This window comes from Spermophilus citellus (genome assembly GCF_964194105.1).
Source record: "Spermophilus citellus genome assembly, chromosome: 7".
NCBI lineage: Eukaryota > Metazoa > Chordata > Mammalia > Rodentia > Sciuridae > Spermophilus > Spermophilus citellus.
The window spans coordinates 71,239,135-71,311,223 of record NC_138188.1 but is presented as its reverse complement, the minus strand read 5'-3'; the positions used below and the strand labels follow the sequence as shown (position 1 = coordinate 71,311,223).

The 72,089-nt window shown below is 35.4% G+C and overlaps 1 protein-coding gene and 1 pseudogene across 2 annotated transcripts; one reads left to right on the top strand and one right to left on the bottom strand.

The window, feature by feature from the left end:
* Positions 1-25,201: 25,201 nt before the first annotated feature.
* Positions 25,202-26,122, bottom strand: LOC308653306 (vomeronasal type-2 receptor 116-like; the record flags this gene model as incomplete). The annotated part of the gene is made up of 1 exon (XM_081301910.1): positions 25,202-26,122. The coding sequence occupies one exon, from the start codon at positions 26,120-26,122 to the stop codon at positions 25,202-25,204; it is 921 nt and encodes a 306-aa protein (XP_081158036.1).
* A 157-nt stretch (positions 26,123-26,279) lies between these two features.
* Positions 26,280-36,738, top strand: LOC308653304 (nuclear distribution protein nudE homolog 1-like; annotated as a pseudogene). The gene is made up of 2 exons: positions 26,280-26,329; positions 35,793-36,738. The product of its transcript is annotated as a nuclear distribution protein nudE homolog 1-like (transcript).
* The last annotated feature ends 35,351 nt before the right edge of the window (positions 36,739-72,089 follow it).

Here is a 72,089-nt window from a genome sequence, read left to right as displayed (position 1 = left end):
TCTAATCATTATCATGCTATTATTATTATTTTTTTTTCTGTTTAAAAAAATAGGCTTTATTTTTAAAGCAGTTTTAGGTTTATAGCAAAGTTGAGCAGAATGTACAGAAAGTTCCAGTAAACCCCTTATCCCCACGTGCCCACGGCCTCTTCCACCATATCAAAGTCCCCCATTAGAGTGGTACATTTGTCACAATTCAGCCTTCATCAACACGTGATTATCACCCAAAGTCTGTGCTTTACAAGAGGGCTCACTCTTTGTGTTGTCCATTCTGTGGATTTGAACAAATTGATGACACTATTCACCATGATAGTATTACAAGAGTAGCTGTGCTCAACCTATTCATCCCCTTTACCCTCGCTCCCAGCATAGTCCATCTTTGTTTATTTTGCTTTTTCCAGAATGTTATACAGGTAGAATTCTTTTCAGAAGAATGGGTCTCTTTCACTTAGTATTCTGCATTTAAGATTCTTCCATGTGTTTTCATGTCTTGACACTTCATCTCTTTTTAGTGATAAATAATATTCCATTGTCTAGACATACCATAGTTTATCCTTTCACTAACCAAAGGACACTGGCTGCTTCTAAGTTTTGAAAATCATGAATAAAACTGCAATAGACATGTGCTATAGACAGGTGCTAGTTTTTGTGGAGGTGTAAGCTTTCAACTTGTTTCCAGTGAATACCAAGGAGTAGGATTGCTGGATTGAATGGTAAGAAATCTATGTGGTTTTATAATAAATTGTCAAGTTATCTTCCAAAATGACTATATCGTTTTGCAACCCCACCACCAACACACACGTGCTCCCACTAGTATGTATCCTCATCAGAACCTGGTGATGTCAGCATTTTGGATTTTTGCAATAACAATGGAAGCATAGGTTCTCTGTGCAGGAATCACAAATATTGGGAGATTAACCTGGGGAATCTCAAATGTGACTCAGTAGGAGGACATCACCTGTGCTTGTTCCGAGCTTCTTTTTTTTTTTATTGTTGGTCGTTCAAAACATTACATATTTCTTAATATATCATATTTCACAATTTGATTCAAGTGGGTTATGAACTCCCATTTTTACCCCATATACAAATTGCTGTATCACATCAGTTACACTTCCATTGATTTACATATTGCCATTCTAGTGTCTGATGTATTCTGCTGTCTATCCTATTCTCTACTATCCCCCCTCCTCTTCCCTCCCCTCCCCTCCCCTCTTCTCTCTCTACCCCCTCTACTGTAAATCATTTCTTCCACTTGTATTATTCTTCTCTTACCCCTCATTTCCTCTTATATGTAATTTTGTATAACCCTGAGGATCACCTTCCATTTCCATGCAATTTCCCTTCTCTCTCCCTTTCCCTCCCACCTCTCATCCCTGTTTAATGTTAATCTTCTTCTCAAGCTCTTCATCCCTACCCTGTCCTTGGTTACTCCCCTTATATCAAAGAAGTCATTTGGCATTTGTTTTTTAAGGATTGGCTAGCTTCGCTTAGCATAATCTGCTCTAATGCCATCCATTTCCCTCCAAATTCTATGATTTTGTCATTTCTTAATGCAGAGTAATACTCCATTGTGTATAAATGCCACATTTTTTTTATCCATTCATCTATTGAAGGGCTTCTAGGTTGGTTCCACAATCTTGCTATCGTGAATTGTGCTGCTATGAACATCGATGTAGCAGTGTCCCTGTAGCATGCTTTTATTAGGTCTTTAGGGAATAGACCGAGAAGGGGAATAGCTGGGTCAAATGGTGGTTCCATTCCCAGCTTTCCAAGAAATCTCCATACTGCTTTCCAAATTGGCTGCACATATTTGCAGTCCCACCAACAATGAACAAGTGTACCCTTTTCCCCACATCCTCTCCAGCACTTGTTGTTGTTGGACTTCATAATGGCTGCCAATCTTACTGGAGTGAGATGGTATCTTAGGGTGGTTTTGATTTGCATTTCTCTGACTGCTAGCGATGGTGAGCATTTTTTCATGTACTTGTTGATTGATCGTATGTCCTCCTCTGAGAAGTGTCTGTTTAGGTCCTTGGCCCATTTGTTGATTGGGTTATTCATTATCTTATTGTCTAATTTTTTGAGTCTTTGTATACTATGGATATTAGGGTTCTATCTGAAGTGTGAGGAGTAAAGATTTGTTCCCAGGATGTAGGCTCCCTGTTTACCTCTCTTATTGTTTCTTTTGCTGAGAAAAAACTTTTTAGTTTGAGTAAGTCCCATTTGTTGATTCTAGTTGTTAACTCTTGTGCTATGGGTGTCCTATTGAGGAATTTGGAGCCCAACCCCACAGTATGTAGATCATAGCCAACTTTTTCTTCTATCAGACGCCATGTCTCTGATTTAATATCAAGCTCCTTGATCCATTTTGAGTTAACTTTTGTGCATGGCGAGAGAAAGGGATTCAGTTTCATTTTGATGCAAATGGATTTCCAGTTTTCCTAGCACCATTTGTTGAAGATGCTATCCTTCCTCCATTACATGCTTTTAGCCCCTTTATCAAATATAAGATAGTTGTAGTTTTGTGGATTGGTTACTGTGTCCTCTATTCTGTACCATTGGTCCACCCGCCTGTTTTGGTACCAGTACCATGCTGTTTTTGTTACTATTGCTCTGTAGTATAGTTTGAAGTCTGGTATCACTATACCACCTGATTCACACTTCCTGCTTAGCATTGTTTTTGCTATTCTGGGTCTTTTATTATTCCATATAAATTTCATGATTGTTCTATCTATTTCTACAAGAAATGCTGTTGGGATTTTGATTGGCATTGCATTGAACTTATAGAGGACTTTTGGTAATATCTCCATTTTGATGATGTTAGTTCTGCCTATCCATGAACAGGGTATATTTTTCCATCTTCTAAGGTCTTCTTCTATATCTCTCTTTAGGGTTCTGTAGTTTTCATTGTATAAGTCTTTCACCTTTTTTGTTAGGTTGATTCCCAAGTATTTTATTTTTGGGGGGGATATTGTGAATGGAGTAGTTGTCCTCATATCCGTTTCAGAGGATTTGTCGCTGATATACAGGAATGCATTTGATTTATGCGTGTTGATTTTATATCCTGCCACTTTGCTGAATTCATTTATTAGCTCTAATAGTTTCTTTGTAGACCCTTTTGGGTCTGCTAGGTATAGAATCATGTCATCTGCAAATAGTGATAATTTAAGTTCTTCTTTTCCTATTTTTATGCCTTTAATTTCTTTCGTCTGTCTAATTGCTCTGGCCAGTGTTTAGAGGACTATGTTGAACAGAAGTGGTGAGAGAGGGCATCCCTGTCTTGTTCCAGATTTTAGAGGGAATGCCTTCAATTTTTCTCCATTCATAATGATGCTGGCCTGTGGCTTATCATAGATTGCTTTTACAATGTTGAGGTATGATCCTGTTATCCCTAATTTTTCTAGAGTTTTGAATAACATTTGAATAACATTTATTGATTTCCGTTTATTGAACCAGCCTTGCATCCCAGGGATGAATCCTACTTGATCATGGTGTATAATTTTTTTGATATGTTTTTGAATCCAATTCGCCAGAATTTTGAGGATTTTTGCATCTAGGTTCATTAGAGATATTGGTCTGTAGTTTTCTTCCTTTGAAGTGTCTTTGTCTGGTTTAGGCATCAGGGTGATGTTGGCCTCGTAGAATGTATTTGGAAGTTCTCCCTCTTTTTCTATTTCCTGAAAAGGCTTGAAAAGTATTGGTGTTAGTTCCTCTTTAAAGGTTTTGTAAAACTCTGCTGTATACCCATCCGGTCCTGGGCTTTTCTTAGTTGGTAGTCTTTTGATGGTTTCTTCTATTTCCTCTATTGTTATTGGTCTGTTTAGGTTGTCTATATCCTCCTGACTCAATCTGGGCAGATCATATGACTTAAGAAATTTATCGATGCCTTCACTATGTTCTATTTTATTGGAGTATAAGGACTCAAAATAATTTCTGATTATCTTCTCTATTTCTGAAGTGTCTGTTGTGATATTGCCTTTTTCATCCCGTATGCTAGTAATTTGAGTTCTCTCTCTTCTTCTCTTCATTAGCATGGCTAAGGGTCTGTCAATTTTATTTATTTTTTCAAAGAACCAACTTTTAGTTTTCTCAATTTTTTCAATTGTTTCTTTTGTTTCTATTTCATTAATTTCAGCTCTGATTTTAATTATTTCTTGCCTTCTACTTATTTTGCTGTTGTTTTGCTCTTCTTTTTCTAGGATTTTGAGATGAAGTATGAGATCCTTTATTTGTTGTTTTTTTCTTTTTTTAAGGAATGAACTCCAAGCAATGAATTTTCCTCTTAGAACTGCTTTCAATGTGTCCCATAGATTCCGATATGTTGTGTCTGTGTTTTCATTTAACTCTAAGAAGTTTTTAATTTCCTCCTTGATGTCTTCTAAAACCCATTGATCATTCAGTAACCTATTGTTCATTCTCCAAGTGATGCATGATTTTTCCTTCCTTCTTTTATAGTTGATTTTCAGTTTCATTCCATTCTGGTCAGATAAGATGCATGGTATTATCTCTACTCCTTTATATTGTCTAAGAGTTGCCCTGTGACATAATATATGATCTATTTTTGAGAAGGATCCATGTGCTGCTGAGAAAAAAAGTGTAACTGCTTGATGTTGGGTGGTATATTCTATATATGTCAATTAAGTCTAGGTTATTAATTGTGTTATTGAGTTCTATAGTTTCCTTATTTAACTTTTGTTTGGAAGATCAGTCCAGTGGTGAGAGAGGTGTGTTGAAGTCTCCCATGATTATTGTATCGTGGTCTATTAGACTCTTGAACTTGAGAAGAGTTTGTTTGATGAACATAGCTGCACCATTGTTTGGGGCATATATATTTATGATTGTTATGTCTTGTTGGTGTATGGTTCCCTTGAGCAGTATATAGTATCCCTCTTTATCCTTTTTGATTAACTTTGGCTTGAAATCTATTTTATTTGATATGAGTATGGACACTCCTGCTTGTTTCCGAAGTCCATATGAGTGACATGATTTTTCCCAACCTTTCACCTTCAGTCTATGTATGTCTTTTCCTATCAAATGCATCTCCTGTAGGCAGCATATTGTTGGGTCATGTTTTGTGATCCATTCTACTAGCCTGTGTCTGTTAATTGGTGAGTTTAAGCCATTAACATTTAGGGTTATTATTGAGATATGGGTTATCCTTCCAGCCATATTTGTTTATTTATGTTACTGAATATGGTTTGTTTTCCTCTTTGATTATTTTCCCCCCTTTACTGTCCTACCTCCCACTATTGGTTTTCATTGTTATTTTCCATTTCCTCTTCCTGTAATGTTTTGCTGAGGATTTTTTGGAGAGATGGTTTTCTAGCTGCAAATTCTTTTAACTTTTGTTTATCATGGAAGGTTTTAATTTCATCTTCCATCTTGAAGCTTAATTTTGCTGGATACACAATTCTTGGTTGGAACCCATTTTTCTTTCAGAGTTTGAAATATGTTATTCCAGGATCTTCTAGCTTTCAGAGTCTGTGTTGAGAGATCAGCTGTTATCCTGATTGGCTTACCCCTAAATGTAATCTGCTTCCTTTCTCTTGTAGCTTTTAAAATTCTCTCCTTATTCTGTATGTTGGGCATCTTCATTATAATGTGTCTAGGTGTGGATCTCTTATGATTATGCACATTCGGTGTCCTGTAGGCTTCTAGGATTTGGGATTCTGTCTCATTCTTCAAGTCTGGGAAGTTTTCTCGTATTATTTCATTGAATAGATTGTTTATTCCTTTGGTTTGGAGCTCTGTGCCTTCCTGTATCCCAATGACTCTTAAGTTTGGTCTTTTAATGTTATCCCATATTTCTTGGATGTTCTGCTCATGGTTTCTTAGCAGTCTTGCTGAGCTGTCTATGTTCTTTTCAAGTTGAAATACTTTGTCTTCATTGTCTGATGTTCTATCTTCTAAGTGATCTACTCTGCTGATAGTATTCTCAATTGAGTTTTTAAGTTGGTTTATTGCTTCCTGCATGTCTAGGATTTCTATTTGTTTGTTTTTTATTACCTCTATCTCCCTGTGTAATTGATCTTTTGCTTCCTGGATTTGTTTATTTAGTTCCTTGTCAAAGTGATCTTTCATTGTCTGATTTTGCTGTCTCATGTCTTCCTTGAGACTCCAGATCATCTGAAGCATGTATATCCTGAACTCTTTATCTGACATTCCATCTGTTGCAGCTGTTACCTCTTCTAAAGTTGAGTTGACCTGCATTGCTTGTGGTCCTTTCTTTCCTTGTCTTTTCATACTGCTTGCGTTTCTTTCTGCTTGGTGAAACTGTTGTGTTTTTGAAATTTTCCCTCTATGTATTTATATTGCTCTTGTATAGTTGAAAAATCTCCCTTGCAGGGCAGGTAGTGGCTGTGATCCTCCTCCAATTGGGGTGATCTGTCTACCACGCTGGCGGGCCGCTAGGTCTGCTCTGCCGGTCGGTCTCAGGTCTGCCTACCCTGCAGGCGCGTGGGGCAGCTCTGTAACTCTGCAGGTTGCTGGGCCTGACCTGCTGGTGGGTCGCAGGTCTGCCTACCTTGCAGGTGCGGGGGGAGGGGGCGGCTCCCCCCCTCAGCAGTCCGCTGGGCCTGATCTGCATGTGGTCACAGTTCCGCCTACCTTGCAGGCACTGGGGGAGGGGGCGGGCCTGCCCCTCAGCAGGCAGCTAGACCTGTTCTGCTGGTGGGTCGCAGGTCTGCCTACCCTACAGGAGCGTGGGGCAGCTCTGCCACTCCGCAGGTTGCTGGGCCTGACCTGCCGGTGTGTCGCAGGTCCGCCTACCTTGCAGGTGCAGGGGGAGGGGGTGGCTCCGCCCCTCAGCAGGCCACTGGGCCTGATCTGCCCGTGGTCACAGTTCCGTCTACCTTCCAGGCACGGGGGGGGGAGGGGGCGGGCCTGCCCCTCAGCAGGCCGCTGGACCTTTTCTGCTGGTGGGTCGCAGGTCTGCCTACCCTGCAGGCGCGTGGGGCAGCTCTCATCATGCTATTATTAGTAGGTTGGGCCCTTGGTGTGTGATTAGGTCAAGAAGTCCCTGTTCTCATGAATAGAATACTGTCCCCATAAAAGAGGCCCCAAAGAGATCCTTGTCCCTTCTTCTATGTGGGGATACAATGAGAAGGCTAATCCATGAGCCATAAAGTGGGCCCTTAACAGATGCAGAAGCACTTAAACCCCAAAATTGTCCAGCTTGATAAAAGACCTACCTTTTATTATTCATTCTTTCATGACTGAGATTTTATCATTTGAGAATCAGCACACAGACTTTTCAATTTGTATACAATTTTTAACATTTTTTTAAAATCTCAGTCTGTATATTGTGATTATTTTTGAAGCAGTAATTTGAATGATTTTGCAGTTTCAAATTTGGACACAAATTTTTCTCGAGAGAATATCAGGTGCTGTTGTGGGTCAGGTCGCTTGGAAAACACACTAAGTCCCAGTTTTGTCCAAATTGAAGAGTCCTTATTTAGCCAGCCGCCCAGCAACTTCTCCCTACAGGACCCATAACTGTCTCTGCAAGAAACAGCCCAGAGCTTGAGCATTTTAGGATATTTAAAGGCAAAAACTGCAAAAACCACATCCAGGTTGACATAGATACAAGCAAGCAGGTTCAGAAGCGGAATTAGACAGTTAGCAAAACAATGCAATGGGTACATTGGAATTACCTACAAAACTTTCCAGGTTGGCATAACAGCAAACAAGCAGAAGGGAAGTGGGTCAAAATGACCCTAGTTCAGTACAAGTTAGAGAATGGTTACTAACATCTTGACAATCGATCTCTGACAAGGTACACTGCCTAAGAAAAATGGGAACCAAAGAGAACATTTTTACATTGTATAAGAATTGCTATTTTGTGTTGCCAAATATGCTATTCTAGGTAACTATTAATGGGTACAGAGGCAGGCTTTACCATGGGAGAAGCATTTCTTATATGATATGGAGTCACAGGGTAAAATGGAGTCTGTTTGGTCATTGCCCATATAGCCTGGCCCATAACAATACCAGTATCTTCAAGTGTTGAAAAGCTATTACATAAGTCCCATGAATTCATAATTTAATATCACATATGCTGCACACTCAAAGTTTCAATCTTTCACAGCACATTAACAAAATTATTAGGGAAACCAGACTATGATGACCAAAGATGTCACAGAGTAGCCACAATTCCAAGAAAGCAACAATCAAAGAATGAGTTTCTGCAAGAAAAAAGTCTAATATTAAAAAAAAAAAGACAGCAGCTCAGTAAGCGGAGGCTGAAGGATCTCAAATTTAAATCCAGCCTCAACAACTTAGCAAGGCCCCAAGCAACTTAGACCCTGTCTCAAAATAAAAAAGGCTGTGGGTGTGGCTCGGTGGTTAAACACCTCTGGGCTCAATCTCTGGGTAGCAAATAAAATAAAATAAAATAAAAACCATTGAAATGGAATTTAACATATATTAAATGTGCAACTGTGACTCCAAGTTGCCATTTATTATGCTTTGTATTGTAGGAAATAGACACTATCTTTCTTTGGCAAGGACACACCTGATAATCAAAGCCTCCCGTAATTCAGTATCTCACTATATTCTGGTTTTACCAAAAATTAATAAACAAATAAATAAATGAACAGTAAATGATTTTGCCTCTTAAAAAATTTACCCTTATAAAAATGGGATAAGGTGAAATTACCTCCTTCTTAAAAGTGTTTTTTTTTTTCCTGCTCCTTTAAAGCTGGCATTTACTGTGATGAGACAGAAGACTTGACTACTGTGACTCCATTTTGTTTAGTAACTCCATTTTGTGAAATAGCCATGCCAACTAGAAAGGTCATGACTGGGGCAAGTTGTTTTTCCTTTTGTTGTGGAAACCTTGAAGAAATCGGAACTATCTAACTGGGTTCTGGTTCTGTAACCGGGGTAACTGGGCTTATTCTGATTGGTTAAGCCTCCTGCCACCTGATGGCAATCGCAGGCTTCTGTAACTTGGCTTGCTTGCATTGGCTAGACACCCCAAACGTCCCTTTTGTGTGTGTGTGTGTGTGTGTGTGTGTGTGTGTGTGTGGTTTTTTTTTTTTTTTTTTTTTTTTGGTTTAAATATGAGGCCAAACTGAAGGGGGCATGCCACTCTGACTATCTCGCTTTTAGAGAGTAGAGTGTCTGCCACCCGCCAGCAATGAAGGCTTAACTGGAATGGCCATGTGTGGTCTTATTTGAGTCTCAGTATCCGTATAACATTTCAAAAACTGATAAAAATATTCCTCATGATTGTACAAGAAGGAAGACAAAACAAAGTGTATGATATTAATCCAAATTTTCTTCCTTGTTTCTGCTTCTTCACCTGGACTCTGCTCATTTTGGTTTCTCCAGGTTCTGCAGGTAAATCTTTTTAAGGTCTTGGTCAGCCACTTTGGCCTGTTTTCCTTTGGTCCTCTTTTCCCTCTTGTTTTCATGTCTCAGTCTGAAGATGTATACTTCTTCTACCTATTTTGGCTTTGTTTCCTCTTTCTCAGGAACAGATTTAGCTGACACTCCTGAAGATCTGTTGGACTCTTCTTTGATCACCCCTGGGGCAGAGCTACCCTCTTCTTGGGCATCCTGGCAGTGGGGAGGATACCTGTTAGATCCCTGAGTGCTGTGGCCTTGGAGAACCTTTGCAAAACTGGGCTGCCAGCCTCTGATCCTCCTCCCATCCAGTGTTTATTTTTAATAATACAGTCCACACCAGCTTCATGGTTTGTAACAAAGCAGCAAAGCCAGACCATTGATATTCTCAGACTCTACCGGATCCATTGTTGGCCATGGCTGTGAACCATTTTACATGGCTGGTATAATAAATCCCACCCTGGTTTAGTTATGCCAGTTAGACTCTGCTATGCTCCTGAGCTGAAGCCTCCAGGTCCTACTCCTTATTTTTCAGGCTTTGCATGGCATTAAAAATGTCAGGGAACCTCAGATTTGCCTCTTCTGCTTGCTTTATTATATTAACATGATTTCCTAAGCCTTTCTGCTGTTTAAGTACATAGAGATGGGAATAATAATCCTTTTTCCATTTTATGGTTTTTGTAAGTCTGTGACTAAGTAAATTTAGAAACTCAGTCAATTCAGTTCAATATGTAGTCAAACCAGCTGTTGGTCAATTTAAATTACCTAATGTTTCAGTGGTAAACAGAGACTAAGTGTATTGAAATACTAAATATAGTCAATATAAATCAGAATCCATTTTCCCAAATGATAGCTTAAGGTTTTCTAACTCCTCTATGATTGTGCCAACCACCAAACTTGTTTTGCAAATGTAGTTTAATGTTTATGTAGTAGTTGTGACAGTTGGATTTGCATTGAGTTCTACAACCATTAAATGTGATGTACAGATTTCTTAGCTATGTGTACAAAGTGTTTGCAGAGGCAAGGTCCAATTGGCAATATATTTGCATATTATCTCATTTCCTTGCAAATAATCTTTGGCTCTTATTTTTATGCATCTGGAATTATTGTACACTCATTTTAAAGTCACTGAAATTTAGTTAAGACCATATAAATTTTAAGAAATTTAATTGTAATTAGTAAAATGTTTCCTTTTTTAAAGTTTTTTTTTCTTGTAGTTGTAGATGGACAGAATACCTTTATTTTATTTGTTTATTTTTATATGGTGCTGAGGATTGAACCCAATGCCTCACGCATACTAGGCAAGTTCTCTGCCACTGAGCTACAGCCCCAGCCCTAAAACATTTCTTAATGTTTAGTTGATTAACTTTTTTTAAAATGTATCTTCTTTCATTATATAGATTTAATTATTTTTATAGTCACTTTTGTTAAATTGTAGGGGATCTTGAAATCCAAAGAGCTTCTTTACTATTGTTTTCAATTATGAAAATCATAGTTATCACACAAAATTATTGTATTAACTGAATAGTTCAGAAATGACAAAAGGAGAAAGTCCAAGGGATGCAATGAGAACTGCAAAGTAGCTCTTGCCATCAGTCTGCAGGTGCAATCCCTCCTGTGGTCATCTACAAATCATCTGGTTATAGCTTTTAGTTCCTTATTGGCTGTTATGCAATATTTTATTACCTTATTTGCTGTGATTCTTTTCAATACTACCATTGATATAGTTCTTGGTTATTTTAATATCTGTATAGATAAATGTCGGGTTTCTTGACCCCTCTTGAATACCATATTTTCTCAGTCCCCACTACTAAGGACACTTAGTAGTAGGGACTGAGAAAATAGTTGTCACTATTAACAGTGTATTTCTTCTATCCTCTCCATCTCAATATGCCTCCCTCTGAAATGACCCAGGTTGGTCCCTTTTCTCCTCAACTACAATTCTTTGATCCAGGACCTAAAGTAAACTTTGGTTCTTCAAGTTCATGCCGGTTCCTGGTTCCTAACTCCTCTACATCCTTTAACTCCTTCCATAATTTAGTTTCCACAATCTATTCTTGGACTCATCCATTTGCATGTAGTCTCACTTCTCCTTGCTTCTCTCTCCTGGTATATCCACTTGGTTAGACCACAAACCTGATTAAATCCAATTATCTGCCTATCCTTCATCTGCAGTGTTGTAGCTCACTTGGGTATGAAAAAAAATCATAAACTATTCTGGTGGCATGAGCTTAAAAATGTGATCAATAACCTAGAATTTAATATTGCCTAGAAATCCTTATATATTTTTTTGTCTAAAAAATCTTCCTATTCTCATAGAAAACCATGTCATCCCTTTTTCTCATGCCTCCAATATTCCTCCTTTCTTCTCCATGATAACCCCACTTTCTAATTTAGTAATAAAAAACATTAAGGAAAAAAAAATTTCTCATGCTGCCACCACCACATACACTATATAAACTGCCTGCACCTAAATCTGTGTACTTGATGTTATGGACATTTTTGCTTCTAAGTACTGTCAAACCCTCTACTTAAAGACTACCTTTTAACTCTTCATACGTATTCAAACTTACCTTGCACTTACCCTCTATTTCTTTATTTTTAAAAATTGTCTTCCTATTGCATTAATTCAATCAACATGCAAATATGCTGTAACATGTTCTATCTTTTAAAAATGTGCATTTGGACTTGGCATAGTGGCATATGCCTGTAATCCTAATGACATGGGAGGCTGAGACAGAAGGATCTCAAGTTAAGGCCAGCCTGAACAACTTAGCAAGGCCCTACCAGTTTAGTAAAACCCTGTCTCAAATTTTAAAAAATAAAATAAAATAAAAGAAAGAAAGAAAGACAGGCAGGCTCGGGATTCAGTTCAGTGGTAAAGCACACCTGGATTAAATCCCCAGTATCATTTCCCTTCCCATAATATAAAAAACTGCATTTAGCATCTGCATACCTATTCTTGTTGCTCTGATATCATTTCTCCGTTCTCAATGTACGGTGTGGTTAAACGAAGGGATCAGAAAAAAGAAAACTGGTTTAATTTTTAATCTTATACCTACTAGCTATGTTATCTTAAACAAAACATTTATGCCTTTGAACATGTTTCTTGACCTATTACAGGTTGAGCAGCCATAGTGTAAAACTCCAAAATTCAGATGGTCCAAAATTCAAAGCTTTTGGACTTCCAACATGATCAACACATAGAAAATTTCACATTTGGCCTCTTGTGGTGGGAGACATTCAAAGTTCTGGTACACTAAAAATATGGCATAAAATTGCTATCAGATTCTGTATAAGGTGCATATGAAATATAAGTAAATTTCATGCTCATACTTGGATTTCATTCCCAAGATATCTTATTATGTATAGAAAAATATGCCAAAATTTAAAAAAAATTAAATCTGAAACTTTTTGTTCCCAAGCAGTTCAGGTAATGGATGCTGAACCTGTAAATAGAAATTTCACATTGCCTCTAAAGATATGAAGGTAATTCTGAGGCATTGCCTGGAAATACTCAGTGCACTTTAAGTGTGCTAACATATAATGTTTGCCATAAATTTATAAGGTAGATTCTATTATTATCCTCAATTTATGGATGAGGATGTCAAAGACACAAGAGGTTAAGATGTATAAAATATTTCATTTAGTAAGGTACAAAACTGAATACTGGAATTCCATCATGCTAAAAACGTCAGTTTTTTCCTAATGGAAGAGTATTTTATTTCCACCAAAATTCATTCTGCTCTTTTTCAACATCAATAGAATTGCAGCAGGCATGAATCTGACCAAGAAGATTATATTTCCTAGCTTTTATTGCAGCTATAGTTTCCAGTACAAAATGAACCAAAGCGATATGTGCTACTTCTTGTAATGGTCCTTAAGACAGCAGACATTATCTTTTTCATATTCCATCCTGTCTATCAAATGGCCTACACCCCAAAGTGGCAGCCATCCAGCTTCAGCTATGTAACCATAATACTCTAGGGCAGGGGTCAGTACAATGGGAGCCAAATACATTTTATTTCCTGTTTTTTTTTTGCAAATGAAGTTTTACTGGAAAACAGGGACATCTGCTTATTTACATATGGTCTATGGCTGCTTTTACAATAAAATAGCGGAACCATCATTATTGATATAAATAGTACAGGATAAAGATTTTGTCTTTAATTTCTTAAGATAATATATATATATATATATATATTTTTTTTTTTTCTACAGTTATTTATTTAAAAAGTTTTTGGGAATCTGTAATTGTTTAAATCAATTTAGACAATGAGAATATTATAAATTCTCCTTACCATTGTGAGTGGCATCTTCTATCATACTTATTTATTTTCTTATTAATAAGCTTTGCTTTGCTTACCTAGACTTCACACACGGATTTTCAGGAATTCATTTACGTTATAGTGCAAGTGCCTATCATTCACTCCTACTTATTTCGCCATAACCGTAAGTAAAATAACTAGTTTTTTAGTGCTTGTTTTCCAAAATCTACTTACTTAAAATGATGAACTTTGCAAGAGGCAATGAAACTGATTCAGTAATATTTTTATAGTTACTTTAGTTATATAACTATGATCATAATGTGGAATCTATAACAACAACAACAACAAAACCCTCCTGTTTGTGCTGTAGTAGGTCATCTCTAATTTTTACCACAGTCTTTTTTTTTTTTTAATATACTGGGGATTGAACTCAGGGGTACTCAACCACGGAGCCCATCCCCAGCCCTATTTTGTATTTTAATTAGAGACAGGATCTCACTGAGTTGCTTAGTTGCTTAGCACCTCACTGTTGCTGAGGCTGGCCTTTAACTCATTATCCTCCTGTCTCAGCCTGGATCACAGGCATGTGTGCCACCATGCCCAGCTCTACCACAATCTTTTGACAAATATTATTTTCTCCATTTCATTAAGACATAAATGGTTCTTTGCTTAAACTCATATAGCTTAAAGTTTGGCATTAGAATTCTTTTAGGATATGCTTAACTCCCAATGTGTGACCTACCATGAGGTATTTCTGCTTCTTTACTGAACAGGTCATTTACCAAAAAAAAAAAAAAAAAAAAAAAAAAAAAGGAGGGGGGGCTTTTTCCTCAAAGAGGTTTTGATCTCATTATCATACCATAAATTATCCCAATTGTTTCTTAACATTTATCCTAAATGAATTTTTCTAGTATGCTTATTATTCTTCCTGAGATATCGTTGCTACTTAATTTTTGTTGCAGCAAATATATCCTTCTTTAAATTTACTCTCAACGTTAAATTTTAATTGAAGCATAAATTACACAGAAGTATGTAAATCATAACCACAATGAATTGTTACAATGTGAACACACTCATGTAAACAGCATCCAGACCAAGAAACAGAGCATTGCCATTCATATACAATATGTTTTCCTTTCTTCTTGTTTTCTTTTACTCAATGTTATATTCATAATATTTACTATATTTCTATGTTGCAATAGTGTTGCTCATTCTTTTAACTACACAATATCTCATTTGTAGGCATAAATCACAACTTATCCTTTATATTCTTGGTGGGCATTTCAGTTGCCCAAAACTTTGTGCTATCATTCATGGTACTGCTATATACATTCTTGAATATCATATTTTTTTGCACATACAAATCTATTTATCTTAGGCATATGTACCTAGGAGTGGAATTGTTGAGCAATTTGGTGTGCTTTAGTAGAATATAATAATCATGTTTCCAAAGTATTGTACCAATTCATTTTCACAATGGCACTGTGTGTGTTTAATTTATAAAACAATCACCAACACATGAATTAGTTTTTGTATATTATTGTGCTTTTAACTTTAATTTTCTGTTAAGTAATGAGTATCTTTATGTTTATTGAACATTTATATCTTTTTTATGAAGCTCCTCTTCAAATAGTATGTCTATTATTTTTATTGTTTTATCTTTTATCTTGACATCTCAAAATGCTTAAATACAAGTGTTTTCCTATTATGTGCATTTTCTCCTACTCTGTGGCTTCACTTTCACATATTAATGATGTTTTGATAAATGAATATCATTAATTTTAATGATGTCTAATTTGTTTTTCTTTTTATTTTTTTTAGTTGTTGATAGACCTTTATTTTATTTATTTATATGTGGTACTGAGAATCAAGCTTAGTGCCTCATAAATGTCAGGCAAGTGTGCTAGCACTGAGCCCCAGCCCCAGCCCCTCTAATTTGTTTTTTGAGTACTATTTTGTGTCTAGAAGGCAAAATCTGTGTTCTTCATTTTCATTTCACCAATAAATACAGTAATAAAAAGGGCCTTTGCAAAATATCTAATCTTAAAAATTGATCAATAAAAGGTTCATATATAAAAAGATTTTAACAACAAAATATGATTTAATAAATGTATTGTTATTCATACTCAATACCTTTAAGATCATTAATTAATTGAAGAATACCATCTTTTTTTAAAAAAATTAGGGATTTCTGAAACCATGAATAAAGAAAAATAGATTATCAAGATACTCTAAGGAAATAACGTGCTTCATACTTAAAATTACACACTATTTAAACCTCTCTTCAGCAAAGCTGGTTGCATTTTCTTGACTTATCTCACTGCATCTAATTATTATTTCTTGACTTATCACACTGCATCTAATTATTAAGCCTCATAATAAGTGACACAGCAAAACTGTAGTATGTGCCTTTGGAAAATGCAAATAAGCAATAAACATTTCCTTTTAGCTTACTTCTGTTTTAAATTTTTATATGAGAGTTGATTGTCCGCTCTCTGACCACTATGCTTATTTCCATAACTGAACTTTAAGTAGAAATGAAATCTCCCTCAATGTACTACTGATTAACCATAAGAGCTGCTTACAAAGGAAGGGCTATCATCATAAACTTCCTGGAAAGTGCTTGAGATGGGTCCAACCATAATGAAAAATAACATCTCAGTTTCCAGAGAGTTCAATCACTTTCAAAATGTAAATTAGATTTACACTTATGCTTGGAAAAGTTGAAGTTATTCCTGAAAAATACATTCAGAGATGGTAGTATCTACTGTGAGTTAGCCAGAATCTCATCATACCCTTTGGATTTAAGACACTGTGTAACAGATTAAAAACAATTTGCCTAAGTAAATGAGGTTGAATACAGCCTTTAAAGAAACAAGAAAAGGCTGCCTATTTTTGCCTTCCTGTTTCTGGCTCATGGACTGTAGTGTTTTACCTTCAAAGAATCTGTGTTATTTAAATACTCTTTCAGTCTAAATATAGTTTTCACTTCCAGATATGATTCATATACAGTTTAGATTATCATTATAAAATAACAGTATTGTGTTAACATATGGTTAAAATTAATTTGGGCTTGTCATTTAGCACTTTCTGAGGTGGATAAATTCTCTGTAAGTCTTCAGGAAGTCAAATGTGAAAAAAAAATTGACAGTATTTACATTTGTAAAAAGAGTACAGAAAACTCCTGATGGTGTGAAAAATTTTGGCCTGTTTTTAATGTTAATTTTTTGTTTTATATTATTGTGTGGCTGTTTCTGGTGCTACTGTTTTAATATTAGTGTCCTGCCATTTACAAACATCAGATTTGGAAAGGAAATGAGATGCTATGATTACAGGCGGGACTGACTTGGGATGCAGTTAAATTCCTGCTCTCATTTGATGTCCATGAGGAAGGCTGTATCCTGCTGGCAGTGAAAATCAGAAAGCAATTGAGAATCTGGGAGGAAAGCTGGATGAAGAGAAAGGTTGCCCAGAAGCAGACAAGAGAAGGTCAAGATGCCTAAGAGGGATCAAGGAGAAGACCATAGAAACTAAGTGTTTCTTAAGGTTAAGAAAATGTTTCTGAAGGCCTGAGAAAATGGCTATGAATTCCCAAGTTTCCTCTATTTGAATAAACCATCCTGCCATTTCCCACATTTAGGATTTTGAACACATTTTGACTCCCTTTGAGTGCAGTAATAACACCTACTGGTGCCTTGGAAGTGTGTTGCTAGGTTTAAGGACGACGATTTATGACTAGTACATAACACGACACCTTGCACATGAACATCCATCAATAACATTTGCTGTTGTTAACAAAATTTCATCTCTACTCACTACTGTTCTTTTTTCTAATTCATTCCTTGTGGGAAGTCTTCTCTCTGCAAGCTGTTCTTACATTTCCCAAGTCAAATAATACCTTAACTAAAGTTCTCATCATAAAATTTCTGTGTCTTCTTCCATCTTTTCTTCTCTCCTTTACTGTCTTATCTCTCTCCTGTTTACTTCCTCCATTGCTCTCCATATGTTCTTTTATTTTTCTTGAAACACTTATTGATTAAGTCTCCATATATGCCAAATAATATAATTCATATCATGGCAAATTCATAGTTTAGTTGGTGGAAACAATTTAGAAAGAAATATTTATAAATCAATGGACTAAGTTGCAAATGTTATTGATGCAAAAAAAAAGTGCAGTTTAAGTAGACTGCAGACGTCCAAAAAATCCATAAACTTGTATTGTGTAGAAGATAGGAGGGTGATAATGAGCAGTTTCTATAGATTCCGAAGAATTAACAAGACAGCCTGCAGAACACATTTCATGGTTTTCTCGGTCTTTCATGCCAAAATATCACAAAACTTGGTGGCTTGAAACAACAGAAATTTATTTTCTCATGGTTCTGGAAGCTAGAAATCGTAAGTCAAGTTGTCAGCAGGCCTGTTCTCTCTAAGAATCCTCCAAAGAAGAATCCCTTCTTGCTTCTCCTAGATGCTGGTGACTCCTAGAGTCCTGACCTTTCTTTACCTTGTAGCTACATCATTCTGATCTCTGCCTCCATTTTGACATGGGTTTCTTCTCTGTGTGTCCTTTTATTTTTCTATAAAAATTCCAGACATTGGATAAAAGGTCTTGTCTAAACCACTGATCTCATCCAAATTTGATTACATCTGCAAGGACCCTATTTCAATCAAGGTCACATTCTGAGTTTCTTTGGAGATGGGAATTTTGAGGGGACATGGTTCAAATCACTACACATATTTTGGCATATCTTTTTGTGTCCATAAGAGACACCTTTCCAATCAAAAGCACTGCATGATATGTATGGAGAAAACACAAATCGGATAGAATATACTGTTTTAAATTAATGGACCTGCTAGTATTTATTCTAAAGGCTTTTAAATTCATTTTCTTTTTTTCCTTGCATTATATATTTATTTTTTCAAAAAGGAAGAAGGGAAGTTAAATGTTTTGAGATAATCTTTTTATAACCTTCTAAAGTTAAGAATAAAAGATTATATAAAGTGTTTAATTTTATGCCTTACTTGTAGCTTCTAGTGCAAAAACTCTGTATGTGTATCTAAGACTGCTGACCCTCAGAAAAAAAATCACAAACTACAAACACAAATCTAAACAAAACGTAATTAAGTTTGGGGAAGAGTTTCTGAATGAAAAAAATACAACTAGTTTGTCTTAAAATCAAGAGCCATTGTCAAGCATGGTGGTGCACATCTGTAATCCCAGCAGCTCAGGAGGCTGAGGCAGGAGGATTGCTAGTCAAAAGCCAGCCTCAGCATCTTAGTGAGGCCCTAAGCAACTTAATGAGACTCTGTCTCTGAATAAAATATATAAAAAAGGGCTGTGGATGTGGCTTAGTAGTTAAGTATCCCAGAGTTCAATCCCTGGAACCAAAAAATAAAATTAAAAAAAAAAAACAGATCCATTAATGTGATGACTTATTCAACTAATACGAAACAAATATCAATTTTAAACCAACATCTATTTTAAGGAGAAAAAAATGAGAAATATATTGATGAAAGAAAAAGTAATGAGAAGAATGTGAAATAAGAAGAAATCTGATAGAAAATACTAGATAGTCTGCCAAGGAATGCCAAATAAGTCCTAGAAGAGAGGAGTATTCTTTTCAGAGATGCCCTCATTAACTTTTTCCTACTCCCTAAAATCCTGACCATGGAATGCCACTTTCTCCCATTACCCTCTGTGCCCTGATTAACAAAGATGCTGACACCGAAGCAGGTTCAACACCTCTGATAAATACAGCTTCTGGATGTTACCCAGGTTGCCTTCTTCAGAGCAACTCCTGTAGCTCTAAGAATGTCCTTGCTATGTCCACAGAGTCTTTTGGTCATTTATCAAAAACTGGTTCTGTAACAGTTGAAACTTTTCTGGCTATGTTTGCAATTGTCTGTTGTTCCCACCAAAAGAAATAAGGAATTCCAATTAAAGTATTTAAAAAATTTCCCTTGAGACAAAGAAAGGGAATTTGCAGATCATAGTTTTTCCTTTGGCCTTTGGAAAGTCAGAGTGAGTTTCACCTGCAGTGAATTGCAAATACCTTCTTTCCTAAGAGCAGTGCCTCCAATGTTAATTGCATGAATCATCTCACTTAGTTATGTAGTCTCTCAATATTTATTGATAACTACTTAGATGTTTCAGAGATACTACTTTTCCTCCCCACCTGCACATGATATAAAAACTTGTATGTTGACCAGATTTTTATGGTATTATGATTCTTTGGTTAAAAGCTGCACCATCTGCCTTCATGATTGTCTGATTGTAGCAATAAATAATAGAATCCAATGAGATCCTTCATAGAGCTCCAGGGATAGATATGTAAAACAACATTTTCATTTTCACTAAAATTTAATGCAATCTGCAGAGCAAGATATTTTTATATCACCTCTGAATTGCAAAACAGAGCATTTACACATTGATGCTGACTCTCAACAGCTAACCTCAAGGTTAAACAATATGCTGAGGCCAAAGAAACAGCAGAAACGGTTATGGACTGCTGCTTGAAAAAAAATTATACTTCACAGGGAATTAACTGTTGACCCATGTTCTCATTGAGAACAGAAAGGGATCAATTGCCAACAGCTAATTATGTTTCTCTAGATATTTTTTTCATGAAAAGATAAATGATCACTGAAGTGACTGAAGTTGAGAAGAACAAAATACCTTTAAAGGTATTGACAACTCATAAATGTTGGTATATTGGCAACTCCAAAAATGTTTGGAATTAGAGTATTAGTTAAATTCAGAAGTTTGAACTAAAGTCTAACCTTTATTATATCTTAAAAATTACCAGATGTTTTACATTTAGTGTTGCTTAATTTCAAATGTGTGAGTAGAAATGAATCAAAGTAATAATGTAATATGTTTGCTATTAGTCTCTGGAGTATAAGAAAACAACTTTGTGGTGAATAAAATGGTAGTATTTCATTTTGACATAAAAATACAATTAACACAATACAGATCAAAGGAGACTGCTGAGTTGGGCAATATCTATTTCTTTACTCTCCACCATAGTCCTCCTTGACCTTTATCTCTGACACAGCCCTTGAAGCTTTATTGAAATTGTAATTAGGTTAGAATTGGAAGTGATTCTGCTGTTCATTTCCATAGCATATGGATTTTCAATATCAAGACATTCTTCAAAATTTATCAACAAATTTATCTTTATTTATTTTCATTTTCTTGTCTTACTAAACACAGTACTACTAATCAAAGCTTAGCTTTGTCACTACTATAATTCTAAACCAAGATCACTGTCTTTACTAAGTGCTCAATAAATATTTTCTAGATGAAAAAATATACTAGTAGATAAGAGAGTTGCTACAAAACAGGATTATATCAATGTATATTAATCCAATTTTTCATAGATCTAATTATGAAAATCTAGTTCTTTTTGGGGGAGTACTGTGTATTGAACTCAGGGCCACTTGATCACTGAGCCACATCCCCAGCCCTATTTTGCATTTTTATTTACAGACAGGGTCTCATAAGTTACCTAGTGTCACTATTGCTGAGACTGTCTTTGAACTTGCAATGTTCCTGCCTCAGCCTCCAGAGACACTGCACCCAGAGACAACCTAATCTTGTCTCAGGTAACATTTTGCATTTTACTTTCACTGGAAATTTCTTAAAAAAAATGCAAAATTCTTGCACTGTCATTAATGATAATGTAGAAGCAGAATTGGTATTTATACTTTTTTATTGGTGAATTATACTTACACATTATTTTATTGGTGCATTATAGTTGTACATAATGGTGTGACTTGTTGTTACATATTTGTACATGCATGCAATATGGCAATAGAATTTGGCCAATATCATTCCCCAGCATTTACACCCTCCCTCCCCATCTCCCTCTATTCTACTAATCTCCCTTCATTTTTCATGAAATCTTCCCCAACTTTCTTTTCCTTTTACCCCCCTTGCTTCAAAATATGAGAGAAAATATATGACCAGAGTTTGGCTTATTTCACTTAACATAATGTTCTCAAGTTTCATTTATTTTCCTACAAATAACATAATTTTACTTTTCTTTATGGCTGAATAAAATTCCATTGTGTGTATATACCACATTTTCTTTATTAATTTGTTCATTGATGGATACCTAAGCTAGTTCCATAGTTGGGCTATTGTGAATTATGCTGCTACAAACATGGGTATGCATGTATCTCCACTGTATGATTAATTCTTTAGGGTAAGTATTAAGAAGTGGTATAACTGGGTCACATGATGGTTCCATGCCTAGCCTTTTGAAAAACCTTCATACTAATTTCTATAGTAGTTATACTAATTTACAATCCCACCAAGTATTCATATTTCTTAGACCAGCCACAAGTTTGCATTAGATTGGAATCACCATATTGTCTTACTAAGTATAAGCAGTTAATTTTAAGTATTAATCTAAAATTGGGTTACACAGAAGAAAATGTTAGTTTTTAAGACTATGATATTGATTTTTGTCTTTCTACCTGATTAAAAACTAAAATGATTTTTCTATGAATATACCTAGTAATGTTTAAAAATGAATTAAAATTGTTTCTGGCTTTTAATATTTTAATTATCCAAGACAACCTTCCCACTCTCCTTTATTGTCTTGGTTTGCTCAAGTGACCTAAAAGAATAAACTTCTTTGAATAATAAAATCTGTGAAGACTTTAATGGTCCCTCTGGTAGATAGGCTTTTCTTTTTTCTTCTTTTTCGTTCTGGAGATGGAACTTGGGGTCTCATGCATGATAAGCATACACGCCGTACCCACTGAGCCATACCTGCAGTCACACATAGTCTTCTAAAATGACTCTCAATGTCCATCTCAAGGTATCCAAGCCCTTATCATCCTTTAGCCTTATGTATGTTCTGGACTTAATGCAATGCTTTTAACAAATAGAAGATGATAAAATAAGGCGGTATCACTTTCAAGGTTAGGTTACTGAAGACAGATTTTTAATTGATCTCTCTCTCTCTCTCTCTTTCTGTGTGTCTGTCCCTCCCTTTGTTATTCTTCTCATGCACTTGCCCTGAGAAAGCAATCTGATGAGATTTTAATGGTAGGGAACTGAGAGACATCTTTGGTCCCTTGCCAGAGAACGGTTAAAGAATAGCTTTTGAGAAACATCTAGTCCATTTGCCCATTTATTGATTGGGTTATTGGGGGTTGGTGTTAATATATTTTCTTCAATCTATGTTTTTGCTGCCCTATTCAAATAATCAGACAACTGTCTCAGGGTTTGTCCCTGTGTTTTCTTCCACTGGTATACATTGTGTCTGAATGCCAATGCCATGCAGCTTTGACACTACAGCTCTGTAGTATAATTTGAAATCAGGCATTGTGATGTCTCCAGCATTGCTTTTCTTTCCTTAGGATTTATTTGGCTATTCCAGGTCTTTTATTGTACCACATTAACTGTAGGACTATTTTTCTAGTTCTATGAAAAATGCCATTGGTATTTTGATGGGGATTGAATTGAATATAGATATCACTTTGGGTAATGTGACCATTTCAACAATATTAATTCTGCCTGTCCATAAACTTGGGAAGACTTTCCATCTTCTACTGCCTTCTCCTATGTCTTTTCTCAATATTCTGAAGTTTTTGTTGCAGAGTTCTTTCACCTCTTTAATTATGTTAATCCCTGGGTTTCTGGTTCCTCATTACTTTTTTTTTTAGCGGTTTTAGTATTTGTGATTAGAAAAACTATTAATTTTCTGACTCTGTATCCTACTACTTTGATGAATCTGATTATAGTTCTAGGAGTTTTCTGTTAAAAGATTTTTAGTTCTTCTAAATACAAAATCATATCATCTATAACCCTTATTTAATTTCATCCCCTGAATGATTGTTCTGCCTAGATTTTCAAGAACTAGGGTCTGGGGATATAGGTCAGTTGGTAGAGTGCTTGCCTCACATGCACAAGGCCCTGGGTTCAATCCCCAGCAACACACACACACACACACACACACACACACACACACACACACAAAGAACTATATGGAATAAGAGTGGTGAGAATGGACATCTTTGTCTTCTTCCTGATTTTAGAGAAAATGTTTTCAGTTTTTCTCCATTTACTATAATGTTGACTTTCAGTCTGTCAAATATAGCCTTCATGGTATTGAGGTAAGTCCTTCTATCCCTTCTTTTACTGGTGTTTTTAACATGAATGGATTATGAATTTTATCAATGGCTTTTTCTGCCTCTATTGAGATGATCATGTGATTTTTGTCCTTAATTTAATTCCTGTGATGAATTACACATTTATTGATTTTCAAATATTCAATAATCCTTGCATCACTGGAATGAAACCAACTTCATTATTACATACAATCTTATTAATATGTTGGTGAATATGGTTTGCTAATATTGTCTTGAAGGTTCCTGCATCTATGTTCATCTGGGATACAGGTCTATAGTTTTTTCTTAGATGTGTCCTTATCTGGTGTTGGTATCAGAATGATATTGGCTTCACAGAGTAAATTTGGATTTTCTATTTTCAATTTCATGAAATAATCTGAGCAGCATTGGCATTAGTCCTTCAAAGGTCTGGGAGAACTCAGTTGGGAATCCATCTGGCCCTGAGCTTCATTGTTGTTTCTATGGTTGTTAGTGGAAGACTATTTATTCCTGCTTCAATATCATTGCTTTTTATTGGTCTGTTTAGATTTTCTTTTTTTTTATTGGTTGTTCACAACATTACAAAGCTCTTGACATATCATATTTCATACATTAGATTGAAGTGGGTTATGAACTCCCAATTTTACCCCAAATGCAGATTGCAGAATCACGTCGGTTACACATCCACAATTTTACATAATGTCCTATTAGTAATTGTTGTATTCTGCTACCTTTCCTATCCCCTACTATCCCCCCTCCCCTTCCCTCACATCTTCTCTCTCTACCCCATTTAAAAAGTCAACAAATATATGAAGAAATATTCAATAACCTTAACAACATCCTTAATAATCAGAGAAATGCAAGTCAATACTACACTGAGATTTTTATCATCCAAAATGAATGTATAAATTCAATAAATGTCTGTTACAATTTCAATCTTTTTCTTATAGCATGCGATAAACTGACTCTAAAATTTAAGGGACACATTAAAGAAAAATTCTCCAAAGTGATCTCAAGAATACTGAAAAAGACAAAAATAAGAAATACATTATCAGTTTTCAAAACATACTACACTTAGTATATGAAATATGACTTATTTGATAGAAAAAGGAATCACTGAAATACATAGAGGGATTTTAAAATAGAGCACACTATCTTTGCGAATTCAGGACATTTTATATATGACTAATGTAAATGAAGGAATCGAAACAGAAGCGTACGTGCAGTGGGAACACCACACAGATGAGCAGGATCTGCAGGATGCACTGTAGATTTCATGAATAAAAATCACTTCAAATGCAACCCAATGGAAAAAAGACATAAATACAAGTGGGGCAACTGTTATTAGTGCAGAAAGAGGTGTAGATTGCTGGTTCCTTGAAGGGAATCACATGTAGAAATCCAATATCAAACTGCTGGGAGCTTTAACTCAGACCCTCAATTTTCAGAAACCCAAGTAAAGCTCAAGAAGGCTTATTGCTCCTACAATAAAGTTTCTCTCTGGACCCACGTAGAGAGCTCCTATGTGGCCTTAATAAAATAACATAGCACTTGGGGGCAAAGATGCAGCCCAGGAGCCCTGCGCTGGAGGCCAGGATGGAGAAGACCTCCACGGCCACCATGACCTTGCCCTTGGTGCTGTGGTACTCAGGGAGGAAGGTGAGCCAGACACTGCAGAACACCAGCATGCTGAAGGTCAGGAACTTGGCTTCATTGAAGGTGTCAGGCAGGTTCCTGGCCAGGAAGGCCACTGTGAAGGTCCCCAGGGCCAGGGAGCCCAGGTATCCCAGCGCACAGTAGAAGGCAGTGACTGAGCCCTTGTTGCACGTGATGATGATGTGGCCATGTTCAGAGTGTGAGTCTGTGTCTATAAAGGGAGGAGAGGTCCCCAGCCAGACTCCACAGAGAGTCAGCTGGATGAGGGAGCAGCTGGGAATGATGAAGTTAGGTGCCCCTGACACCAGCCACCGCCTCATCCTTCTCCCTGGGACAGTGACCTTGAAGGCCAGTATCACAGTGACAGTTTTGGCCAAGACTGTGGAAACTGCCACAGTGAACACCAGTCCAAATGTGGTCGCCTGCAGGATGCAGGTGGCTGTGCTGGGACGGCCAATGAAGAGCAGAGAGCAGAGAAAACAGAAGGTGAGGGAGATGAGCAGGATGTAGCTGAGAGCCCTGTTGTTGGCCTTGACTATGGGGGTGTCTCTGTGCTTCACCAAGACCCCAAGGACAGCAGCTGTGAGTGCAGAGAAGCAGAGAGCCATGCAGGCCAGAGCCATGCCCAAGGGGTCTTCATAAGCCAGGAAGGTCACGGCTCTTTGGATGCAGTGGCTTTTCTCTGTGTTGGCATATTGGAGATCTGGACACTTCACACACTGGTCCATATCTGGGGAAGAATGCAAATTAAAAATTGTGTACGTATTCAACTATGGATTAAATGTTATCAATATATATAATTGTTTTTTTGCTGTTTTTGCTTGTTTATTTTGTAGTGATGGGGATCTAACCCAGCTCCTCACACATGTCTGGCAAGTAGTTACCATGGAGCCAGCCCCCAGCCCTGGGTCTGTTGTGATCTCCTCAGGTGACAGGTTTTTGACTTCACTAACTTTGTGCGTTTTATGTATATTCTCAAATCTACCAATGTGATACTTCATATCATATTTTTATGAAAAAATATTTTGTAGAATCATAAAATTACCTCCTTTTAGCAATTTTACTCTTTTTTTGTAGATTAATTTCATGAATGGTTTGTCAATTTTTATGGGATTTTACTCTAGATTTCTTATTCTTTCTTTTTTTTTTTTAAGTTTTTGTGTTGCATTAATCTTTTCTCTTCTATTTTGTCTGCATTTAATGTGCTGTTCCATTTCTACCTCATGACGATTGCTTCATGTATAACCTGCCAAGCATTTTTATCAAAATAGGCATAATAATAATATACTCCTATTTACAGTAAGGGGTTTTAAATTTCTTTCTAATGAGAGTTTTAGTGTTACCCCACAAGTTTCATTAATAATATTTTCAATGTTGGACTCAAAAAAAAAAAAGAATAGCTTTTGAGGAATATAATTATACCCAAACTCACACGTATGAGCTTATCATTGGGCCTTTCCCCCAGATGAGTCTTCATTTACCACAGCTTCAGTCATCACTCCACTGCAGGTTTATCAGAGACCCCGATGCAGAGGGCTCTGATAAGACATTCCAGACTTGTACAAACATAAATTATGAGATAATAAGTGTATGATCTTTTAAATTGCTAAGTGTTGCATTAGGTTTTCATGTAGCCCTATCTAATGCCACTGTGCATCACTCCATTTACTAATGTCACATAATAAATAGAATCAGATCCAAACCTAAAGAAAGATTTTCATAAAACTTAGATATTCCAAAAAAATCATTAAATTCCCAAGACTCTGCCAACAAATTTTATATACTTAGCATCCCAGCACAACCTAGGTACTAATGGAGAGAGTTGAGAGAAACTTACCAAGAAATACAATTTTTTGTTAAATAGATTATTGTAATCCATTTATTAGATGGGTTCTTCTATCTGATAAGAGCATGGGTTTGTTATTCATTACAGGAGCTTTATAAAACCCAAGCTGGCATATTAGGTGGAGAAATACACACTTGCTCAACATTTGAACATTTCGATTTTCTTTGGAGTATTGCTTCCAGGAAGAGGTCACTGAATTGATAGTATGAAACATTGTTTCAGTTTCTTCAGTGTGATTGTGGAAACATGTTATGGATGCATCCCTGGTAACCTGCTCCAAGTGACTGCAACAGGTAAAATAGCCATTGTCAACTCACAAATCATATATTATGACAGTAAAGGATAAACTAATTTTGTAACAAGACACTCATAATTTATGTTATTACTACATAATAATAGGCTTAATCTGCCTGATTTATGACATTAAGTAGGTCCTATGAATCCAAATATGGAGATCTTTTAGTCAATAAACTTCTCATTTTTGATTTTGCTTTCTAAGTCAGAACATAGGAAAGATTTTAGGTGGATAATTGGCCATTCAAAGTTATTTAGTCTGCAGTTGCTTCCTAAATAAAACATAATAGGGCAATGGATAGATTCTGAAAATTTTCTAGCTTCTTTGAATTTACTGCTAATTTTATTTTAATACAAAGCTACTTTTTGAACATTAATATTATTATGCAAATTTTTGTGGAAGTTACACTAAACTGTAATTATGATGAATACTAAAAGATAAAATACTATAATAAATTATAATAATTTTATAAGTATGTACTATAAACTCTATAATTAATATCTTGAATATATATCATGGCAGTTTTTTTATTCCAAAAACTGAATTAGGCATGGTGTTCCAGAAGTTTTTCCACTTGTTATCTACATTATCATTTTTAACTATCTGAAGAACATTATGTTTGCAAACACATTTTCCGTTATATCTCCCATTCTAGAAGATAACAAAGCACAACCTGAACCTCCTTCCAATTTCTAGTTTTGGTTCTAGCCTTTTCTTTTCTTTTATAGTAAAAATCCCCAAAGACATAGTCCATTCTACTATTCCAATTTCTCTACATTCTTTCTTGAACATTCTTTAATCCTGAAAATTTGTTCTTGTTGATAGTATCTGATATCTCTTATAACCTGCTTCTTTCTCAATATTTCTTCTATTGGTTGACAACACTTCAGTTTTTTCTTGATCTGGAGGCCGAATAAATTTGATGCTGTTTCTGACTGCTGTATTTTGTACGTACTCCGTGCTTGATCTGTTTGGGCTGCATTTTAAAGTATGTACAAAACTCAATCTTTTTTACATTGCTTTTGTTTTCGTTGTTGTTTTAGCCCAGGCTTTCTTCTTTTCCTGCTTGGATTTCTATTTTCTGTCTGAAATGTCCCGTCCTGATATCTGTATGGCCTATGCCTTCATTGATTTTGTTTCTTTATGCAAAATGTCATATTTTCAGTGGGCCATATCCTCCCCTCTTTCTCTAAATTTGGACATTCATTCCTACATTAATAAGTTTTATGCTTCTATCCAAATTTTTCTCCTTAGTAATTAAAGTTAACCAAATTCTTGCATACTGTTGTCATTTCTTTTATTCAATACCTGCTTCCAAATATAAAATGTAAGCCCCATGACTTCATCGATTATGTTTTTTATTCTTCTATTATTATTACCTAGAAGAAATCAAGTAATGGTGCAATGGTAAATATTGAACAAATTAATAAAGTGTTTGTCTGTGATTTAATTGGTTATCTCAAAAAAATGGTGATGTGTATCTCTAGAAGGAATTTTTTTTTCAATTTGTATTTATCCTTTTTCCCCTAGAAAAGTTCTTAAGATAATTATTCTTTCTAAAATATTTGCTTACAAACTTAAGAAAATGAGTTAGCTTTATTTCCTAAATGGGGACAATAAATGTCAAAATGGTGATGTCTATCTCTAGAAGGAAACTTTTTTAAAATTTGTATTTATTCTTTTTCCCCTAGAAAAGTTCTTGAGATAATTATTCTTTCTAAAATATTTGCTTACAAACTTAAGAAAATGAGTTAGCTTTATTGCCTAAATGGGGACAATAAATGTCCTTCCTTTAAAGAACCATATTGAATGACATGGAAGATCAACATCACATACTCCATTGTAAAAGTATATGGCTCAAGTTTGTAGAAAGCCACAGTTCACCAAGTTGCATTGATTTCAAAATCTCTGGTTAATGTTATTTGTTATCCCTCATGGGCAATACCACTTGTTCATAGTTTAAATGGAAGAGTTCACAATATGCTAATAAAATACTGATAGTTCAGATCTCCTACAAGTTGTCTGCCCCTCCTTCTGTTCTTTTTTTTTTCCTCCATGAAAGAGATTTGATTATGACAGAGTATGAGACACTAAACTAGATCCTAGTTGAACTACATGAGCACAATATTGGTTACTCTCAGATGATCATTCATGATGGAAACCAATATTCTATGACAGAGTCCTCACAAAGGTGAGAGAAGAACTTCTTACGTCACTGGGTGAAGTTGGGCATGAAGCATTACTGAGGAATTCACAGGTATCTGAGGTTAGAACCATCAGCTGTAAACCACAGAACATTCTCACTGAGTGAACCAATTGTCCAGGTTTACTCAGACATCACTGGGGTCACTTATAGTCTTTTTACTACACTATATCAGTGTTGTTTTCCTACTACAATACTTATGATGTTATGTTTTCCAACCCTTATACCTCTGGGCCTCAAATAAAGAAAAATCTTATAAATATTTGTCATGTGACACTTTTACTATATTCTACCAAAAACTTGTATAACTCACAGAGGATGTCTATCCCTACAATAAAATAACATCATGAAATTCTTCATTTATTTTCTTGCTCATCAATGATGCAGGTGAGAAATATGTAGAACACAAATAAGCATTTGGGGATTTTGAGGGTGATCTCCTCAGATTTGAGGCTTAAACATGTTATAAAAATTGAGTACTTATTGTAATATTGCCCAGTGACAACCATTTTGTGGAGATTTTCAGACCAGCCTGTAATCAGATAACTGCATTCCTTCATGATCCTAACTCAAGAATGTCATACATGAGTGCACTCATACAACTTTTTGAGGCCATGACACAAAGGAAGCTGTGGATAAGCAACTAATATAGGTGTTAAGAGCGAGTTTTACTTAGAATTACCCACTCAAAAAGAAGGGGGGAATATAGTAATAATTTAAAATCATTTTCAGAGATGGAAAAAATAAGAAACAAAGATTACTGAATTGCTTTAACAAATCGATAAAGTGTAGCAGCCCACACTCAAACATGTATTAATTGTTACACCTGTTTTTCAAAATGCAATTATCAGTATTAAATATTTATTATAAAAAAGGGCAGTTTTTGATGTTCTGTTTTCTTTGTCTTTCTATTTGGGAAACTGATAGAAGCACCAGAAGGAAGCATAGATGGAATTTGACCAGATTAAATCTCTGGCATAAATTTTAGCATTAAGTTATAAATGAAAATTTTTTTGATGAGAGAAAAGGAGAAGCATGCCAGAAAACTTTGATCAATTTTGATTAATATTCACCTCAAGGTCCTTTTTTTTCTGTTTGTGTTATAACTTCCAGTCTGAATCTCTCAAACCATAATTCATATGTTTATTACCCTTTCAAAGTGTCTTCTAATTTTATAGCCAATGAGAGCAATCCAATTACTGTTGTCACTCTTCTGATTCCCTTAGCTATTTCTCATCAGTTTTCTTCGTATAATTCAGTATCTTCAGGCCTTTCCCTACTCTGTAAACTTTCAATGTAATAATAATCTTATTATTAAAAAAATTTCATGCTAGATCTTCTCAAGGTGCTGTTGGGTAAAATATAATGCCTTTCCATTTATATTCTTTCTCTGCCCTTAAATGATTCATTACATTGAGTTTTATAGCCACTCCAAGAAAACAGTTAAAGAACTATTCTCCAGTGACTTCTAAGTTTTTCTTTTACTCTTCATAATGTTTATTGACTGGCATATGTTTCTCATCTCCATGAGCTTACAGAACAATAAATTTAAGTTATCAGTAAACTACACCAGACTTTAATGGTAAAATTATTTTGATTCAGAATATAATATTTCTCACATATCTCTGATTTGCTATCATCATAAAACTCATTTATAAGAATTGTAAAAGTGGCTCTCCTGATGAATTATGTCATGTTCTACTTGCCAGTCAAGGGGGAAAAAAGCATTTATATTCCTTTTATTTGTTTCCTTCAATTGAAATTACTCTTCTTAACATTGTCATCAAATCTTATAAAGTCTTAGTTGAAAAAAGCATTTGGTATGTAATATATGTATATTTTATAATTCTCATACTATCTTTTATTACTTTAAAATTTGACCTTTGCTTTATATTTTCTAAATATTCCCTAATTCCCCCCCCCCCCAGATAAAACACTTTTAAAGAATTTGAAGAATATCCACAACCTCTCACAATCAGGTTTTTGTGGTGGATATTATTCTGTGGTTGCTGCTATTTTCTCTCCCTTTTCCTAGGAAGAGTGTCTACATCAGAGAGACATCCTGCACTGCTGCACTCACAACTATTTGAGAGGCTCCCTTGAGCCTATCCCCTCAGAGTCTGTGGGGTTATTTTACTGAATAAGTGTTATGACAGTCATGCTAAGGCACCCCAAATTGTTACTGTATGAATTTTCTCTTTTCTCTGCCAGAACTACAGACTGGACTCACATTAAATCATCTTAGCAAGATTAAAACCAACTGGACACCCCCCCTAGATGAGAAGAGGGCTTACTAGATGTTAACACAAGGCACATTATATGGACTTGCTTCTGACAATTCACAGAAGCTCTGTAGAAGCTCTATAGAAACATACTGTGCAACTGACACATGTTGCAAGTTGGAAAAATAAGGACAGGAAATTTTTTCTTTGACCTATCAAGGACTATTCATTTTTAAGGAGCATAATTGGAAAAAAAAAAAACCTTGCATACCATTATTGATAAAATCAGTAATGAGTTTCAATGTTTGGGGAAATCAGTTAAATAATGATTGATATCTATATTCTAAAGAAATTTATAGCAATTTAAAACTAAATAAATAAATTTGATATATTTGTTAAACTTTGGTGATTTTATTTAGATCACTGTTTCCATGTCATGCATTGTGTTAATTTCTTAGACTTATGTTAAACAAGCAATACTAACAAACCACCAAATCATTGTCAAAGCTTTTTAACCTAAAAAAGAAAAAGAAAAAAAAAAGGAGAACAGATGACTAATTTACTTGTAAAGGTTTTATGCCTTAAATTTGATAACACTGGGAACATAATTTAATAAGTGAATATTTTTGCAACTTTATAGCTACCTTTGAGTATTTTATGTGTTATCTGGAAGAAGGGCTAGATATTCCTTTACTACAGACCACAGCTTTTACTGAAGAGACTTTTTTTCAGGTCTCTTTCACAGCTCACACTGTTGAAGTTTTCCCGTAATTAGTTCATGCTCTTTCATTTTCTTTTAATTATTATTTCTAGATGTGTTACATTTTCCATATTTCTTTTCCTTTGTCTTCAAGTTTATTCATCTTTTCATTTATAATGTCTAAGATATCATTAATCTCATCAGTGCTTTCATTTTACACATCATTTACATTTCTAGGAGCTCAAATTGAATCTTTTTTGCACCTTCCATTGATTTAATTCATTTGAACATATGTAATAATTTTCATATAACTGTTATAAATGTCTATGGATTTTAACACCTATGTCAGTTCTCAATCGCTTCTCAAATTACTAACTAAAGGTTGGCTGCTCTCCTGCTCCTGAACTGTCTCAGTGCTTCTTTCCATGTCAGTTACACAGAAGAAATGAAAACGTGTGTCTAAAACAAAGCTCTAGACATGTCTGTTCATAACCACTTTATGTTTAATAACCCAGAAGCTAATATTAATAAAAATGTTAACTGAGGCTTAGTAGATCAACAAACTGGCAAAACACAAACCTCAGCAATAAACTGCTGAGAATATGCAATGTTATATATTTAGCTTGGTACCAAAAAGAAAACATAACTAATAATTCCAGTTAATATTAAATTATAGGAAATATGAAGTAATTTACATAGATAGAGAGCAGATTACTGACTGCCTGAAGGTTATAGCAGAGATGCAGAAATGAGACACTATAGAGGTGCAAGAAGACTAGGTATTATGATATTCAGTACATTAATCACATTGATGGCTTCACAGGTCCTTACATACATTGTGCATTATTTAATTGCACATTTTGAAAATGTGCAGTTAGTTTTATTTCAATTACTGTTAAAAAGGAGTTCACACTCTATTTCCTGTTAGTTCTTCCTAACCTCAACATTATATCTTACAGAAATATTCAGAATTCTAACAAAGGACATTTAATAAAACTTGTTGTGAAATTGCTCTCTAATATAGAGTTCCCATATGCCCAGACAGCCCCAGTTTTCATAGATGTATTCATACACACACACACACACACACACACACACACACACACATAGCTATTCAGATATAATTTTCAAAATAGGAATTAGAATTTAAACAGTAATTTTAATTTTGCTTAGCATCTTTGTAAACAATATTTCTTGGCAAAGAGAAGTGTCTGTTTTCCTTCTTAACAGTCCAGTTTCCTCTCCAATATTTTGTTGTTTTTATTTGATGATAGCAGTTTTGACAGAAAGGAAATCTCCTTCTACTGAAAGTTTCTGTGTGTATTGTGCTTCTGGAAACTTCTGTGCATCTGGGCCACTCTAATGTACTTGGTGCATTTGAATTTTTCCCTGAACACATTGCTAACAAAGCAGATTAGTTTTTATGACTGAAATATTGCCCATGTTAAGTATCTCTTTAGTGTTCCTGCAACTCTGGCACCCAGGAAAGGAGAATTTAATGTTTTCATGTGTTTTATTTTAATTGAATCAGCTGCGAGAACAAAATACTTTTCCTGAGAATTGCTGCCTTGGTTCCAATTCACTGCTTGGTAACCAAATAGCTCTTCTGGCCTAGATTTATTATATTTTTACCTCCATGTGGAAACATTCTGTAGTTGGTATTGTTTGGGTCATAAGCTAGTGAACTCTTCTACTGTCTGATACTTACCTCATTAGGACACTGAGAAAATTAAAACGATTCTATCAGCCTCTTTCCTAATACACTGCTGATACTTTATGTGCCATAGACTGGGAAAGAGGAAATACAACTGCAACTTCTTGAACTAACTTCCCATTAGAGTAACAAAATATATTATGCTTCTTGTCAGGGTGAATGTGATGGAATGACTGAGAGGAGAATTTATTCTCCTCATCACCTACAAACTAGATTTAATCACCAAACCTGCCGCTGGAGTTCTTCCTAAAACTGTGTCTGAAACCTTTCAAAACAAATATAAGACAAACAAATATTTCATAATTGGGGCTTCCATGGGTACTAGGTTTTAAATCAGCAGTCACTTTGAGGCTAACATTTTGCAATTACATTGGTGTATTTATGACCCTTTGGGTCAGACTTTCCCTTCCTGGGACAACAACATAAAGGTCCAGGCTTTGTTGTCAAACACTACAATACACTCCACTCTGTCCCTTCCTATTTGATCACAGGCAAAGTCTTCAATCTGAGTATCAGTTACTCTTCTGCCATATCTAAGTGTCAATATTAATTATTTCAATTAGGGGACAAGCTAAACTTGATAAGGCCTGCTATCATAAAGAGTTGCAAGAGCACAATGACTGAAATAAGCTAGAAGTTGATTCTCTCACATGAATTTACTTATTTATCCAGAGTTGACAAGGTGGCTTTATAATCCTCAAGACATGAATTCTATCTCTGAGAAAAGAGCCAGTTTCATCATTTTTAGATAATAGAAGAGAAAAAGGGGAAAATGAGAGTAGTTGTTTCCCTGTTGAGGAAGCCACACAGAATGTGCTACCAATACCCCTGGGTTCTCCCCACTGACCAGGGCCTGGTGGCAAGGCCAGCTTGGCTGCATAGGAGCCTACAAGATGGGCCTTCAGCCCGGAAGAGGAATCTCTTTCTAAAAGGAAGAAGTAGAGAATATTTATTGGGAAAGAATGAATACACTCTGACATTAAAATATACAGTTCCTGAGACAAGTACCAGAGGTCACGTCCAATATCAGATAGTACACAAGGCACATTGAGTCACTAAATGTCTGGATATTTTTATTAGTTAAGTAATTATTTAACTAATACCTCCTCTAGGTAGAAGCGTTTATAGACAGAGTCAATGAAAAAGATCTCAGTTTCTTCCTGAAAGTTCTCAAAGAAGAAGAAGGAGGAGGAGGAGGAAGAGGAGGAGGAGGAGGAGGAGGAGGAGGAGGAGGAGAAGAAGAAAAAGAAAGAAATACAGTCATGTGTTTATTTCTATCTGCTGAAACAGATGCCCAAATGAAAGCACTTGGAAGTATAAGGTTTCACAACTAAAAAATACTGTCGTAGGCAGAGCCAAGGACCCAGGCTGTGCTGCCTATGACCACTTCCACCTCATCTTTGGAACCTGAGCTCAAGACCATGCTACAGGAAGAGTGATCTCTTCCCTGTTTTCACAATGGAAGACTCAGGAAAGACTTTCGGCTCTGAGGAGGAAGAAGCAAGGTACTAGAAAGATTTGGCAATGACCTACAAGCAGAAGGTAGAGACTACACAGGAGGAACTTAGAGAATTCCAAGTGGGAAACCAAAAATAAGAACCCAATTGGAGAGGCAGCTTCACAGAACAAAACCAGGAACAGAGAACTTTTGTCAGAAACAACCACCTTGGCTTTGAGCTGGAAACCATTAAGGAGAAGTTTGAGAAGCAGCATTGTGAAGGCTACTGACACATCACACCTTAGAGAATGACCGAATTCATTAAAGATCAGCTGCAGAAATACACCGGGGAGCTGGAGCAAGCAAAGGATGACTTGGAAAGAGCAAAACAAGCTTGTCTCTGGAAGACGTTGAGCAGTGCTTGAATGCAGCCATTGAAAGAAATACCTTTCTGGAAAGTGAACTTGATGAAAAGGAGAAACTCCTAGAATCCATTCAGCAACTAAAGGAGGAAGCTAGAGATTCGCAGTGGGAATTGCAGCAGAAGCAGGAGAAGCCCAGGACACCCAGGACCACTCCATAGAACCTGAAAGGATAGGCACAGCTGTGCAAGCCACAGGCTCTGTGCCATCCACTCCCAAAGAGCATTTAGGACCCAGCTGTGGCTGGTACACACCAGGGACATTCAAATATGGTCTGGATAGCTCCAACAGTGGGACCTCCTGAGGGCTGCAGCCTGGATTTCAGCTCTCAACATTGTTGGGGACTTGCTTTGGAAAGTAGCTGCACTGGAATCCAAACTCACATCCTGACAGAACTTCATGTATGATCAGTCCCCAAACCTGACAGGCAGCCCTGTCTCAGGGCAGGGGAGCAAGGACAGAGACAGCACAGACCCACAAGCAACATCCTTGGACCTTGGGTGATAAGGGGTTAGGATAACGCCTGGAATTCGAAAGCTGCCCTCAGGCTCTCCCACCGCAGCCTCCCTCCCCAGAGGTGGTCAAGCCCAAGCTGTGGCTTTAGGAGCCCCCCAGCTGGAGCTTCTCGGAGGTCGCATCACCTTCTCTCTGCTTCACACCAAGCTTTTGGTTTTATAAGTTAGTTTGAAAAATAATAGCCAGAAGAATTCACCATAGTTTGCTTTGTGCTGTGCAGCCCAAACCAAGGACTATCATCTGGGGCCCTGATGTTGTCCCCAGGAAATGTCTCTGTCCCTAGCTTCCCCATCAGTGTTCGGGTCTCAGAGGCAGGGACAAAGTGGGCGCTGGGGAAGCATGAAAGTGTGGGTAGTGTGAGTGAGGAGGCTGCCGCAGGGTTGGGCACCTGAGTCCCTGTGGCCCTGAAAGGTTCGTCTCATGTGGAGGATCTGAACTCACCTCCAGCTCACCTGCCCCAGCCCCTCTCTTTTGGAGCTGTCTTCATGGACAGAGACCCTCCCTGTGCTTTGCTGTACTCTGAAGTCACATTCAGTAGTGGAGAATGGAAGACAGGTGTGCCTTTTCAAAACCATGGTCCTGTACCTCTCAGACTTCAACCTGCTTCTCATTGAGGTTTTCAGACACATCTTTGACTTTCAGTCATCCTCAGGCTAGCTAGAACTTTTCAACTGCTGCCTAAGTTTGGAGAATTCAGCTGAAGTGCTGGATTTTGTCCCCCTAAAACATCCTAACCTGTATCAGTAAAAGATGGACTTTTATTTTTTAAAAGAAGACACAAATTTGTGACTCTACTTTGTGTACAACCAGAGACAAGAACAATTGTGCTCTATATGTGTACTATGAATTTAAATGCATTCTGATATCATGTACAACAAATTAGAATGAGTAAATAAATTTAAAAAATCAAGGGGGGCACATGTTTAAAAAAAGGCTGCAGTAAACTGAAAGGGAAAAAAAGGAGTAGGAGAAATCTCATTGATTATTTAAAATTTTTTTGCAATAAATCTAGTTGAGACAGAACGGTATATTATGACCATAGGTTTTAGAATTAGAAAAAAATCTTGTTCGGGATTCTAGCTCTGCTATTGATCCTAGCATTGTAGTCTTGGGGCAAGAGTGTGTTTTAATGACAGCTTAAATTTAAAAAGTATACACAACTACACAATAAGTAATCCTAAACTATAAGAACTAGTAACAGTGACAACACTTGTCACATTTAAATTTTATCTTAGCAATCTTCTTGAACAAAAGAAAACAGTTTGTAAGATTGAAATCCGTTTTGTACTTACTTTGTAGAATACCTGCTATTCTTTTTGTTTGTTTGTTTGGGGTATTGGGGATTGAAATCAGGGGCACTCTATCACTGAGCCACATCCTCAGCCTCATTTTATTTAGAGACAGGGTGTCACTGAGTTGCTTAGCACCTCACTTTTTTTTTGCTGAGGGTGGCTTTGAACTCACAATCCTCCTGCCTCAGCCTCCTGAGCTGCTGGGATTACAGGGGTGTGCCATGGCACCCAGTTTGCTATTTTTTTTAATGACCCCAATACCCACTTTCCCCTCAGAGCCTCAGGGATTTCAAACCTTTAATCTCTGGTCTTCTCCAAAAAGGCCCTAAACATTCCTTGGCATATTCACATTCCCTACCATTCTCAGTCATCTAGAAAGGTTGAAGGAACCTATCAAATACTACAATCGACCTTGACTAAACTATCAATAGAATTACATTTAGACTGGCTTAAACTCCTCCCTCTAGCTCTACTTAGGGTTAGGGCCCTACCAAGAAAACTCCTAAATATTTCCTTATTTGAGCTAATGTACGGTGGCTTCATGCTCCCTCCTACTCTAGCTCCCAAGCCCCCCCAGCCAACCTAATCTAATGACCCTCTTTTACACTATCTCAGAAATTTACTATGGGCCTATGCTGGTCAGCTGCTGCCTAATCCTAAGGCCTCATGCTCTCCTATGACTCCAGGAGACCTCTTCACTCCCCATTACACCTCCTCTCCCTCACTAACCTCAAAATGGAAGGGAGTATTCAAGGTAATCTTAACTACCCCCTTCGTGGCCAAATTTGAGGGCATTCCAAACTGGATCCATAGCTCCCATTTCAAACTATGTAAACCATCTCACTATATGGTAATCCCCACAGGATCTGTGTCTTTGCACATCTCTAAAATCTCGACTTTTAACCCTCCAAAGCTGAATCCTAAGAAGACTCTTCTCAGACAGAGGAGGCTACAACAAGGACTCCCAGTCCCTGAAGCCCAAGACCCAGACCTGCATCTCACGGTCAACTCCTCTGACTCCAGAGGCTTTGCCTCCAACTAAAGCCCTCCCTGACCCACTTTACAGGAATGAGGTTCTTTGCCCCTAACCAGCAGGAAGAGTCTACAGAAGAAAGACCATCATTCCTACTCCCGTTATCTATAAAAACAAAAGGGAGGAATATTGGCATCAAATCAATATTGGTATCAGATCAATAATGGCATCAGATTTGCCATTTTAGGTCAGGAACCATTCTATCCAGAGGTTCCAAAGTTTCCATTCTGAGGCAATGCTGCTTAACTTCCCATAAGAAATGTGACTGCTAAAAGATGGAACCCACCCCAGCTTAAACTCCTAAACAGCTTATGAGATTCCTCTTATGGGCTATAAAGCTGCTCTGTGAGGACCCACAGAGGGACAGCCTTGTTGGTATACCTCCTGTTATTGACAATAAATATCTTGCTTGATGTTCTCATGTGTGACATGGTCCTTGGACTTCACATGGCCTCTGCAAGTGTCCTTTTATGTGATGCTTCTGTATAAACATGTATGTTTTTATATGTACACACATATATATGTATGCATATGTATACACACACACACACATACATACACATGCTTGGGTATACATCCTCTGCAACTATCTATCAATATTATACTGAGATTTCTCCATGTGTTATAAATAATCTAGCTCATTTATTTTGATTTAGAAAAGGATGCTACTACATTGCAGTAATTCATTCTCCTCTTGATAGGTACTTATTTTTATTATTGGAAATGCTTTACTAAAAGTCTTGTATGTGTGTACTTGCTCACTTACACATACATGTATATAATAATTTCATTGAAGCATATACTTAGGGATAGAATTATCATGTTGTAGGGTGCATATATTTTGAGCTTTACTGGATATTTACAGATCACTCTCTAGTTAGTAGTTCCAACAGAAGTGGGTGAGATTTCTAGTTATTTTAAATGCTTATTATTTTGATATGATTGGACAGCTGTTTTTTTCACATTTGAGATATGTGAAATTGTATATCCTCATTCTCTTTGTATTTTTTTCTGAGTGCTGGTAATGCAGTATTTTTCTGTCTTTATTTGATTTTGTCTTCTGCTTCCCTCTGTATATTAAAAATTGTTTATTTCATATTGATTTATAAGTACCAAAACTAACCAATGATCTAAATTTGTTGTCTTTTATAGATGTTAAAATTATGCCTGGTACTTGAGTTTAAAAATATTTATGATATTTTGTTCCATGGAGATTTTGATTTTTTTGTTTGTGATGAAATAGTTTTTTTTCCCCTATGAATGTATATGTATATTTGTTTTTCAAAGAAATTTTACCTACTCTAAGGCTGTAAATTATTTTTCTAGAGGTGCTTTTAAGTTTGAAAGTTTCTTTCTAGTCATTTAGATGTTTACTCCATCTGGAATCTATCTTTTGTGTATAAGGTGTAAAAAATCGCAGTCTAATTATATTTTTCCGTATGGAGAAATAATTATTATAATGCCATTTATTGACTAGAGCATTTTTTTCCAATTACCTTCTCTTTTCCTTTCTCTTTTGTATTCTTTTTCTCTTCTGTTCAATACACATGCATATTTCAATGAATAATGATGTAGTGAACACTGAGGGAAGGACCCTGCTTCCCTGTTTTTCATTTCTTCCTGTTCTGTTCATTTCTTTCAAGCCCCTTCCATTCCTGTCTCTCCCTTTTTGCCCTCTTTCACATTCACTGTCCCATCTCTTCTTTCTTCTTTACTTTCTCCTTTCAACTCATTCACCTCCCATACTTCCCCCTCTTTTTCTTTTTCTTTTTAAATTTTTTAAAAAATATCTTTATTTTGGGGCTGGGGTTGTGGCTCAGCAGTGGAGCGCTCGCCTGCCACAAGCAAGCTGCTGGGTTCAACTCTCAGAACCACATAAAAATAAATAAATAACATAAAGGTATTGCGTCCAACTACAACTTTAAAAAAAGGAAAAAATCTTTATTTTGTTTGTTTGTTTATTTATTTATTTATTTATTTATTTATTGTGGTGCCAAGGATTGAACCCAGTGCCTCACAAGTGTGAGGCAAGCACTCTGCCACTGAGCCACAATATCATATTAGTAAATGCACTGTCTAAAAATTCACACATGGTATTTCTAACTAAATTAATAATGAAATTAATAATTCTTCCCTCCAATGTCCTTGCAGAGGTATCTGTTATGGGCAGTCACTTTAAAAAACACTCTAAGTCTGAATTCAAATCAAAGAGAGCTTTATTTACCTGGCCAGGGACTGTCACCCACCTGTAGAGACTCAAGCTCTGTGGGAGGACAGCAACTTCCTGGCCTGTATCCTGGGAACTTAAAGATGAAAACCACAACTCAGAGGCTTTCCTTAGCATCATGCAAGCAAGCCAATCACAGAAGCTTGAAAAAAGCGGTCAGCTTTGCAACTCCATTAACCACATCTTGGATCCATGCAGGTGTTAGACAACCATATCCTGAATTCGACAGGAGTTATTGGGGATGAGAATCTACTTTAAAGTCTTGGGTCACCAAGACCACCATATTCTGGTTTAAGTACATTTTGTGAGGTACAAAGTACAGAAAACAATATATTATAAGAAATCAGCTTTCATTTCAGTTTCTCAGAAATAGCTCCTGTAACAGTTTGTTTTGTAGAAGGCAGCAAAATGGAGTCTTAGGACTTTCTATGACAGTTCTTGCTTTATAATTGTCTTATCTCACTTATCATATCTATAATCTATATTTTTTTTTACTAATCTATAATGGATAACTTACGCTCTTACTGATTCTCAACCTTTGTTCAACAGTTATTTATTAAGCTGTCATGCCACTGCGTGATTTTTTACTCAGTTTCCCTGAACCAGGGTGGTGAGTCAGATTGGAAATATGAAAGGTATGTGAAATTTAAGAAATAAAGACAAGATACAAAAATAAGTGAAAAGCAGGGGCAGAGTGGGGTGATCCAACTCTGAGGGAGACTAGATCTAACCAATAATGGATCCCTTGAACTTTATTTAAATAGGTAGGAACACCAATGGTATTCTCAGTGAAATATTTCCTGAGGAAAACAGGAAGAATATGGCAAAGACATCTTCTATTGGGTGTTAGCAGGTTACGCCCACCTCCTCTGCTTCTGAGCTGCTGCATTTGAAACTAAAGCTGTCTGAGCCAATGGGCAGGATATCAGCATAATCTGAGCAGTCTCCAGGTTCTAATCGTGGAATTTTACCAACAGTTCTGAGTAAAGCAACCTCCCTGCCTTGAGATAGCTCAAACAAACCCATAATTCATTCATGGTTCCCTGACATTAAGCTTGTACTGTATTATGTTGAAGGTACTGAAAATTCAGAGCTGAAAAATATAGAGATCATCTCCTGTCTAATTGAGGTTTAGATTTAAACATATCTAAAGGTTAAAATATCTTGGTCATAATAAGTAGTTTTCAGAAGTAGTGAACTTGGTGTTTCTGGGGCATCCTCAAAAGTTACAGATAGATATTGCATAAATGCACACTACATAAGTGTATGTGTATCGATATATAAGTCCCTGTTATGTAATATATGTAAGTATATAAATTCAAATATATATATACATATATGTATGCTTATAACTCAGTAAACTAGGATATAGTGAAATACATACACCAAACTAAATAAGATATTGACATGTTCTTGTCAACTTTAAAGGGCTAGTTTCCTACTGGGAAATTTTAAAAATCAGTCTGAATTCAAGTTCTTAAGCTTGTCAATAAGGACACATCACAAAACACACTCATTGTAAGATGATGACAGTATAATGAGTTAATTTTATATTTATAAAACTTGCAATTATTTTCAGTGGCAACGTAATGTTTTTGACATAGTTACAACTGCAGCTAAGATAGTTCTTTGGTGTCCATAATATGCTGTCATGAATACTGATCAGAGCAACCAGATCTGATTTCAATCACTGAGAATTAAGAATGTCTTAACACGGTGGGCTTATCATCCTTCTATAGTGCTTTTAGCAGACCCTGATAGCCTATTTTCCCTCCTAATAGCAATAATATGAAGGTAATTTTTGTCTCAGAAATATTTGGCATGTCTTGCCTGCAACCATATCTACACATAGTAATCTTTAAATAGTTGTAAAAGCCAAAAATGGTAGGGAAAAAAGTTATGTTTAAACCACCAAAAACATGATGAGATTTTATGTTGTTGGGTAGGAAGGGGGAGCATGGGAGAAATAGATGAACTCTAGATAGGGCAGAGGAGTAGGAAGGGAAGGGAGGGGGCATGGAGTTAGAAATGATGGTGGAATGTGATGGACTTTATTATCCAAAATACATGCATGAATACATGAATATGTGTGAATATACTTTGTATACAATATTAGATGATTTAACTAACATCCACCAAATTGTGCAAACTGGATATTGGAGATGTCGCATCTATTCTGTAAACCAGTTTAGCCTCTTGGTGAGGCTCACTTGATGTTGTTAGAAAAGAAAAAAATGAAAGGTGTCAAATACCTTTGCAAGACCACTAATCTTGAAGTCCTATCAACTTACCTAACACTACTTTAAATTCATTTACATAGTATAATGACTTATTAATTGCTTACTTTATCAGAGTTTATATTTGGTTCAAACGGATTTTAAAAAATTGATTCAGAAAAGTAAAAAAAAAAAAAAAAATTGTTGACCAGCCTTACACAACTTAAACCAGAAAGGAAAATGAAGTCATGAAAAAGACACTGCAATTAATTAAAAGAAGTGTTGTGATATTGGTTTATTAAAGACTGATGCAGAGACATAAATCTACTTGAGAAAATTAGGAAAGGTGACTATCCAGCTATAGTTTTTACTGAATCTGTGCATTCCCTCAAAATTCATATGCTAAATCCCATCCCCAATGTGATGGAATTTGGAGGTGGGGTTTTTGGAAGGTGGCTAGGTTATGAAGGTGGAGTTTTCATGATATTAGTACCCTGTTATGAGTTTTCATAGAAGTCTCTCAACCCTGAACCCACATTTTGATGGAAAGATGATTTGAAGCACGAAGTGGGTCCTCACCAGACACATAATGGTTATCCCTTGATTTTTGGACTAGGAGAAATAAAATTCCATTGTTTGTAGGCCACCCAGTGTGTGGCATTCTGTCATAGCACCCTAAATGGACTAAAACAGCCATGTTCTGAAAGGCAATTTGATCTTCATTGGAGGCAAATTTGGGATCTGTAGAAATGAGATTGAGATAGGTGTTTACACACAGAATAGGCATTGTGAGAAAGGCTAGACATACATGAATCAGCCCAGAGAATGCCAAGAACTGCTGAATGTTTTGTTATCATTGTTGTTTTAATGTGAAAAAAAAAAGATTAAAGGTACAAGAGGAACTTTGAAAAAAAAATCTATAAAACATAAAACTAGTGTTGCGGACAAAACATCTGATCTTAGAGAAACTTGACTGCACAGCACTGAAAGTGATTTCATTCTGAAACCTTAAAAATGATACAAGAATACATTCTTAGATAAATACTTAAAACAATACAATTTATGAAAGAAAATACAGTGTCTTTTCATCTGTGGGTTTTGTTTTTGTTTTTGTTGATTTCAGTTACCCATTGTCTGATAATATTACATGGAAATTTAAAAAAAAAGTAATTCATACATTTTAAATTGTGTACAGTTCTCAGTGGCATGATAAATTATCATGCTATCCCACTCTGTGCCAGATGTGAATCATCCCTTTGTCCAAAGTATGCAAACTGTATGCAATCCCCACTCCTTTGTCACTGAATAGTCTCTTGGTTATCAGGTCAAGTGTCTGCCACTAGTATCACAAAACCTGTGTTCAGGAACTCTTATTTTGCTTAAGAATGGTCCTGAAATACACTAGTCATGAGGTTGGCAACTGGGATATGTCAGGGAAACCACAAAATGCTTCTTTGAAGTAAAAAAAAAAATCAAAAGTTCTTGACTTAATAAGGAAGGGCATAGATAAATGGATAAAAAAATGTGGCATATATACACAATGGAATATTACTCAGCAATAAAAGAGAATAAAATCATGGCATTTGTAGGTAAATGAATGGAATTGGAGACTATCATGCTAAGTGAAAGTAGCCAACATCAAAAAACAAATGCCAAATATTTTATCTGATATAAGGAGGTTGACTCATAATGGGGTAGGGAGGGGGAGCAAGGGAGAAATAGATGAACTCTAGATAGGGCAGAGGAGTGAGAAGGGAAGGGAGGGGGCATGGAGTTAGAAATGATGGTGGAATGTGATGGACTTTATTATCCAAAGTACATGCATGAAGACATGAATATGTGTGAATATACTTTGTATACAGAGATATGATAAATCGTGCTCTATATGTGTAATGAGAATTGTAATGTATTCTTTTGTCATATGTAAATTAAAAATTAATTTAAAAAATAAGGAAGGGCAAAAAGAGCATGAGATAAGCTCTACATTTAAAATAAAAAAGCTCTGTCCATGCAGAAGAAATTTGTGAAGAAAGAAAATTAAATTTCTTGTTTCATAACTATAAAAGTTATGGTCAGAGTATATACTAAGTCTTTAGCTAAGATGAAAAAGAAAATCAAACTATAGGGTCTCATGTTATTTAAAGTTTTTTTTTTTAAGAGAGAGGGAGGAGAGAGAGAGAGAGAGAGAGAGAGAGAGAGAGAGAGAGAGAGGATTTTTAATATTTATTTTTTAGTTCTCGGCGGACACAACATCTTTGTTGGTATGTGGTGCTGAGGATCCAACCCGGGCCGCACGCATGCCAGGCAAGCGCGCTACCGCTTGAGCCACAGCCCCAGCCCTTATTTAAAGTTTTAAACATCTACGGGGGTCTTGGAATGTATTTTCTACAGACAAGGAGGATTACTGCATTATAAAAGTTCATTTGAGGATAAAGAACCTGAACATGTGTCCAGTATCCGGACATAGAAGTGCCTATTGTAAATAGTAGAAAGGATGTTGAATTAGCAGGTATTTATCAGAAACAGAAAATCAAGAGAAGGCAGAGAAAACTCATTAACTGACATTGAGCAAAAAGAATCAAACAAGGATGTATGAGAGAGAATAAATTGTAAGATAAATTGAATATTAAGAGTCTAGGATAGTAGAGAGTTGGATTATTCCATAATATTGGGACTTTATAAAAGTTGAACTTTGAAAATAAAATTGAGATCTAATAAAGTTTTCACATATATTTGACTGGCATTTCAATCACATATTAAGTAAAAATTATTAAATAAAATGAACCATCATCATTATCAAAATATTACTGCCTTCTAAAATTAAGTCTTGCTATTTGGAAAATTATTTCAATATTATTGTCTGAAGAGTCATTATTTGCCATTATAGTGCTATTGTTTTAATAATGAATTCTTGAAATGTTTATGGTTTTGGTTTTTGATATTATTCAGAGCAGATTATTGGCCATGAGTGTATGGTGATCAGAGATACTAGACAATCTACAAAATGTACAACAGAACTATATAATATAGAATTATTTGACAATTCTACACAACTGTTGAATGTCTCACCAGATTTTCAGGTAATGAAAAGGCTTATTTAAAACTATTTTAGTTTAGAATCATCCTATACATTACAAATAAATTGAACTTGTTTTTGTATCATTTGATGTCTGTAGAACTTTCTAGCAAATAGAGAAAGGGACATATTTTCTTGGTTCAGTAATTTAAAGTGATTTTCACTGTTTCATGAAGTATATCAATGCATACAGCATTGTCTTGTGACTTTGGCTAGTTCTCTCTTTGTGTTTGTTGTCTTGAACCCAAAGCTTTGGATATGGGATGTCTGTGCTATACCTCCAGCCCGGTTCCATGTATTTTCAGAATTGAGTACACAATCTGATGGTATTCTCCGAGGTTTTTCAGTAATCCACCAGCCTTGATGGTTAATTTGTTACATGTTTTAGCAATGCTAGCTCATAACATTTACATTGTAAAATATATCCAAATTAGTCTTCATTTATTTTCATTTTTATATATAGTTATTGTATTATTTAATAAATATATAATATAATATTTAATATGAATGTAGTTAATACTTGCTTTGAAAATTATGTATTCAGGTAAACTATTTTTCTCCATAAATTTCACTAGGGATAGTAAAGATGCTATTAAAAAAAAACAAAAACAGGTTTCTACTGAATAGGTTTGAAAACCACAATTCTAAATACACCAGCTTTTCATACTAACGGCAATAATGCATGTGGAGCATTAATATTTGTTAGCCTCTTTCACACACATTCTTTTATTTAACCTTCACACCACCATGGTAGCTAGATAGGGAAATAGTTATTTTTAATTTTGATTTTCAAGTTGTGAAAAATGAGGATGAATGAGGTCTCATGACTTGCACTGATTATGTAAGTTTAGCAGATTCAGAATTAAGAACCCAGGTCTCCTTCTTCCAACTTTGGAAAGCTCCGCATAATCCAATGCTGTTGCTGGAAGACATAGTGGACACACACTATTTTAAGAATTTTTTTTTCTTTAGGAATGGTTTTACACAAGAAATGTTGCTGCCCACTGTTTGGTCATTTTAGGTTCCTTCAAAATCAAATGTAGAACAAAACTTTTAATTTCTTATCTCATTATTTTGTACATGCATACCTTTACTAACCACGTAGAGTTCAATATTGAGGCAATATTCTGAATAACTCCAAGCAAAATCAAAACAACAAAGAGAAACATACCCACAATTTTAGCTTAAAATACCTAGGTATTTCAATTCAGTGAAACATCTATTTTTATATTCTGACAGTATATTTTTTTCTATCTTGACTTCTTCTGATAATTACCACAAACACATTTTTTTTCATTTTCTATCAACTTAAGCTCAAGGTTTTCCTCCTACCATTACCAATCAATGTTCTGCTTGAAAAGACAATTTGTAGTGGCAGGAGAGGACTCACCAAGTGCCTATAATAAATGGAATTTGTGATTGTGGTTTTCAAAGAAATATTTAGGAGTAAGCCTTTCGAGGTTCTGCCTTAATAGCAACAGAACTGAGGCATTATCCGTTACTAAAAGGTTTTAGTCTGCAAAAATTTTATCTCTTCAAGATAGATAAATGATACAATAACCAATGGAAATATTGCTTTTTTTAACAATTTTTAATTTGCTTTAATTAGTTATACATGACAGTAGATTGCAGTTATGCACTTTGATATATCATACATACATGGGATATAATTTCTCATTTTTCTGAGTGTACATGTTGCAGAATCATATTGGTCATGTAGTCACATATATACTTAAAGTAATAATGTCTGTTTCCTTCTACTATCTTTCCTATCCCCACATCCTCATCCCTACCCTCCCATTGCTTCCTTCTCCCTAATCTAAGATAACTCTATTCTTCCCTAGTGCCCACCCACCACCTTATTGTGAATTACCATCTGCATATTAGAGAAAACATTCAGCCTCTGGTTTTGTGGGATTGGCTTATTTCGCTTAGCATGATATTCTCCAACTCCATTCATTTACTGGCAAATGCCATAATTTCACTCTTCTTTAAAGCTGAGTAATATTCTATTGAGTATATATGCCACATTTTTTAATCCATTCATCTATTGAAGGACACCTAGGTTGGTTTCATAGTTTAGCTATTGTGAATTGAGTTGCTATAAACATTGATGTGGCTGCATTACTGTAGTATGCTAATTTTAAGTCCTTTGGGTATAAACCAAGGAGTGGGAAAGTTGGGTCAAATGGTGGTTCCATTCCCAGTTCTCTGAGGAATCTCCATACTGCTTTCCATAGTGGTTGTACCAGTTTGCAGTCCCACCAGCAATGTGTGAGTATACCTTTTGTCCCACATCCTCTCCAACATTTATTGTTGCCTGTATTCAGATGATTGCCATTCTGACAGGAGTGAAATGAAATCTTAGAGTAGTTTTGATTTGCATTTCTCTAATTGATAGAGATGTTGAACACTTTTTCATATATTTGTTGATTAATTATATTTCTTCTTCTGTGAAGTATCTATTCAGTTCATTAGCCCATTTATTGATTTAGTTATTTGTTTCTTTGTTGTTAAGTTTTTTGAATTCTTTATATATTCTAGAGATTAATGCTTTATCAGAGGTGCATGTGGTAAAGATTTTATCCCATTCTGTAGGCTCTCTCTTCACATTAGTGATTGTTACCTTTGCTAAGAAGAAGCTTTTTAATTTGAATCTGTCCCATTTATTGATTCTTGATTTTGCTTCTTGTACTTTAGGAGTCTTGTGAAGGAAGTCAGATTCTAGGCCAATGTGGTGAAGATTTGGGCCTATTTTTTCTTCTATTAGGCACAGAGTCTCTGTTCTAGTGCCTAAGTTTTGATCCATTTTGAGTTGGTTTTTGTGCAGGGTGAGAGAAAAAGGTTTAATTTCATTTTGTTTCATATGAATTTCCTGTTTTGCAAGCACCATTTGTTGAATAGGCTATCTTTTCTCTAGTTAATGTTTTTGGCACCCTTGTCTAGTATGAGATAACTGTATTTATATGGGTTTGTCTCTGTGTCCTCTATTGTGCGCCATTAGTCTACAAGTCTATTTTGGTGCCAATACATTATTTGGAAAAATAAGAGAAGCAGAATAGCTAAAGCAATCCTTAGCAAGAAAAGTAAAGCAGGAGCATCACAATACCAGACCTTAAACGATACTACAGAGCTGTAGTAACAAAAACAGCAATGTGTTGACACATGCCTGTAATCCCAGCAATTCCAGAGGCTGAGGCAGGAGGACTGAAGGTTGGAGGCTAGCCTCAGCAAATTATCAAAGCCCTAAGCAATTTAGTGAGACCCTGTTTCAAACTGAAACATAAAAAGGGCTGGAGATATGGCTCAGTAAGTGCTCCTAGGTTCAATGTCTAATACCCTTCCCCTCCAAAAAATCAAGAACTCTTCTAGAACCACAAATTTAATTGAATGGTGTGAATGATTGTAACTCCTGGACTTCCAAAGTCTTTTCCTGAACAAGTGGCAATAAATATAAATACATACTTGTACAATTTATAAATGTATTTAAGCCAATTAATAGTTGGAAAGAATTTGGTTGTTCTTGGGTATATTAAGCAGATTTCTACATAAACAACAAAGGTGTCCATTCGTCTGTCATAGCTTGATAAGAATACAGTTAGTATACTAAACAGATAAATATTTTGGACAATAAGCATAATAAGGTCCAATGTTTTACCAAAACTTAGCAGAATTCAGGGGATGGAGTGTTTCTCAGTAATAGAAGGAATACTGTGAATACATTCGGCCCTGGGTTCAATCCCCAGCATCAAAAGCAAAGCAAAACAATAAACCAAAACACTTATGAATATTTAAACTTCTCAAATTTTCTTCTCCTAGTTGTCTCCCTTCATTCTTTTTCCCATTCTTTCCTCTTTTTCCAAATGTATGTTGCCCAATTTTTCACTAAAATGGGGATCAAAAATTATCATCTGCCATGTGAAGAAGGAAAAATAGAAAAATCCCCATGGGAAACAATTCATGTGGTGGTGAGACTTGAAAAAAGACATGGAGGCAGAGAGCATTGTTAAACTTCAGTTACCTTTCATCCTAGATTTTATTTTCATCATTAAAATAGGAGAACTACTTTCAGAAACCTACCCCTACATAAGCCTCTATAAGATATCAATCATGTTACATGAGCAGATAAGTTTATAAATTCAAGTGATATTGGGAGCCCTACAGGGTAAACTACTCAGGTGAGATCAGGTAAAAGATAATGACCACAACACTTGAATTTTGAAGAAAGTTTCAGAGTAAGTGAGATTAGGCACCATAAATTCTAAATATAAATCAATATTCAAAGCCAGCTCAGTTTGGCAGCATTTTTAAAAAAAAGCTTAGAAATTGCAAACCAAGCATATTATATCAAGACAAGCCATCCTTTAAGTAGTTGCAAATGACAATTAGTTGTTGAAGATTTCAATCCTTCATTACCCCAGACACCTGCAGGGATAAAACACAGTGGTTTTTATCAATTCACCATCAACTTTGGCTACACAACCCAACTCAATACACAAGGGATTATACTTGGAAATAAAACCATTATGAATATTTTGTTTCCTCATTTCATAATTAACACAATCACAATGGAAACAAATATGAGGTTTCCTCAAATGACTAGAAGTGGAACTTCCATAGGACCCAGATATACCACTCCTTGATATTTTTCCTACAGAATTAAAATCAGTATACTGTACCAGTACATGCATATCCATGTTTATAGCAGCACAATTCTCAATGGCCAAGTTAGACAGCCAGCCTAGGCATCCATCAACAGATAAATGGGTAAAGAATCTGTGATATATACACAATGGAGCTTTGTTCAGCCACAAAAAAAGAACAGCATTATGTCATTTTCAGGAAAATAGAAGAGACTGAAGAACATCATGTTGAGTGAAATAAGTCAAACTCTGAAAGTCATGAGTCATATATATTCTTTCATATGTGAAAGGTCGAGAGAAAATAAATTAAAAAAATATAAACAGGGATCTCATGATACTAGAAGAGAAACCAGTGGACTTGAAGGAGGACATCAAGTGAAGGTAGTGGTGGAGGAGAAGGGAATACACTAGGGAATTAAACTGACAAAAGTTACATTATACCCATGTGTTAGAGTCTGTAAACAAGTCTGGATGGTGCCTGGCATTTTGCCAGAGGGAGTGGTTTGTGAAGTAACACCAGCGAGCCATTAAGTAGGGAGATTCCTTATTGGTTGACTGCTGTATCTAGTTTATGTTAATTAAGATAAGCTGTGTGGAATGTATAAATACCTCTGTTGTCCTACAATAAACGGCTCCCACTCCTGCTGTATCAAAGTACACAAGTTGTTCGTCACCCCCCGGTTATTTTGCTGCAGCTGGACTGCGGCACCCATGTATGAATGTGTCACAATGAATACCTCTATTATGTATAATCATAATGCACCAATAAAAAGAAATAGATCGTTTCCATTATTCTTACTTCAATACTACTACTACAAAAGGTACAACCTTTGTTGACCAAATGCCAGATGAATATTTTTGACTATATGTAAATTAGAGTTAAAATACATTTTATTTTTCAATTTGCCAATAATATTGAGCTATAAATTTAAAGGATATTTAGACAGTCTTGACTATATGATAAACACATTATAAAATAAATAATGCTTGTATCTTATTAGATTCTTATGCTTTTTTTCCTGTGTAATTCATAAACATCTACACTATCACATATTGCCTTTTCTTCATCCCTCTCTTTTGCCATTCTTTTTTAAACTTCCTTCTTTTCCTTATTCCTCCCAGTTCAACCAAAGTCACTGAGGAACCCTGATCCAAGTCATAATCACTTTGGAACAGGGCTGCAGGGGCATTGAAGGGATAGCAAGTATTATCAGTCCAGATGAGGATGGCTCAGAGTGATAGGCAAAGCCGTGTAGTAGCAGACAGCTAAGTGGCCTGCTGAGAATGGCCTCACAGCAGAGTGAAAGAAGCAGGTGAAGTTTGGTGACATATAGGAGACTGAGCAAATAGCTACACATACTAAGAATAATGGGATCTAAGTTTCTTATTGATGCAAAAGTTAGGTACAAATATGGAAAGGGAAACATTTGGAATAAAATTTGTGATATTTTACTATACCTAGAAGTATTGGTTTGTATTCCTGTCTTATAATACATACATAGATAGGAGGAAATAAACACACAAAAAACAATATCTTGCACATACAAAAATAAGGATGTGTATGTGTAAGAGATTGTGCATAGAACAAGACAGAGAGAGGGAGGGAGAGAAAGGAAAACCCATGTACTTATTTTTCCAAGAAATAGTATGGCAGCAGTAAAATACTTATAGCAATGAGCACATTATGTTCCTAGATATTAGTTCCTGTGTACATTCTTCTTAAAAAGAATCAGTGTTTCTTGGAGATATATCAAGATGGAGGAGAGAAAGCATGAATCTGAACAGTCTCACTATGAACAAAAATAAAAAATGCATGTCACAAAAACATGCATTGGTTTTATACTGACAAAATTTGGAAGAATTTTAGCTTCAAAATGAATAAATAAAACTGTTTACAATTCATTCCATATAATAAGTAATTATAAATCCATGCTGATATACACAAATACTTAAATAAAAAAGTGAATAAGGCATAGCTCTTTAATTTTCAGTAAAATACATGTAGAAGGAATGGTGGAATTACAAAAGATCTTATGGCATTTCTATAATTTTTAATTTGTTGCAAAAAGAAGTATTAAAATCACCCACTTATTGTTACATGATCCACTGTGAACACTAAAAATGCAAACCACGCACAAAATAACCCACCTCCTATTCAGGAGAGGAGTCTACTGTGGATGTGCTTGATTGTCAAATTGCCAGAATGTTTCTAAATATTTCTCTCATTTTTTTTTTTGTATTTAACTTCTCATAAATTGGTAGCAACCATTTCATAGACTTGTATGGATGTATACAGGCCACAATTGGAGTAGAAACAAATTAGTACAGAGTAGAGACATCCATAACTTTAAGCACAACTTTGAACAGCACCTAACAGTGCCTAAAAATGATTCTACAGGAAAAGTGTATAAATGTGGGAAGGACAAAGAATGGAGACCTTTGTCTATCCTAACGCGCTTTCTGCTCCAATATATTAAAAATGATAGATGTGAAGAACTAGCATATTTTTTAATAAGTTCATTTGTTATAGATTTTTGCCGATATTGTTAAACAAACAGAGGAGAGGAAGCATGGTATTTTTAATAAAGAAATACATATAGGAAACATAATTCCTGCCATTTGTTTTAATATTTAAGTAAATAAAATAATATTTATCTTTATGACAATTTTGATTCATAGGTGCTTAAATATTTGGATTATTTTTGAAATGTTCATGAATTCTGATGAAAAATATTTTCAATTTAGATAACTTAAATTACTTAAACTTTTACAGAAACCTGAAGAAAACTTTAGAAAAGCAAAGATCTGATATACTTTTTAAATCACAATATTGTTCTGATATTCTTTGAATATATACAATAAAAAAACCTAGGAATGGTTTTTGTTATTTATGCATTGTGCTAACACTTTAAAAACAACTATCTTATTTAGTCACTATAATAATCCTGTGAACTAGATATTGTTTTTATTTTCATTATGCAGATGGAAATTCAGGTATAGTAGGCTTAGATAATTAATAAAAGCCACACAACTGATAAATAATTTAGATTTGCACCTAAATATTTTTTAATTACAAAACACTTAATTAAAAAAACTATCTCCCAAAGTAGAAAGATAATGAATAAAATATTAAGAGCATATTTTTCTTTTTGTTCGTATTAGCAAAGAATGAAAAGCATATATAAGAAGTTTTACACTGTGCTCATACAGTATTAAGCTTGATTTATTTTATGTGAATATTTCTAACATCTTCTGATTTGGAAGTGAAAAAGATACGAACTATTATTTCTATGGCAGCTACACAAAGATATTTCATTATTCCAAGATAATTATTTGAACTCATTGATGCTTCTCCACAGTTGATACAAATGATCTCAGTCTGTTTTCTATTTGTTGTTTTCTTTTTTCAGAGAGGTAATTTCTCATAACAATATCACCTGAATGCAAGTAATATGTAGAGTTTCTATAAAATTTTTAATACTTTTGCATGTATTCTTGCTCTTTGAAGAAGCTTTATTTATTCACCAATCAATTCAAAATGCCTTTCTACTATCAATCATAAGATTATTTTCTATGGATTGTTTCTTTAAATATTTCAAACAATGAAAGCTAGTAGTGCATTAAAAGTTAGAGATTATTTCACAATTTCTGTTTTCTTTTTCTATTTCTCTCATATTGGAATCTTAAATTTGGCAAACATATAAATCTATGTAAAAGTTACTTGGTTTTTAATAATAAATAGGACTTTGTTAACTATGCTTAATCAAAATTTATCTTAAACATTAGAAAAATTAATGAGGCAGAAGCTTAACTCATAGTTCTAATTCTGCTCTCTTGTGAGTCTTGCTCCTACAATTTTATCTTTTTTTTTTTTTTTTTACAAAGCTCACATACTTGTTTATTCAGCTGGCCTTTTTTAAAATCATGGAACTTTAAACTTACAATTCTAATAGGCTTACTGGTAACACCCCAACCCTTTGAAAAATAAATGAAATATCATAAATCATTTGACGGTTCTTAAGCTTAGATTTTTATCATCACTCAGGATCTTTATTTATTTTTATTTATTTTTTATTGGTTGTTCACAACGTTACAAAGCTCTTGACATATCATACTTCATACATTAAACTGAAGTGGGTTATGAACTCCCAATTTTACCCCAAATGCAGATTGCAGAGTCACCTTGGTTACACATCCACAATTTTACATAATGCCCTATTGGTAATTGTTGTACTCTGCTCCCTTTCCTATCCCCCACTATCCCCCCTCCCCTCCCCACCCTTTTACTCTCTCTACCCCATCTACTGTAATCCATCTCCCTCCTTATTTATTTTCCCATTCCCCACCCAGCCTCTTATATGTAATTTTGTATAGCAATGAGGGTCTCCCTTCATTTCCATGCAATTTTCCTCATCTCTCCCTTTCCCTCCCATCTCATGTCACTGATTAATGTTACTCTTTTCTTCCTACTCTTCCTCCCTGCTCTGTTCATATTTGCTCTCATTATATCAAAGAAGACATTTGGCACTTGTTTTTTAGGGATTGGCTAGCTTCACTAAGCATAATCTGCTCTAGTGCTGTCCATTTCCCTGCAAATTCTATGATTTTGTCATTTTTTATTGCTGCATAGTACTCCATTGTGTATAGATGCCACATTTTTTTTATCCATTCATCTACTGAGGGGCATCTGGGTTGGTTCCATAGTCTAGCAATTGTGAATTGTGCTGCTATGAACATCGATGTGGCAGTATCCCTGTAGCATGCTCTTTTAAGGTCTTCAGGGAATAGTCCAAGAAGGGCAATAGCAGGGTCAAATGGTGGTTCCATTCCCATCTTTCCCAGGAATCTCCAAACTGCTTTCCAAATTGGCCGCACCAATTTGCAGTCCCACCAGCAATGTACAAGTGTACCCTTTTCTCCACAACCTCTCCAGCACTTGTTGTTGTTTGACTTCATAATGGCTGCCAATCTTACTGGAGTGAGATGGTATCTTAGGGTGGTTTTGATTTGCATTTCTCTGACTGCTAGAGATGGTGAGCATTTTTTCATGTACTTATTGATTGATTGTATATCCTCCTCTGAGAGGTGTCTGTTCAGGTCATTTGCCCATTTGTTGATTGGGTTATTTGTTATCTTATTGTCTAATTTTTTGAGTTCTTTGTATACTCTGGATATTAGGGCTCTATCTGAAGTGTGAGGAGTAAAGATTTGTCCCCAGGATGTAGGCTCCCTGTTTACCTCTCTTATTGTTTCTCTTGCTGAGAAGAAACTTTTAAGTTTAATTAAGTCCCATTTGTTGATTCTTGTTGTTAACTCTTGTGCTATGGGTGTCCTATTAAGGAATGGGAATTAACCTAACAAAAGAGGTGAAAGATTTATATAATGAAAACTACAGAACCCTAAAGAGAGAAGTTGATGAAGATCTTAGAAGATGGAAAAACATACCCTGTTCATGGATAGGCAGAACTAACATCATCAAAATGGAGATATTACCAAAAGTTCTCTATAGGTTTAATGCAATGCCAATCAAAATCCCGACGGCATATCTTGTAGAAATTGACAAAGCAATCATGAAATTCATATGGAAAAATAAAAGACCCAGAATAGCAAAAGCAATTCTAAACAGGAAGTGTGAATCAGGTGGTATAGCGATACCAGATTTCAAACTATATTACAGAGCAATAGTGACAAAAAAGCATGGTACTGGTACCAAAACAGGCGGGTGGACCAATGGTATAGAATAGAGGACACAGAGACTAATCCACAAAGTTACAACTATCTTATATTTGATAAAGTGGCTAAAAGCATGCAATGGAGGAAGGATAGCATCTTCAACAAATGGTGTTGGGAAAACTGGAAATCCATATGCAACAAAATGAAACTGAATCCCTTTCTCTCGCCATGCACAAAAGTTAACTCAAAATGGATCAGGGAACTTGATATCAAACCAGAGACTCTGCGTCTGATAGAAGAAAAAGTTGGATCCGATCTACAGATTGTGGGGTCGGGCTCCAAATTTTATCTTTTAAATAAATTCTCACACCAGCAGCTAGACATTTCCTTTTAAGGATGCAGATGCTTCCTATCCCTGGGCAACACTATCCAAAGGTGTCCCACTCCCTGAGAAGTCTAACTCCTTGTTAGCTGAGAGGACAAACAAAACCTCTGTTTCCTCTCTGAAGTCAATCTGATCCCACTCCCTCTTGCTCTTGGCCTTAATGAGTTTGTGTCACTCACCAGGAGCCACTGCTAGGTTTTTTTTCCCCTTCTCTCTCTCCTCCCCTCCTGTATGAATCACAGCTAGCCCTTTCCTGACTAACTTTCTGTCCTAGCCTTGGTGAAAATATTGAGGTATCTTAATTCTTTTATCTTATGTTACTGGCCTTTCCAGGAATTCTAGGCCTATTCTATCCATTTTTTTTTATATTTTTCCTCGTGGAATCTCCTTTATTCCAAACTGAGATTAAACCATATTATTAGCCATGATCTTTTTTCTACTCTCTTTATTCAGGAAGCCTGAAGAATTACAAATAAGTCTTATGAAATACTGACCAAAGAGATAGGGAGTGGGGTGATAGGCTAAAAACTCCTTTATGTTAAAATCCTGGTGTGTTGAGAATCTATCCATGCCATGCTGAATAAGCATGCTTTCTGGTTAATTGAAAAGCCAGGGTAATATATATTTCAACCTTTTATCTTCATTATTCATTGTTTGTATATTTCCTATTCAATGTAAATTATAGTATAAAACAAATAGGGGCTGGGGTGGTGGCTCAGCAGTAGAGCACTTGCCTGGAAAGTGTGAGGCACTTGGTTGGATCCTAAGCATCACATACAAAACAAAACAAAACAAACAAACAAAAAACTAAATAAAGGTATTGTGTCCATCTACAACTAAAAAATAAATATATTAAAAAACCAAATATATGCACAAAATCAAATTTACTTTCCATTGTCTTCAATAATTCTGCAACTTAAAAGATAGTGTTATCTATATATGAACACATTAATTAAACAAAAAGTAATTTGTATTTTGGTGTTATTTTGCTTTGGAAATCTTGAAAATTCTGTTGGACCTTTGAAAAACATGTTTAAATTCTTGCAAAATTGGATTAATCATCTTTATATACAAACAGAAGTGTCAGAATAAAATAATTGTAACAGCAAATAGAGCAATTTGGTCTCCAGACCGGAATTGTTTCTCAAAATACAATTGAAAAGCAGAATTCAAGTACTCAAAAAACTTTTTAAATATATGTTTATTTTAGGGCTATCAAAACTAAATATATGTTAAAACTAATAGGCTCTTGATAAAAAAATATAACTTGATTTGTAGTTTTTATACTTAAATTTTGAAAATACATTTGACATAAAATAACAGGATGACAAAGGAGATTTTAAATGATTTCCATTTTTATGTTTGTTAAATGTGTGTGCCACAGGACCTTTAGCCTGTACAAGCCAGTCTCCCATCTAAGCTTTATCTGGGCAAGTCATTAGAGAATCTCCTATTATTTGGAAATAGTTCTTTTAAAAGAAATAAATTGAACCAACATCATAGCAATATCAATATGTCAATTTCTTACTGGAGTATATGACAAGGTGAGAAACAAGTCACTCTTAAAAGAACCAGAAAACTCAAAATTTGAAGTTTTATATCAGAAAAATCTCATCAGGTTAATAAATGGGATAAATGCTACTTATTCTGAAGAAATTTTGTTAGTATCATGATGAGCAAATAGAAAGTGATTAATTATATATTATTAAACCAAATATAAATAATCATTTCTGTAGAAAGGAACTGATTTTTATTGCTGTCAAAACCGCATGAATACGTATAACCTGGTCACATCATCAAAATGACGTTTCTCATTATAGATTTACAGATCTACTTGTAATTATTGTTACATATTTCCTCTGGCTTATATTCCCCCATAACCAAAATGTAAGTGGATTAAATAACAATGAATTAATTTTTCTCTTGTATAAACTAAGCTGCCATGAGAAAGAACTATTCCTGCATCTGTAGTGAAACCCCTACATTACTGGATTACAGGCACAACACTTCAAACCCTAATTGCATGTTCCAGTTCTGATTCACTGTTTAGTAACTTAGTTAGTTACTATCTTTAAGGCCTCCTATCAGACAGACTCTGGCCTTGTCAATTCAGTAGGGTGTTGGGAAAAATTGATAGTTTCTATTTATATGATATTTAAAGCCTTATAATCTAGTATTGAATACAGATGATTTAAAATAATTAGGCAAATAAATGTATAATATAAATGCTAATGCTATAAAAAAATTCTAGGATACTTGAGAAAGTGTTTGGTAGATTTGTAAAAATGGCCATAAAAATTTCCTTTGACTCTATTAATATTCTTATGTTAAGACATTGCAGATTCTTCTATCAGGACATGGAGTCTAAATCAGGTTAGACCTTACTTTTACTTTACTTTAGAAAATATGATACAAGTAAGAACTTGGGTAATATTTGCTTAATGAAGTTTGCTCAAATTTGAAACTCAGGAAAAGCCACTAAGAGATCCCAGTGTACCCACCAGAATGAGACACTGTGGAAGAGCATAGAAATGTCCCATTGTGCAGCCAGCCAACTCTCAAATATGTGAAAGGAATCACTCAGGACCAAGCACATACTGGTTCAATTGATTGCAGAACCAGTGTCCGAGTACAGAGATGTGGGTGAGCCCAAGGGAGAGCCGCTGAACCTCACCCAGACTATTGTCTCACAGCATTTTGAGTGAAATAAATGAGTGGTTCTTATTGAAGCCACTTAGAGTGGGATATTCTGTTATGCAACAAATGCTAAATGAGCCTATTAGAGGTAAATGATATAGCTTATAGAGTCCTGGCTTCTCTGAGGAAAGTATCTGAAGGATGAACGAGAGACTCAACCAGAAAGATGACAGAAGTATATTCTGACAGAGAAAAAATATATATATTTGAAAGTTTTGAGAGAGGAAGAGCTAGACACATTTGAGGGAACAGAAGAATACATATTATGTTTGTTACTTCTTCCTGGTTCTAGAATCCCAATATCTTTCTTTCCCCACTCTGCCCCATATACCACCTCTGACTGGAGTTTTGCTAAAAACTTTGGACTTCTACCTAATTTCTTGTGTTTAGGAAACACAACTTCCAGATTGTTATGACTTGGCCACTTTTGTTTTTACTACGCTCTCTCCAATGGAAAGTTATGTTTTTCTGACCCTGGGTTGTTGGTTGAGGTCATTTTATCTGCTGACAAACTTTCCTGATGCTCACTTTTTATGGTGGGTTTTAAGAATAACATTCCTTGAGTACCTCCTCTACTGCTTGTATTGAGCACGATTGTAAAGGTTGGATGGGAAATGTAATTGTGAAAAATGTCATGCAAATAGAAACTAGATGATAGATAAATATAAAGTTATGAGTAAGTGACTTAAAAAGTAATTTACAGTAAAAAAAATGGATGTGTAACCAATGTGAATCTGCAATATGTATATAGGGTAAAAGTGGGAGTTCATAATCCGCTTGAATCAAATGTATGAAATATGATATGTCAAGAACTTTGTAATGTTTTGAACAACTAATAAAAAAATAAAAAGTAATTTACAGATAATCATCTATAATTCATTTTTGTTCAAATAAAATGCACTATTTTATTTATTATATACCATCCACACATGCATACTCATTTGTATTATGCATCCACAGGGTCAGATTTATCTTTCTTTTTGCTTTATGTCCTTCTATATTGTTTGAATACATTGAATTAAAATTTCTAAATAAGACTTATTTAATAAATACACATCGAGTAAGCCAACTGCTAAAATACATATCAAAAAGTTCCTCTTACCTTGGTCAGTTAATAAAGATACATTTTGGCACTTGTGTATATGGCTAAGGTGGAAGAGAAACAAGATTGAGGGGTGCCAAATTACGTAAATAACTTTCAACAGAGACAGCTAATTAAAATCCTTTCTAATATTTTCAAAGTTTGCAAAATACCATTAGTTAAACCATGATAATCTCATTTGGTTATATTATTTTATTATATAAATCTAAATGTTTGCCCCTAGAAGAAAGCAGATTAGTAGATGCACAACTGGGTATTTTGCTTTTTCTAAGATAGTCAAAGTCAATAAAGAGAGCAAGAACAATAATTTTTCAACATCTTTATTCCTTACATGCAAACTTGCAAGAAATATATCCAATAAATACCCACAGATCTGATCACATTACAATTTCCTTGTGAGGTTTAGGCAGTTATTATCACCTTCCTTGCTTTTATGGTTATGAAAGTTGATGCTCAAAGTTACAGGACTCATCTAAGGTCACACAAGGGGTCAAGTGACTGAAGGGATTTTTGAAAAGATCAATAAAATAATTCTCTGGATAAGTTTAAATTATTCCCCAAGGGGTAAGATTTCAACTAATACTTCTATTTATTTTCACGAATAGTTTCTTCAGAGGACTATTTAGTTTATGGGACAGTTTTATTACAAAGTATTTGGCCCAACTAAATTTGATTTTCTAGATGACTAAGTAGCCATTTATTGTAGGCAAAGATTTCAGATAATATGAAAAGGTCAGGTAAAAGCTGAAATATGTAAATTTCATGTCACCATTCATTTTAAGTCAACTATTTTTTCATTATATGGAGAATTTGGATTTGATTTCTCTTTCATAACACTCAAGTAGAATGAGAGTGTTTCATTTTGTATTGATGAAATAAATAGAAATTCTGGCTTTCTTTACAGAAGGGTAGTCATCTTCAAGCATTCATGTAGCACTTCATATTTCTAAACCACATTACAATTTTTATATTCCTCATACCTTTCAGCAACCTTGTGAATATGTCAATAGTATTAACTCAAAATGTAAATAGGAAAAAAAATTGACCTAGTAAGTTAAATGATTTCACCAGATATATAAAATGTCATACTCCTCACAGCCTTATTGGATCATTAGATTAAAATGATGCGGCTAACCTTCTTCTATATTCTCAGTTCATTGTTTAGTGTTCTACGTGAATTTAAAAATGATTATAATTCTAGAAAAGTTAAGGATCGAAAGTTTCTTTTCAGATCATATCATACTTAGGTCAAAAATTTTATCTTTAAAAGTATGAAGGTGTTATATAATAAAAGTATACTTTGCTGATATTCGAGGGCTAGTTTTCATCAGTCTATTTATTTAATTTTTTAAAAATGTTCATTTGCATGTTATTGCATAAATGCCTCACTTCTATGAATTGCCAAAGTGTTGAGATAAATTACTAAAGAGCTAAAAATTCTTATCAAATCAGGTTCATTTAGATTTGATCATTAGTTTAAAAATTACTTTTATTAGGATCATTTACATGTGTCTTTCTCTCAACCATTCCTCGTTTAGGCATTACAACAAGAATAGCAAAATATTGTAATTTAGAAAAAAAACAGGTGGATGGATTTCAAATTCTAATAAAAAATCTTTGGTATGCAGTGGCCTCAAGAAATAATTGATACAAATATATTCCTTTTCACTATCATGTACAGTAAGTTGGCATAAACATTAGACAAATGATAACTTTTAGGTATCTTGATCAAATAATATGCCTCTTATTAAATTTTTTAATCTAATCAAGAAACAGATGTGTTGGGTAAGTGATTGTAAACAATACATTTGCGTGATTTGATGTTCAGGACAAAGATGGTACTGGCAAGAACAGAACCTTCGAGCAAGCACACACACAACAGAAATACCCAAGGAGAAAGGGAAGAGGGGATGGTGAGGACAGAGTGTCTAGTTTCCCAATGATCAGTGCAAGTACAGAATGATTTTACAGTATGCAGTTTGAAGAAAGACCCTCAGAAGCCTCCCAGAAGCATGGGTGTATCAGAGAGGAGGGGCAAAGACAGCATCATACTCTCCATCGGTGCCTTGAACTTAGGCTGGGCTGGGAAGCCACAGCACAGATGGTGGCAGTCTGCCTGTAGGGGAGCACCCAGACAGTATAGCAGAGGGCAGGAGAAACAGACCTGGGGCAAAATGTCTCTTTCAGATGGTTTAGAAGCAGCAGATTTCAACTACAGGGCTGATGCCAAAGAACATGTGTATTTGTTGTTCTTCAAACAAATATGTGTGGAGTATCACTCTCTGCCAGGTATTTTAGTTTTATCCTCTAGACCCACGTGAAACTGCTTCTGTGGAGTCTTTGTGTTAATTATAAAAACTTATTTATGTAGACTCTGTATTCTATATGCAACAGTCCTAAAAATTGATCTGAACAAACTCCTTAATGTTGATACTAGTTCTTTTATATACAAGAGATTTTGATTCCATACTTTCAACTGAAATTAGTGACCCAGTTTTCTGTAAGAGTTTGTCAGGATTAATCCATTTGAGGATCATACTCCTGTTTTCTTCTTGTAATACCCAAACCGTAGCCACTGTCTACACTTTTACATGGTCCAATTTCAATCCCTTTTTTCGTTCTTGAGTTCTGCTGATTATCACTGTCAAAAGCAAAGATCTCTATATTTCTAACCAGATCTCAGAAGCTTCTCTTCCTACCCCAAATCAATCCACTCAGCTAAAGTGCCTTGCCCTCCTTCCTCTTCCATCTACTTTCCTCTCCACTCTCTCTCACATTTAACATACCTTAAGTCCTGGCTTTGGGAAACAAATCCTCCTTGCTCATTGTTTGCTTCTTCCAAATAAGTTCCTGCCCTTTCTCATCCAAATCCCAGGACTTGACACAGCTATTCCATTCAACTGTATTATATACTTACTGCCTTGCCTCATTCGCTGTATACATTTTACTATTATGTATAAAAACATTCATGGCAAGATTCATGATCCTCCCAGAGCCCTGGTTTCTTGGTTTCTCCATTTTTTTCTCCTCCACATCCCTTTAGTCACATCACATTGGATATCTTCTTTAATGATATAAAGAACAAAACCTTGTGCCAGTCTCACTTCTTGCCATCTCCTAATCTTGTCTTCTGGCTCAGGTACTGTAACATGCCTTCATTAGAGTTCCTTTTTCCTCTTAGAGACCACTAACAAGTTGACCTGTCACTTCCTCATGCTCAGTAACAGTTTATGTCCCCTTATCCTGCCTCATACACTTAGAATCTATGGTTTAATTCTCCCTACAGAACCCTTTACTTCCTTTTTTCTCCCTTTATTAAACATGATTGGCACACTGCATTTATTAACTGCCACGGTTTAGATTCAGACTTCAAATAGGCACTTACCTCCTAAGAAATCTAATGGCATGTCCCTAGCATGTATATTTTCCCTTTGTCTTAAAAAAAGTTTCCTCATTGTGTGTCTTTTCCCCTTGTCCACTGTATCCCTCACTCACACCCAATGGCTAAGAAATAGATGTAGTAAGATGACTTCCTTTTTTTGAGTCTGCCACATCTCTAGTCACACAATTTTGGCTTTCCTTTTTTCAAATACATATAAGTTGCTTTTGTTCTTTTCATAAACCAAACTGTCCCCTTATTTTCATGACTTGATTTTATCATCTCAAGAGCTTTGCTTTTGTAATTATTGCTGGCTTCTATATTTCTCAATTATTTCTTCTTTTCTGCTAGATCATTTATTTCCCTTAGCACACATTATTTGCTGTATCCTGTCTAAAACAACAAGAATCCTTAGTTGTCCCCAAGTCTTACCTTAGTAAATTCACATCCTCTTATATCTCATTTACATCTAGAATTTTTTTTTTTTTTTTGGTACCAGGGATTGAACAGAGGGGTTGCTTAACCACTGAGCCACATCTCCAACCTTTTTTGTATTTTTTATTTTGAGACAGGGCTCACTAGGTTACTTAGGGACATGCTGAATTGCCAAGGCTGGCTTGGAACTCATGATCCTCCTGCTTCAGCCTCCCTAGTTGCTGGGATTACAGATGTGTGCCTTGGAGCCCAGTTCCAAGAAGGAATTATTAATGAAGAATCCTTACTTCAAATTCACTTCAACTCAGTTCATATTTTGATGAATCTATAACATTTTTCCAGTAAAACCTAGTAAAAATGTGAATATTGGCAAATCGAGTAGTTATGGGCCATATAGCTCCATTTGACCCTCTAGGACTTTCTCATGTCCTCTTCAACTGCTTTGTGCTCTGGTAAGCAGATCTGTGTGAAGTTTGCTTCAGCCAGTGGATACCATTAGCAGAAGAGAGGCCAGGGTAAGAGTTAGATGGGGATATTTAATTCTTCATCTTCTTCTTCACAGTGACCTATAAGCTGATGTGTTCCTAGACCAATGGCATTGTTTTTTTAATAACAGTCTTCTCTTTAGGATACTTTTCACATTCGATTAACCACTTTGTCCTCTGGTTTTTATGATTGCTTCATACCTAGATGATACCTCCATATAAAGTGTTCTATGAACACTCCTTGAGTCACACTAGTTTGTATATGCCCTCTCTCTCTTGCTGAGACTCTAAGTGGTAGCCATTTTTCAATTCTTTTCTCCTTGCCATTTTGACAGCTCTTTGTGTTTCTCCTTCTTGAAATTTTTTCTTCTCTTGGTTGTTGTAACGTGGTATGTTACCTCTTTTTTTTTTATCATAATACATGGATCTCTTCTATGTATACTTTACTAGTTCTTTGTTTTTGATAAAATTTCCAAATATTGAAGTATTCTATGGCTCATTCTTGAACTATGTTAAAACATTCACCTAGGTGATCTCCTTCAATTTTATGGTCTTTTAATAATATCTATATGTTAAGGACGCATACAGTCCCCATTGCCATCTCTCACATTCCTCTTCACCCCATCTCCTTCCTCTTCTCTAAGAGTTTCCTTTCTACTTTCATGTCATCTTTTCTCCCTCTAGATTCCACATCTGAGTGAAAACTTGCAATACTTATCTTTCTATATCTGACTTATTTTGCTTAACATGAGATTTTCTCCACTTTCATTCATTTTCCTGCAAGTGACATGGTTCATATTTCATGCTTTATGACTGAATCATACTCAAGTGTTTTTTTTTTTTGTGTGTGTGTGTGTGTGTATACATGTTTTCTTTATCCATTTATCCACTGACAGGCACCTATCTAGGCTGATTCGATAACTTGGCTATTGTGAACTATGGTGCAGTAAGCAAAAGTATGCAGAGATCTCTAAAGTTTGCTGACTTTAATTCCTTTGGGTATACACAGAGGAGTGGTATAGCTGGATTATGTGGTCTTAACAACAAGTCTTGTGAATTCGTTCCATAGAACATATTTTGAAATGACACATTACTCAGCATTCCTACTCTTAACAACTTAAGTCAAAGTCATGATGGCCTTCCTTTGAAATTGCTCCTCTCCTTTTAAAATTTAATTCTTAAGCAGCAGCCTTAATTTATTTTTAAAAATAAAAGTCAAATGCAGTCATTCTGTTCAAACGTCTCTCATCACACTTATAGTAAGTACAAACTCCTTATTCTGCTTTATAAAGCTCACACAACATGAAATTCATATGGAAATCATGAAATTCATATGGAAAAATAAAAGACCCAGAATAGCAAAAACAATTCTAAGCAGGAAGTGTGAATCAGGTGGTATAGCGATACCAGATTTCAAACTATATTACAGAGCAATAGTAATAAAAACAGCATGGTACTGGTACCAGAACAGGCGGGTGGACCAATGGTACAGAATAGAGGACACAGAGACTAAACCACAAAGCTACAACTATCTTATATTTGATAAAGGAGCTAAAAACATGCAATGGAGAAAGGATAGCATCTTCAACAAATGGTGTTGGGAAAACTGGAAATCCATATGCAACAAAATGAAACTGAATCCCCTCCTCTCGCCATGCACAAAAGTCAACTCAAAGTGGATAAAGGAGCTAGATATCAAATCAGAGACTCTCCGTCTGATAGAAGAAAAAGTTGGCTCCGATCTACATATTGTGGGGTCGGGCTCCAAATTCCTTGATAGGACACCCATAGCACAAGAGTTAATAACAAGAATCAACAAATGGGACTTTCTTAAACTGAAAAGTTTTTTCTCAGCAAGAGAAACAATAAGAGAGGTAAATAGGGAGCCTACATCCTGGGAACAAATTTTTACTCCTCACACTTCAGATAGAGCCCTAATATCCAGAGTATACAAAGAACTCAAAAAATTAGACAATAAGAAAACAAATAACCCAATTAACAAATGGGCCAAGGACCTGAACAGACACTTCTCAGAGGAGGACATACAATCAATCAACAAGTACATGAAAAAATGCTCACCATCTCTAGCAGTCAAGGAAATGCAAATCAAAACCACCCTAAGATACCACCTCACCCCAGTAAGATTGGCAGCCATGATGAAGTCAAACAACAACAAGTGCTGGCGAGGATGTGGGGAAAAGGGTACTCTTGTACACTGCAGGTGGGACTGCAAATGGGTGCGGCCAATTTGGAAAGCAGTATGGAGATTCCTGGGAAAGCTGGGAATGGAACCACCATTTGACCCAGCTATTGCCATACTCGGACTATTTCCTGAAGACCTTAAAAGAGCACACTACAGGGATACTGTCACATCGATGTTCATAGCAGCACAATACACAATTGCTAGACTGTGGAATCAACCCAGATGCCCTTCAATAGATGAATGGATAAAAAAATGTGGCATTTATACACCATGGGGTATTACGCAGCACTAAAAAATGACAAAATCACGGAATTTGCAGGGAAATGGATGGCACTAGAGCAGATTATGCTTAGTGAAGCTAGCCAATCCCTAAAAAACAAATACCAAATGTCTTCCTTGATATAATGAGAGCAACTAAGAACAGAACAGGGAGGATGAGCAGGAAGAAAAGATTAGCATTAAACAGAGACATGAGGCGGGAGGGAAAGGGAGAAAAAAAAGGGAAATCACATGGAAATGGAGGGAGACCCTCATTGTTATACAAAATTACATTTAAGAGTTTACGAGGGGAATGGGATAACAAACATGGAGGGAAATGAATTACAGTAGATGGGGTAGAGAGAGAAGATGGGAGGGGAGGGGAGGGGGGATAGTAGAGGATAGGAAAAGTAGCAGAATACAACAGTCACTAATATGGCAGTATGTAAAAATGTGATGTGTAACCGATGTGATTCTGCAATTTGTATTTGGGAAAAAATGGGAGTTCATAACCCAATTGATTCTAATTTATGAAATATGATTTGTCATGAGCTTTGTAAAGATGTGAACATCCAAAAAAAAAAAACAAAACAAAACAAACAAAAAAAAAACAAAGCAGTCCCTTATCTCTTATCTCTTCCTCTCTCAGTATACTCCAGCCACCTAGCCTTCTTTTAATTCTTTAAACAAGCAAAACTCATTTCCATATTATGACCTACTCACAAAGTGCCCCTATTCCCAAAAATGCTGTTCCTTAATTTTATATGCCTCTCTTCTCTCTTCCCAATTTAAATATGAGCCGCTTAAGATGCCTGTACAATCAGGAAATCAAAGTAACTACCCAGCTACACTTCAGCACATCAGACTATTTTCCATTTCATTATAACATTCATCCCTTTAAATATTGTTTTTTTTAATTTAAATATTGTGCCTTTCTCTTCAAAAATGTGAGCCCCTAACAGGGGCTGTAGTATTCAAGTACCTTAACCATACCTGGAACAGAGTAAATACTTACAAATATTTATTGATTAAATAAGTTAATTATTGAGGACTTAAGCCATTTGGATTACATTATTAAAAATACTTTTATTACCCTACCTTTAATGATCTTAAAACGTTTTAATAGAACTTTAATCATAGACAAATAGGACCTGAGTGATGTCCACTCTTCGCTTAGTGACATCTAGGCCAATAGGTAAATTGCACTATTAATCCTCTCCTTTCCCAGCATGCTTTCTCAAAAGCAAAACTGCTTTTATTTATTCATTCTTTATAAGACTGTATTTTTTTTGAGAGAGAGAGAGAGAGAGAGAGAGAGAGAGAGAGAGAATTTTTTAATATTTAGTTTTCAGTTTTCGGTGGACACAACAACATCTTTATTATTTATTTATTTGTTTGTTTATTTATTTATTTTAAAGAGAAAGAGAGAATTTTTTAAATATTTAAATATTTATTTATTTTTTTTAGTTTTCGGCGGACACAACATATTTGTATGTGGTGCTGAGGATCGAACCCAGCACCCCACGTATGCCAGGCAAGTGCGTTACCACTTGAGCCACATCCCCAGCCCAAGACTGTCTTTTATTTTCACAATTTTTTTCACATTATGCCTTATCTACAGAATCAAGTATACAAAAATGAAAGATAGGTTCTTGCCATTAAAGAGTCTTTTTGTTTTATGGACAACTTTTCTCTTGGATATTCATTACTTCTGTATTTATTGCATCATTATCAAACATAGTAGGTAAAACACACCTGCTATAAGTCACTAAAGTCTATAGACATACCCACACCCCCAAGCATGAATGAGTATATTTTAAGACTTGAGCTTGCATTTTTGATGCAAAAAAGTAATAACTTTTTAGAAAATAAAGAAATAACTTCATTTTAATAGATTTTGCCTACTAAAATTTTTCCCTTACAATGCTAGCAATTAAGGGTTATGAAGTTTCAAAGTTAGTCTATTTGGAAAGAAATGCTATATATGGAAGCCTATTTGATTCATACTGTACATTCAAGATTACTCTAATATTTGGAATTTTAATATCTCCAAAAAAAAAGCTCATCCAAGCCATTATTGTGTTTGTGTGTTTGCTAAGAGTGTTCATTTATTAATATAATTCAGATATATTAAAATTTTATATCAGTTCCAGAATTTCGGGTATTTACAATACACTAGGTATGAGAACTTAAGTTATTGGCATTCATTCCTCACTGCTCCGTCACACTCTTCTACACAGCCTCAGTAGTGAATAGCATGTGTTTTCCACACCCAGACATTGGACTTTGTCATGTGACTTGGCCAACAGAATGATGTTGGCTTTCAGTAAAGGCTTGAAATATGTCTGTCCAGTTGAGTTTGTGTGCTTGTTTTTCTACATTGTCAAAATTGGAACATATCATGAGTAGGAGTTGATAATTCAGCCTTAGACCCAGAGTGAGACTCATAGAGCAAAATACCCCAACATACACATCTACAGGATATAGTGGAGTTAATGGAACAACCTGAAGACTTGAAATATGAGATAGAGCCACACTAGTGGATCCCAGCCTTGTAAGTTAGAAATACATACTTCTTGGATGATCCCAAGATTGTTTTCTGATACTTAGATAACTAATTGATACGTCGGGATTCTTGAATATGGAAGAGGTCTAGAGCTCTCTAGTTCTCTGAGATTTCCTTTACTAACCAATATCTCAGATATAAAGCCTACACCTAAGAGTGGAAATAGATAGTCTTGGTGTCCATTACTTCATAGGCCCAAAGTTTTGCGTTTATGATAGAAATATGGATAGAATTTTTGATTCCTTTACTTTTATTTCCAAAGAATCATGTATTCCTGCTGATTTGTCTTTTGTGGAACTTTAAAAAAATACTATATAAAATTTCAAAGGTTTTCATTTAAGTCTCTTGTATGTTGTGACTTTTTTCTTTTAAAACATTTGCACATGCTTCATTCTTTAAAAGAAATATGATTAGATTCCCTTCATGCCGCAGTCCGGCTGCAGCAAAATAACCAGGGGGTGATGAGCAACTTGTGTACATTGATACAGCAGGAATGGGAACCCTTTATTGTAGGACAGGAGGGGTGTATATACATAACTGAATACACAGCTTAACTTAATTAACATAAACTAGATACAGCAGTCAACCAATAAGGAATCTCCACACTTAATGGCTCCTTGGCGTTACTTCACACACCACTCCCTCTGGCAAAATGCCAGGCTCCATCTTGACTTGTTTACAGACCCTAACACCTTCACACTAAACTATAGGTTTTACTTTTAATTTTTCTCTTGCCATCCCCACCATTTGAAAGACCTTATTCATCTCCCTTAATAATCATAGTAATCTCAGCTCTTTCTGAACATGTTACTCTAATTATTTGTGTATTGAATACAATAAATTAATAAGTATTTACACTGGGCCTGCTATGTGCAGGGTTTTTCCAGTTGCCTTGAAAGTATCAAGATATATGAGATACTTGTCCTTTACAAGTTTAAACTCCAGTTGCAGAGACAAATCACAGTTGGTAACAATAGATTAAGACAGTAGAAGATAGATGCTTCATGAATGGTTTGGCTAAGAGATCTTATCATGGTGTTATGATGGTTTAATATGTATTACTTTTCAGCCACTTTCAAAGACATCACTCCAGAAAAGCTGATAATGTGTGTGTCCTAGAGAACAGGGACTCATTTAAGTCTAGAGTTTTTTGCACTTAAATTACCTGAAATTTTTGTAAGCATGAAAGTAAGGTAATGCTAAAATAGACATGTTTGTTAATATTAGTCATAACCTAGAAAAAGATTAATTAAAAAGGTCCTCATATGACCTCCATCTTCATGTACCTAATGGGAATTTCTAGACACTTAAAAAGTTTAGTATATAGTCTATATTTAGTAAGTGGAAATAATGAAATACACTGTCTACATAGAAAGGGATTTAAAGTCAATTTAATGTTCGTTAAGTAATTAATAAAACCATTAGTCCATTAGTGCTGTAAAGAATCACTAGCCAAATGTTTTGATTATGAATTCTTATTAAAACATTCTTTTAGTGCCACTCTTTCAGTCAATCTTATAATTAAAGAGTAGTTTTTTAATAAAGGGAATACTTTATTCTATGGTTAGTGGGCAGAGTTCCACATTATATTTTATCATTCTTTTTTTTCTTCTTGCTTTACATAGTCATTTAACTTTCTCCAACATTTGTTTATATAACTAGGAGGACC